At 38.0% G+C, this 53,108-nt stretch overlaps 2 protein-coding genes and 1 pseudogene across 5 annotated transcripts; all 3 read right to left on the bottom strand.

Annotated features, from left to right (window-relative positions):
• Nucleotides 1–11,359: 11,359 nt before the first annotated feature.
• LOC143435910 (olfactory receptor 7C2-like) lies at nucleotides 11,360–18,676 on the bottom strand. Its single transcript, XM_076919620.1, has 2 exons — nucleotides 18,536–18,676; nucleotides 11,360–15,066 (listed from the first exon to the last, which is right to left on the bottom strand). The coding sequence occupies exons 1-2, from the start codon at nucleotides 18,544–18,546 to the stop codon at nucleotides 14,097–14,099; spliced, it is 981 nt and encodes a 326-aa protein (XP_076775735.1). The 5' UTR covers nucleotides 18,547–18,676; the 3' UTR covers nucleotides 11,360–14,096.
• Nucleotides 18,677–20,058: 1,382 nt separating this feature from the next.
• On the bottom strand, nucleotides 20,059–26,750 carry LOC143436471 (aldehyde dehydrogenase, mitochondrial pseudogene; annotated as a pseudogene).
• A 10,929-nt stretch (nucleotides 26,751–37,679) lies between these two features.
• On the bottom strand, nucleotides 37,680–43,257 carry LOC143435909 (olfactory receptor 1082-like). 4 transcript variants are annotated; one of them, XM_076919617.1, is made up of 3 exons: nucleotides 43,027–43,257; nucleotides 40,444–40,497; nucleotides 37,680–39,863 (listed from the first exon to the last, which is right to left on the bottom strand). In XM_076919617.1, exon 3 carries the CDS (start codon nucleotides 39,848–39,850, stop codon nucleotides 38,918–38,920), a length of 933 nt encoding a protein of 310 aa, XP_076775732.1. In that variant the 5' UTR covers nucleotides 39,851–39,863; nucleotides 40,444–40,497; nucleotides 43,027–43,257; the 3' UTR covers nucleotides 37,680–38,917. The 4 variants fall into 4 exon arrangements, with proteins under 4 accessions (XP_076775732.1, XP_076775734.1, XP_076775731.1 ...); XM_076919616.1 differs by having other exon boundaries at nucleotides 37,681–39,863; nucleotides 43,054–43,257; XM_076919619.1 differs by lacking the exon at nucleotides 40,444–40,497.
• Nucleotides 43,258–53,108: the final 9,851 nt, after the last annotated feature.

The raw sequence follows: 53,108 nt of genomic DNA, 5'->3' as shown, positions 1-53,108 counted from the left end.
TAATTCTACCAATCCATGAGCATGGGAGATCTTTCCATCTTCTGAGGTCTTCTTCAATTTCTTTCTTCAGTAATTTGAAGTTCTTGTCATATAGAGTTACATCAAGATATTTTATACTTTTTTGGCTATTGTGAATGGTTTTGTTTCTCTAATTTGTTTCTTAGCCTGTTTATTATTTGTATAAAGGAAAACTATTGATTTGTTTGAGTTAATTTTATATCCTGCCACTTTGATGAAGTTGTTTATCAGCTGTAGGAGTACTTTGGTATGGAGGCGTCCCTTATGTATACTATCATATTCTCTGCATATAGTGACTTCTTCATTTCCAATTTGTGTTCCTTGATCTTTTGTTGTCTAATTGCTCTAGCTAGAACATGGGTAGGGAGAGAAATTTGAATTTCTCCCTATTGTGTCTTTGTGTTGTTTATGTATCAGAATAACTATGGCTTCATTGAATGAGTTAGGTAGTGTTTCTTCTGTTTCTATTTTATGGAATAGTTTGAGGAGTATTGGTATTAACTCTTCTTTGAAGGTCTGGTAGAATTCTGTACTAAAACCATGTGGTTCTGGACCTTTTTTGGTTGGGAGGTTTTTAAATGACTATTTCTATTTTTTAAGGGGTTGTGGGAAAGTTTATATAGTTTATCTGATCTTGATTTAACATTGGTACCTGGTATCTGTCTAGAAAATCATCAATTTAATCTAGATTTTTCAATTTTGTTGAGTATAGGCTTTTGTAGTAGGTTTTGATGATTTTTTTTTTTAAAAATTGTCTGTTTCTTTTGTTATGTCTCCATTTTCATTTCTGGTTTTGTTAATTTGGATATTGTCTCTGTGCCCTTTAGTTAGTTTGGCTAAGGGTTTATCTAGCTTGTTTACTTTCTCAAAAATCAGCTTTTGGTTTTGTTAACTCATTGTATTGTTCTCTTTGTTTTGAATTGGTTGATTCAGTCCTGAATTTGACTGCATCCTGCCATCTACTCCTCTTGTGTGGGTTTGCTTTTTTCTTGTTCTAGACCTTTCAGGTGTGCTGTTCCATTGCTAGTATGGGATTTCTCCTATTTCTTTACAAGGGCACTTATTGCTATAAATTTTCCTCTTAACAGTGTTTTCATTGTATCCCATAAGTTTGGGTATGCTATGTCTTTATTTTCATTGGCATCTATAAAGTCTCGCTTTTAAAAATAGAATTGTTTCTTTATAGATTTCTTTCTTTATTTCTCACTGGACTAAGTTATCCTTGTGCAGAGAATTGTTCAGTTTCTAAGAGTATGTGGGCTTTCTGTTGATTTTGTTGTTATTCAAGTTTAGTCTTAGTCTGTGGTATTTTTGATAGAATGTATGGTATTACTTCAATCTTCTTGTATCTGTTGAGAATTGTTTTGTGTCTGATTATATGGTCAGTTTTGGAGATGGTTTCATGAGGTACTGAGAAGAAGGTATATTCTCTTATTTTGGGGTGAAATGTTGTGTAGATATCTGTTAAATCAATTGGTTCATAATTTCTGTTTGTTTCACTATGTCTCTGCTTAGTTTCTGTGTCAATTTCCTGTCTATTGGTGAGAGTGGGGTGTTGAAGTCTCTCAGTATTAATGTGTGAGGGTCAATATGCATTTTGAACTTTAGTAAAATTTCTTTTATGAATGTGGGTGTCCTTGCGTCCAGGGCATAGATGTTCAGAAATGAGAAGTCATCTTAGTGAATTTTTCCTTTGATGAACATGAAATATCCTTCCCTATTTTGTTTGATAACTTTTGGTTCAAAGTTTATTACATTGGGTATTAGGGTGGTATCTCCAGCTTATTTTCTGGGACCACTTGCTTGGAAATTTTTTTCCAACCCATTATTCTGAAATGGTGTCTGTCTTTATCACTTTGGTGTATTTCTTGTATGCAACAAAATGCTAGATCCTGTTTAAGTATCCAGTCTTTTTGCGGGGTCTTTTTTTGGGGAATCAAGTCCATTAATGTAGAGAGATATTAAAGAGAAATGATTGTTAGTTTCTGTAATTTTTGTTGCTGTAGGTGGTATTATCTGTGTCATTCTCTTCTTTTGGTGTTTTTTGTGATATGTTTAAGTTCTTGTGTTTTCTTGGGTGTAGTTATCCTTCTTGTATTAGAGTTTTCCTTCTGGTGTTCTCTGTGGGACTGGATTAGTAGAAAGATACTGTATAACTTGGTTTTGTCGTAGAATGTCTTGGTTTCTCTACTTATGATGACTGAGAATTTTGCTGGGCATAGTAGCTTGGGCTGGTATTTGTGTTCTTGTAGGGTCTGGATGACATCTGCCTATGATCTTTTGCCTTTTAGAGTCTCTGTAGAGAAGTCTGGTGTAATTCTCATAGGCCTGCCTTTATATGTTACTTGGCTTTTTCCCATTACAACTTTCTGAATGTATTTTTTTCATTGGATTTTCTACTTATTTACATTTCAGATGTTACCCCATTTCTCCAACCCACTCACTACCCCAGAAACTCCTTATTCTATCCCCACTCCCAGTGCTTGTATGTGTGTGTCCCAACCCATCAACACACTCCCCCTCCCCACCCTCAAATTCCCCCACACTGGGGCATCCCACCTTCACTGGACCAAGGACCTCCTCTCCCACCAATGCCTGACAAGGCCATCTTCCACTGCGTATATAGCTGGAGACGAGGGTCCCCCAATGTGCGTTCCCAGGTTGGTGGTTTAGACCCTGGAAGCTCTGGTTGGTTGGTATTGACGCTCTCCCCATGGGGCTGCAAACCCTTTCAACTCCTTCAGTCCTCTCTCTAACACCTCCATTGGGGACCCCAATGATCAGTTCAACGGTTAGCTACCAGCATCCACCTCTGCATATGTCAGGCTCTGGCAGACCTCTAAGGAGACAGCTATATCAGGTTCCTGTCAACATGTACTTCCTGACAACCACATCAGTGTCTACCTTTGGTGACTGCACATGGGATGGATACCCAGGTGGAACAGTCTCCAGACGACCCCTCCTTCAGTTTCTGTCCCACACTTTGTCTCCCTATTTGCTCCCATGAGAGTATTTTGTTACTCCTAAGAAGGACGGAAGCCTCCATACTTTGGTCTTCCTTCTTCATGAGCTTCATTTGGTCTGTGAGTTGTATCTTGTGTATTGTGAGCTTTTGGGCTAATATCTACTTATCAGTGAGTGCATACCATGTTTGTTCTTTTGTGATTGGGTTAACTCACTCAGGATGATATTTTCTAGTTCCATTCATTTGCCTAAAAATTTATTGAATTTATTGTTTTTAATAGCTGAGTAATACTCCCTTGTGTAAATGTACCATATTTTCTGCATCCATTTTTCTATTGAAGGACATCTGGGTTCTTTACAGCTTCTGGCTACTATAAATAAGGCTGCTATGAACATAGTGGAGCATATATTCTTGCTATATGCTGGAGCATCTTCTGGGTATATGCCTAGGAGTGGTATAGCTTGATCCTCAGGTAATACTATGTCCAATTTTCTGGGGAACCACCAGACTGATTTCCAGAGTGGTTGTACCAGCTTTCAATCCCATCAACAATGGAGGGGTGTTCCTTTTTTTTGGAACATCCTTGTCAGCATCTTCTATCACCTTAGTTTTTGATCTTATCTATTTCTGACTGGTGGGAGGTAGAATCTGAGGGTTGTTTTGATTTGCATTTCCCTGATGACTAGAGATGTTTAACATTTCTTTAGGTGTGCTTCAATCATTCGAGTTTCCTCAGTTGAGAATTCTTTATTTAGCTCAGTACCCAATTTTTTAATAGAATTATTTTATTGTCTGGAGTCTAATTTCCTGAGTTCTTTGGATATATTGGATATGAGCCCTCTATCAGATGTAGGATTGGTAAAGATCTTTTCCCAATCTGTTTTTTCCTATTTCCAGTGTTTTTTGCCTTACAGAAGCACTGCAATTTTATGAGGTCCCATTTGTCAATTCTTGATTTTATGGCATAAGCCATTGGTGTTCTGTTCAGAAACTTTCCCCCTGTGCCTACATATTCGAGGGTCTTCCCCACCTTCTCTTCTATTAGTTTCAGTGTATCTGGTTTTATGTGAAGGTTCTTTAACCACTTGGACTTGAGCTTTGTAAAAGGAGATCAGAATGGATCGATTTCATTCTTCCATATGCTGACTGCCAGCTGAACCAGCACCATTTGTTGAAAATGCTGTCCTTTTTTCCCACTGGATGGTTTTAGCTCTTTTTGTCAAAGATCAGGTGACCATAGGTGTATGGGTTCATTTCTGGGTCTTCAATTCTATTCCATTGATCTTCCTGTCTGTCTCTGTACCAATACCATGCAGTTTTTTAAAATCATTATTGCTCTGTAGTACAGCTCGATGTCAGGGATAGTGATTCCTCCAGAAGATATTTTATTGTTGAGAATATTTCTCGCTATCCTGTTTTTTTTTTTTTTTTTTGTTATTCCAAATGATTTTGAAAATTGCACTTTCTATCTTTATGACAAATTGAATTGGAATTTTGATGGGGATTGCATTGAACCTGTAGATTACTTTTTGGCAAGATGGACATCTTTACTATATTAATCCTGCCAATTCATGAGCATAGGAGATCTTTCCATCTTCTGAGATCTTTGATTTCTTTCTTCAGAGACTTGAAGTTCTTGTCATACATATCTTTCACTTGCTTGGTTAGATTCACACCAAGGTGTTTTATATTATTTGTGACTATTGTGAAGGGTGTCATTTCCATAGTATTCTTCTCAGCCTATTTAGCCTTCAAACTGATTTGTTTGAGTTAATTTTATATTCAGCCACTTTGCTGAAGTTGTTTATCATGTTTAGGAGTTCTCTAGTGGAGGTTTGGGGGTCACTTAAGTATACTATTATATCATCTGCAAATAGTGATATTTTGACTTCTTCCTTTCCAATTTGTATCTCTTTGACCTTCTTTTGTTGTTGAATTGCTCTGGCTAGGACTTCCAGTACTATATTGAATAGGTAGAGAGAGAGTGGGCAGCCTTGTCTAGTCATGGATCTTAGTAGTATTACTTCAAGTTTAGTTTGATGTTGGCTACTGGCTTGCTGTATATTGCTTTTACTAAGTTTAGGTATGGGCCTTGAATTCCTGATCTTTCCAAGACTTTTATCATGAAGGGATGTTCAATTTTGTCAAATGCTTTCTCAGCATCTAGTGAGATGACCATGTGTTTTTTCTTTGAGTTTGTTTATATAGTGGATTACATTGATGGATTTCCGAATATTGAACCATCCCTGCATTCCTGGGATAAAGTCTACTTGATCATGGTGGATGATTGTTTTAACGTGTTCTTGAATTTAGTTTGTGAGAATTTTATTGAGTATTTTTGCATTGATATTCATAAGAGAGATTGGTCTGAAGTTTTCTTTCTTTGTTGTGTGTGTGGCTTAGGTATGAGCGTAATTGTGGCTACATAAAACAAATTGGGTATTGTTCCTTCTGTTACTATTTTGTGGAATAGTCTGAAGATAATTGGTATTAGGTCTTCCTTGAATGTCTGATAAAATTCTAAAACCATCTGGTCCTGTTTTTTTTTTTTTTTTTTTTTGTGTGTGTGTGTGTGTGGGGAGAGTTTTAATGACTGTTGCTATTTCTTTAGGGGTTATGGGACTGTTAGAGGCTTTATCTGATCCTGATTTAACTTTGGTACCTGGTATCTGTCTAGAAAATTGTCCATTTCATCCATATTTTCTAATTTTGTTGAGTATAGGCTTTTGTAGTAGGATATGATAACTTTTTGAATTTCGTCAGTTTCTGTTGTTATGTCACCCTTTTCAGTTCTGATTTTATTAATTTGGATTCTGTCTCTGTGCCCTCTGGTTAGTTTGGCTCAGGTTTTATCTATCTTGTTGATTTTCTCAAAGAACCAACTCATGGTTTTGTTGATAGTTTGTATAGTTCTTTTTGTTTCTACTTTGTTGATTTTAGACCCGAGTTTGATTATTTCCTTCTGTCTACTCCTTTTGGGTGTATTTGCTTCTTTTTGTTCTAGAGATTTCAGGTGTGCTGTCAAGTTGTATGCTCTCTACAGTTTTGTTTTGTAGGCGATTAGAGCTATGAGTTTTCCTCTTAGTACTGCTTTCATTGTGTCCCACAAGTTTTGGTGTGATGTGTCGCCATTTTCATTAAATTCTAAAAAGTCTTTAATTTCTTTCTTTATTTCCTCCCTGACCAAGTATCATTGAGTAGAGCATTGTTCAGTTTCCACGTGTATGTGGGCTTTCCATTGTTTTTGTTATTATTGAAGACTAGCCTTAGTCCATGGTGATCTGATAGGATGCAAGAGATTATTTCAATCTTTTTGTATCTGTTGAGGCTTGTTTTGTGACTAATTATATGTTCTATTTTTGAGAAAGTACCATGAGGTGCTGAGAAAAAGGTATATTCTTTTGTTTTAGGATAAAATGTTCTATAGATAGCTGTTAAATTCATTTGGTTCATAACTTCTCTTAGTTTCACCATGTCTCTGTTTAGTTTCTCTTTCCATGATCTGCCCATTGCTGAGAATTCGGTGTTGAAATCCCCCACTATTATTGTGTGAGATGCAATATGTGCTTTGAGCTTTAGTAAAGTTTCTTTTATGAATGTGGGTGCCCTTGCATTTGGGGCATATTATTCAGAGTTGAGAGTTCATCTTGGTAGATTTTTCCTTTGATGTGTATGAAGTGTCCTTTTTTATCTTTTTGATAACTTTTGGTTCAAAGTTGATTTTATTCGATATTAGAATGGGTACTACAACTTGTTTCTTGGGACCATTTGATTGGAAAATTGTTTTCCAGCCTTTTACTCTGAGGTAGTGTCTGTCTTTGTCACTGATGTATGTATCCTGTATGCAGCAAATTCATGGGTCCTGTTTATGTATCCAGTCTGCTAGTCTATGTCTTTTTATTGGGGATGAGTCCATTGATGTTAAGAGATATTAAGGAAAAGTGATTGTTGCTTCTTGTTGTTTTTCTTGTTTTAGGGGGAGTTATGTCTGTGTGACTATCTTCTTTTGGGATTGTTGAAAGAGGATTACTTTCTTGCCTTTTCTATGGTGGAGTTCCTCTCCTTCTGTTTGAGTTTTCCATCTATTATCTTTTATAGAGCTGGATTTGTGGAGAGATAGTATGTAAATTTTGTTTTGTTATGGAATATCTTGGTTTCTCCATCTATGGTAATTGAGAGTTTTGTTGGGCATAGTAGCCTGGTCTAGCATTTGTGTTCTCTTAGGGTCTGTATGGCATCCTTCCAGGATCCTCTGCTTTTTATAGTCTCTGGTGAGAAGTCTGGTGTAGTTCTGATAGGTCTGTCTTTATGTGTTATTTGACCTTTTTCCCTTACTTCTTTTAATATTCATTCTTTGTTTTGTGCATTTGGTGTTTTGATTATTATGTGATGGCAAGCATTTGTTTTCTGGTCCAGTCTATTTGGAATTCTATAGGCTTCTTGTTTGCTCATGGGCATCTCTTTCTTTAGGTTAGGGAAGTTTTCTTCTATAATTTTGTTGAAGATATTTACTGGCCCTTTAAGTTGGGAATCTGTCTTCTCATTGTGTCCTGGATGTTTTGGGTTAGGAGTTTTTTGCATTTTGCATTTTCTTTGACCATTGTGTTAATGTCTTCTATGGCATCTTCTGCATCTGAGATTCTCTCTTCTATCTCTTGTATTCTGTGGTGATGCTTGCATCTATGACCCCTGATCTCTTTCCTACGTTTTCTATCTCAAATATAGTCTCCCATTGTGATTTCTTTATTGTTTCTGCTTCCATTTTTAGATCCTCAATGGTTTTGTTTAATTCCTTCATCTGTTTGGTTGTGTTTTGCTGTAATTCTTTAAGAGATTTTTGTATTTCATCTTTAAGGGCTTCTATCTGTTTACCTTTGTTCTTCTGTATTTCTTTAAAGAAGTTATTTATGTCCTTTTAAAAGTCATCTATCATCATCATGAGAAGTGATTTTAAATCTGAATCTTACTTTTCCGGTGTAATGGGGCATCCAGGACTTGCTATGTTAGGTGAATTGGGTTCTGATGATGCCAAATAACCTTGGTTTCTGTTTCTTACATTCTTGTGCTTGCCTTTCACCATCTGATTATCTTTAGTACTCCCTGTACTCACTGTCTCTGACTGGAGCCTTTCTCTCCTGTTTTCTTGGTTTTGTCAGTGCTCCTCAGAGTCCAGCTGTCTCTGTGATCCTGTGATCCTCTGTGTCAGAGCTCCTGGGAGTCCAGTTTCCTCTTTGATCTTGGGTGTGTTAGAGCTCTTGGGAGTCCAACTTCCTCTGGGTATTGTGGGATTGGTCACAGGCATAGCGCCCAAGGTCTGCTTAGTGCACCGGCTTTGATCAGAAGGAATCTGTGCTAAAGGGTCAGGGTAAAGTGTTTTCACAAGAGCAAACCAGCTCTGAGTGCAGCAGAAACTCTGAGATGGCTCTGAATATGGTTTCTTCCCAGGAGCAGACCAGCTATGAGTCTGCTCAAGTAGCCAATTACAACTTTTAATATTCTTTCTTTGTTCTGTGTATTTAGTGTTTTGTTTATTATGTGAGGAAAGGATTTTTTTTGGTCCAATCTATTTGGTGTTCTCCAGGCTTCTTGTACATTTATGGCCACCTCTTTTTTTAGGTTAGGGAAGTTTTTTCTACGATTTTATTGAAGATGTTTTCTGACCCATTTGAACTAGGAATCGTCATTCTCTTCAATTCCTATTATTTTTAGGGTTGGTCTTTTTGCTGTGTTCAGCATTTGCTGGATATTTTGGGTTAAGAGCTTTTTACACTTTGTATTTTCTTTGTCCAATGTGTCAATATCTTTTAAGGTATCTTTTATGCCTGAGGTTCTCTCTTGTATCTCTTATATTCTGTTGGTGATACTTGCATCTGTAGCTCCTGATCTTTTTCCTAAGTTGTCCATCTCCAAGGTTGCCTCCATTTGTATTTTATTTATTGTTTCATATTTCTGTTTTTATGTCTTTGACTGTTTTGTTCAAATCCTTCACCTTCTTGATTGTATTTCTTAAAGGATTTATTTGTTTTCCTCTTTAAGGGCTTCTATCCATTTGCCTGTTTCCCTCTATTTCCTTAAGGGAATTATTTATATTCTTTCTAAAGGCTTCATGATGATGACTTCATGAGATAGGATTTTAGGTCAGAATCTTGCTCTTCACATGTGTTAGGCTATCCAGGGCTTGCTGTGATGGGAGAACTGGGTTCTGATGGTGCCAAATTGCATTGGGTTCTGCAGCTTATGTTCTTGTGCTTGCTCCTTGGCATCTGTTTATCTCTGGTGTTGTTAACTGGTTTGTGTATCTCTGACCGCAGCCAGCCTCCTCAAAGGCAGGTAGAGCTCTGTGACCTGGGTTAGAGCAAGTTTCCTTTGATGCAGGCAGTGCTTTCTCTGGTTAGAGGGCACCTTGTGTGTGTCTCTGGTTAGAATAGGTCTCCTGTGTCCCTGGTTAAGGCAGATCTCTTGGGAGACATGTAGGCTGTATGGTGTGAGAAGATATTGGGTTGCATGATCATTTCAAGTGAACAGATGCTCTTCATCAAAAGGCTCTGCTTGGACCTCAAGGTTCACTCATTGTGAGCTCTGATTCATCCTAAGCAGTTGCACAGCAGGAACTTCAATGGTGGTATGTTTTATGGATTCTTCCTTGCCTGGGTTTACCTAAGTGCCTCTGGATCCCCTTCCTACTATCTGGACTATCTGCTTGGGTTGTCATTCTTTAGGGTGTGGCCAAATAGTGCTGCACATATGTATAGGGATGCAGGTCAATGCTCTGGAGCATAAGAAACAGATCAGTGGCCACACCCTTAAGAATGACTCTCCACACTTCGTTGCCTGAGTTTCAGTTTAGCTTCAAGAATTGTGCAAGAGGGGTGAGGAACACATTCATCACAGGACACTATTTTATTAATATTAAAAACAATTTTTATTGTAATCTATAAAATCTGTTGCTATGTGGGTAGTTGGCTGGAAATGCTGAAAGTTCCTCCAGGAGGGAAGTTAGGCACTGCGGCTGTGGCTACAGGGGCTCATTAAAGGCCTTCTCCATTGTTTTTCACGGTGCTGCTCCAAGGACACAAGAAAGTTCTTGGGTTTCCAAAATGGCTTTATTGGCATAATGGATGATGATTGAATCTGGATGTGCACCCCCTGTGAAATTCAGGGCAGACCTGAGTTAAATAGGGAGAGAGAAAGGGGGGAGGGGCTGGGGAAGAATGCTTAACTGGCTCCGCCCTCTGGCCTTCAGGCATCTCATTAGTATGTAAATCTCTCTAGGGCCTGAGGCCTGTAATCACGCCCTCTACCTGTGCTCTTTGGGTGGGGCTGCTTTGCTCTGAACGGAACTGAACAGTGTAGGTCAATGGAGTTCCATGCCATGTGTTAGGAACTTGGATTCTGGGAGCACAGCAGAATAGATGTCTATCTCTTACAGGTGATGGACACCTGTTGGGTCTCCATGCTTTCCAGCCAGCACTTTGACCAAAACCAAGACCCCTTCACAGCCCTACATTGCTAGAGAATTTGTTAATTCAGAAAATACATACACACATACATACATACATACACACATACATACATACACACACACACATACATACATACATACACACATACATACATGCTTCATAACACAGTACATTATAGAGTGTCAGTTGATGATTCTTATGAGTCATCCATGATTATAAGTAATCTTATTTTAAAATTCTCTCTCTATATTGAGATTATATTATAATTATACCATTTCCCCCTTCTCTTTCCTTCCTTTAAACACTTCCAAGTACCATCCCATTCTCTCTTTCAAATTCATGGCTTCTTTTTCTTTAATTGTTATTATACATGAAGGGTTAATGTCCTAAAAGCCTCAGGAGAGCTGAGTATCTCCAGACATGAAAGTTGACATGTGAGAATATCTTTAGACTCCTGGCAAGAAGGTCAACATACCAACCAATTGGTACTTACAAGTTTGAGACTGAAGGGGAACAGATGTACGGTTGGCATAAATTTTCTACCCAAAGGTTCCTGTTTCTGCCCTATAAAATCCCTAAGCCCTCTGTGCCTTGGTACATGGTCTTTCCTCCTTAAGGGAAATGGCTGATCTTCACTCTGGTAGTAAAAGACAATCGACTTTTATTGAGGTTGATATTTTTCTTATGTTTTCATGTCATCTTGATCAATTCCTATCTGGCAACACACATATCCACATACATACATATCCACATACAGACACATGCATATACATGTATACATATACCCATACACACAATGTGCACATACATATAGTCCTCAAGATATATACAACCTGTTCTGTCAATATATTGTTTATTGTATATATGTTTTCAAGGATGATTATTTGGGATTAGATAAACAAATGGTGTTCCCTTTCCTGCAAAAGACTATTTCTCCTCTTAGCATTCCTTAGTTGCCTGTAGTTCTTTGTCCGTGGTTAAAGCTTGGTGAGTTTTCTCCCCTTCCACATTAGCATGTCTGTTGTTATCATCATTGTTTAGGTCATATTTAGGCAACCTTGTTGGTGAGACTTCACAAGTGTAGCTTTGTTGACATTTCTATGAGACACAATCTTCCAGAAGACTTCTTGATCCTCTGGCTTTTAAAATCTTTCTGCCACCTTTCTCACAATGATCCCTGACACTCAAATTTATCATTTGGGACTGGTCTCCACAACTTTGCATTTTGGTTGGCTGTGGTTTTCTGCAATGGTCCCTGTTTGTTGCAGAAAGAAGTTTCCTTGATAATGCATGGGAATTACACTTACTGTTAGTATAAAAATAAGAAGAATATAGTTAGGACTTATGCCCAACTCAAGGATTGTTTACTAATGGGGTGAAGGGTTTGTGAGGGTGGGAATGGGAGGAGAGGATGGAGAAGGGAAGAGGGAAGGGCTACTGTAACAGGGATGTAAAATGAGTTAATAAATAAATCAATGAAAAAGAGAATTGTTTAAATCCTTTCAGAAAATAGGAACAGCAAGGCTTAGTGAATTGTTCTTTTGAATGATTTTTCCCCCTAAAGTAATATTACCAGATGGATAAGCCCTACCATGGCTCCCAGGATGCCCATGTGCTCAGGAATTGCAACAACCACTTTCAATAGTGGTTTCAATAGTGGTTTCCCTGCTTTCAATAGTATTCTTTCTTTCTTTCTTTCTTTCTTTCTTTTTTTTTTTGAGTACTTAGTATATTTAATGTTTTTTTATATGGAGCAATGACTTTTTTAACATGGACTTTTCCTCTTAATTCTATTTCATGATTTTTTTTTTTTTTACAAATTTGTTTTTCTAGGGCTGTGGAAGTGTCTCAACCTATAAAGTTCTTGCCACAAAAACATGAGGGGGGAGGTCAATATACAGGACTCATATAAAAAAAGTTAAGTGCATGGACATATAATCCTAGTACTGAGAAAACACAGACAGAAGAACATCCAAGAATGGCTAGTCAGCCACTTTAGATAAATTAGCAAGATCCAAGTTGAATGAGAGAGAGAGAGAGAGAGAGAGAGAGAGAGAGAGAGAGAGAGAGAGAGAGACCATGTGCCAAAAAATAACATAAAGATAGATTGAGGAAGACAGCATTAACTTCTGGCTTCCACACATTTACATGAGTGCACACACATATGTACAAACACACACACACACACACACACACACACACACACACCACACACCACACACCACACACACACACACACACACACACACACACACACACCACACACCACACACCACACACACCACACATACATGCACACACACAACTCACCTTACTATAAATTTGGTTCTTTAGTGGTGTCTCTCAGATCCTTTAGGTTTTGGTCATACTTTCTTATTTAATTTTATAGTTTGAAGGCTTCATTAATCTACCTTATCTTCAATTTCTCACTGTCTTTTTTGCTTCACCCATTTACATTTCCTCCAAATTTCTCCTTACTAAGTTTTTCTTTACATTCTGTATTGGTTTTCTTGTGCCACTTAGGTCTATTTACTTTCTCTCTAAATTAATTTGGGAGTTACTAAGCATCCTCTTTTATTTACTAAACATTTTATTATCATTCTTGAATGTTTTGTCTGAGATTTAATAAAACTCATTATCATTGGGATTTGTCATTACAAAGTTGGTAATTTTGGAGAAATCTTGTTGTCCTATCCCTTGATTCTTGTATTTCTACATTTGTGTTCCAGAGTAAAGGGGAAAGGGAATCATGAGGACTCACCCCTTACTGAGGAGCTCTGGGGAGTTGTTAGCTATTGGGGACAAGAGAGTCATTCTTCTTCAGGCATGTGACTGCTGGTAGGTTGCCCATGTTCCTATGTATGGTGCCACACTAGTGCACATACTGGCAGCACTAATTTGACTTAGTGGGTTATTGAGGAAAAAAAAAGTGGAGATAATTCTGGGAGCAGGTCACATTGGTGAGAGATTGGAGGAAAGTTTGAATAATAAAAGGTGTGTGAGTTTGTGTGTGTGTGTGTATGTATGTGTGTAAATATTATAGGAATATAGTGTCAGAATCTATACTAGATTGTTGCTTAAGGTCTCAATACCAGAAGGAGGTCTTTTCTCTCACAGATGCTAGAAAACATCCTACTAAGTGCATTTCCTATGAATCACAAGCTAACAGATTTCCAGGTAGAAATCTACCTGGAAATTTCAGATCAGAAGAGATAATAGTGGCCACACATCCTGCTCCTTAACTTTCCCCCTGTCTTATGCCTGGGAATCAGAAAGCTTGGATGCAGACTGTGCTCTGAGCATACCCTTCATCAGAAAGTCTCTCAGGGAGTTGTATTAAAGGACCTTGAATCTACAACATGATCAGAGCTACTGTCTCTGGTGCTAGGGCTTGTGCTCTTCTTAGAGTCACGCTCTTTTCTCTTGCCTGTCAGTCCAGGATGTTAGTAACTCTTTTAATAAACTATTTAACTTTAACAATTTGTCCCAGTGTCTCTTTTAAACTCTGAGAGCTTTCATATATGATCATATTTGTACGTATGTATGGAATTCTCAAAGAATAAATAAAAAACCACAAATATTTTTGGGAAAAATGTAGCCAGTGCATTAGATGATGGGGTGTATGTTTTCTAATTTTACTGGATTTCTTCTTATGGGAGTTTTGCTGTGGTTGCATCACCAAGAGGCATGATTTTTCTGAGGAGTTTTCCCAAGGCCTTCTGCATGTCCTTGTTCTTCAGGCTGTAGATGAAGGGGTTCAGCATGGGAGTGACCACAGTGTACATCAATGAGGTGACTAGACTCATTCTAGAAGATGATGTGGCTGCAGAGCTAAGGTAGACCCCAAGACCATTGCCATAGAACAAGAAGACCACCAAAAGATGAGACCCACAGGTAGAAAAGGCTTTGTACTTGCCCCCAGCTGAAGAAATTCTTAGGATTGAGGAGAAAATATGAAAATATGACAATAGAATCCCAAAGAATGGGAAGCCAGCTATGACTATAGTTATAGAATATACCACAATGTTATTAACAAGGGTGTCAGAACAGGCAAGCTTCAGGACTTCAGGAAGATCACAAAAAAAGTGTGGAATTTCAATGTTTGTACAGAAGGATAGCCTTAACACAGTCAAGGTCTCAGGCAGGGAACTCATGACACTGACTATCCATGATCCAAGAGCCAGCATCACACAGAAGCAAGAATTCATGATGACCACATAGTGCAAGGGATGGCAGATGGCCACAAAGCGGTCATAGGCCATTACTGTTAGGAGTAAATTGTCCAGGCATCCAAACACAATGAAAAAAAATATCTGTGTGATGCAGCCTGTGAAAGAGATGAGTTTGCTTTGTGTGTGGATATTCTGAAGAGCCTTTGGTATGGTGGTGGAGGTGAAGCTGATGTCAGCTATGGACAGGTTGGAGAGGAAGAAGTACATAGGCATGTGCAGGTGGGGGTCTGATATAATGGCCAGGATGATGAGCAAGTTGCCTGTGATGGTGACCAGGTACATAGAAAGAAGCAACCCAAAGAAGAAGGACTGCATTTCAGAGTCTTCTGTGAATCCCAGGAGGAGAAAGTTTTTGTCTCTTGTTTGGTTTTCTCTTTCCATAGGACTGCTGGGATTATCCAAAAGGAGAGAAAACATGGCACAAATTCATCTCAGTTGGATTCTGCCAAATAATGCTAATATATTTTATTAAAAGGTAAGTTATTCGCTGGACACTGTGGCACATGTCTTTAATCTCAGCACGTGGAAGGCAGATGTCTACAGATTTTAGTGAGTTTGAACTTACGGTCTGTTCTACACAGAGAGTTCTACAATTAGAGCTAAATATAGATACTCTGTCTCAAAATACCCCAAACAAAAACAAAACAAAACAAAAGACCCCCACCCCCCACAAAACCCAAGGTATTATACTGGTAAGATTACTCGGTATGCAAAGACCCTTTCTGCCAAGAATGATGACTGGATTTTGATTTCTAGCACTCACATGGCATAAAGAGAGACCCAACTTCTTCAAGATGGTTTTTTAACCTCTGTACATATGCCATGACACGTGTGTTCATGTACACACACAGAGAATAAATAAATAATTTTAGGGGCTGAATAGATGGTGTAGCAGTTAAGGGTTCAGACTTTTTTTGCTGAGGACCTGGATTTAGTTCACAATACTCATGTGGAACAGCTCAAAACCACCTGCAACTCCAGATCTAGGAGATCTGATGCTCTCTTTTGGTTTCGACCAGGATCTGCACTCATGCATCATTCATACACACACACACACACACACACACACACACAGAGAGAGAGAGAGAGAGAGAGAGAGAGAGAGAGAGAGAGAGATGAATAATTAAAAATAACTAAACATCTTTCAAATATATATAATAAAAATTTAAAAGACAAACCAAAGTATCCAGCTTCAGTCCTTTGATTCTCATTACATAAAGGTTTTCTAAATGTAAATTATTTGTTAAATCCTGTCCATTTTGGGCATTTACATGAGTTCCCAGTTTTTTATATTACTAATAGAGTTTAGATTTATTTGAATTTTTAATTTTTGTCTTTTACGACAATCTGTGGGAATATCCTGTTAGTTGTTAAAAGTTCATATATAGAAAAGAAAAAAACCAGTAAGAGTAAAATAAATTTAAAAGTACTCATATTCTTTTTCACTGTCTTACTCTAAATAATCATATACATATATGCACACATGTGCATGCTCACACACACACACTGTAACAAAGAACAGATAGTAAGACATTTTTATATAATTAAAAATTTGTGGGGCAGTGAGATGGCTTAGTAGATAAAGGCACTTGCCACCAAGCTTGATATTCTGACATCAAACACTGAGACCTGAGTAGTAAAAGGAGAGAACAAATTCCTGCAAGTTGTCCTCTGACCTCCACATACATGTTGTGGACTATTTGAAAAAAGTCTTTAAATTTACTAGATTCCATCAAATTTATAAATTATTTTTGAAAAAGTCAGTATTATTATTGGCTTAAAACTCTTGTTGAAGTGACACAATTTTTTGAGATCAATATCTTTCTTAGCAAAATTTTCAAAGATTTATAGTATACAAAATTATACTTATTATGTGTTGATAGTGTCATAGTGTAGTTCCAGGTTGACATCATTATGATTGCTATCCCTCCATAATATATCTCTAGTAGTGCAACAAAACAATAAAATACTACTAATAAATAAAAGAAAAACAATAAAATATACCTGTTTTGATGAGCTCTATTGGTTTATTTTTGGACTTTCTTACTAATTTATTAGTTTTTGTTGAAACTCATCACAATCAAGCATAGAGAGATGACTCAGTGGTTTAAAGCACACACCTGCAGAGAATGGGGACTTTGGTTCTTGCCTTTACATATATAGGCCCACAACTGCCATAACTCCAGAATGGGCTGCAGGGGAGTGGGGAATTCAATGCCCTCCTCTGGCTTTCACAGGCATTATACTTAAACACACAGAGGATGCACACACACACACACACACACACACACACACACACACACACCACAGGATTTTAAGAAAAACAATAAAAATGTAACATATTCTTCACATTGCATTATCATTTCTCCTTCAGGTGCTACTCTATTCATTTGAAATTCTAAGCACATTGTCAATATGGAGTTGCTAGTTTTCTTCTCTATTTCTTTCAAAGGAATAATCCTAGACTTCTACAATATCACGTGATGCTCATTTTCAAGTTAAATTATAATCTATATAACTTTTACACATGTATTCACATATTGCATGAATATTTTAGAAAGTTTTAGTAAAAGTATGAGTAAGTGTTTACAGATGACTATTTAGATGATATGATATGATCCAATTCCATATTCTCAAATTCCAAACATTAGATATAGAATATATATATATATATATATAATGGGCTGATGACTTGAGCTCTTTTAAGAGAACATGAATATATAAATAATAATAAACATAAACATGTATAATCTTTGAGAATAGAAGTACTTTCTGAATAATATCTTTGAAGTAAATTCCAGTAGTCAGAATGACAAACTAAAGAAATAGAAATGAGGAAATGTGTTGTAGATATTTCACATCTAAAATTCACTTATTTGGTTAATATTTGATTAATATTACAAAGGTACATTTTGTCTATAAAACCTTAATTGCAAGTCATAGAAGTATTGACGTTTTATTGGAAAGGACAGAGATGGTTAAGGAGTCATAAAAGAAAATGTAAAGTAAGTAATAAATATTTGAATTTTGTTGTGTGTGTGTGTATGTGTGTGTTTGTGTGTGTGTGTGCATATTTGTATGTGAATGTGTGGAAGCCTGTGTGTCATAATGCATATTAATCTTGGCCTTACATTTTGTTGAGGCAGGGTATGATTTTTGCTGCTGCACATAGCAGGCAAACTTCTTGGGAGTCTACAGTTTCTACCTCTCATATTAGAGTAGAACTCTGAATTGTAGACCATCTTATTGCATCAGCTATTTACATGTGTTTTGAGATTCTAAAATCATGTTTTTGTTTTATTTTGTTTTGCTTTTTGAGACAGTTCTGAAATCATGTTTTTGTTTTGTTTTATTGAGATAGGGTTTCTTTGTGTAGCCTTGGCTGTCCTGGAACTCCCTCAGTAGACTAGGCTAGCCAAGTCTAGAGGTAGTCAGCAACCTGACTACCTGTACTTCCCAAGTATTGGGATTAAAGGTGTATGCCACTACTGCCCAGCATGAAACCGGGTTCTTATGATATGCAGAAAGTGCTTCCCACCTGAGCCATCTTCCCAGAAACTGACATTTTTGATAGAGAATGAAAAAAAAGTAATACCTTCAGACAAATGACACAGATGATTGAGAAAGAGCTGTGAAAGGTTCAGAGTTAAGAGAATGATTTACATCAGGAAGATGAGAGCTATCTGAATTAGATTCTAGAAGCAGGAGGAGACAAGATGAGATGAAGCTGAGAGGAAGAGAAATTGAGAATAACATAGGGGCTGATTGCACAGAACACTGAGCAGATGCTCCGCATTGCATTGCCATCCTTTTGTCTCACAAGCTTCACCCTTTGAGGACTCCAGCTCCATTTATACCTGCTTCCCATCAGGATCTCCAAAGGTGGTGTAGCATCTGCGTCCTCCTTTTTTCCCTGAGTGGTGGCAGAAGTTCAGCTAAGCTCTAAGGCAAGGCAGAATGTTGACATCAAGTGATAATGATGGTACAGTTAAACTCACTGATTCCTTGGACCGTTACACTGCAGGTGGGTGGATCAAGTGAGAAATTGTGTTTCAGTGCCTCTGTGTTGAATTCCCAAAGCAACTTATTAAATCAGTTGTTCCGTTATCACCATATTCTCTGAAGAGTTTATTTCACATGAGTGAGGAAAACAAGTAGATTTTTTTTTATCCTAAAGAGTATCTTTTTTGCCAGGTATGTTTCTCTTTTCCCCTTTGCTCATGAGTCACTAACAAAGACAGAAGCCCCACCATAGAACTTCTGGTAGTGTTCCAGCAGCTTTTTGCTGCTTTCACAGACTCAGGCCAACTGGCAGAGCCTCATGGTTTCTTCTGGATAGAGCTGCCATTGCTGATTTGTGTGAACTGAACTGCTGTTACCCTGACAATGTAGATTGGATTTGCTCCAAACAACTATTTCTGAACAGGTCCACATCCTCCTTTGCCCTATCAACCTTTCCTTTCCACTACCTCTGGTGGATGGTGGGCTAGAAGGGAGGTTAAAGCATTTAAGTGCACTTATTAAAATAGGCTTTTAAAAATACAAACCTAATGGAACCATCTCCTTTGTTTCATCCTATTGATGAATAAGTGACAAGTTTGTGTCTCTACTTGAGCATTTGTGCAAGGACATTTGGTATATCCATGTAATACAGTTTTGGAACATCTAATGGATGCAAGTTAATGCTCTGTAATCTGCTCAAGATAGTTCTTTCTTGCAGACCAAAGCCCAGTCTTTCATTTACCATGATTTTCATGAGCTACTTCCTTAGAGATTGCATGTCAGTTTAATAATTTATCCCAAGTTCTCGTTTGAACAATCCATGAATCAGCATTTTATGACCATAGCCCATTAACTCTTAGAAACTGAAATACAGAGCACATTCAAGGCAAATGAAACAGACAGCAAGTATATTCCTTTTTAACATAGCAAGTCCTGTGTGGTTTGCTGGGCACAGTCTAGACACAGAAGCTATTTTTTATGTGAGAAAGTTAGCTTTAACTATAATACTTTTTATAACATTTTTTTTTTCAACTTAGCGAACTCTTGTTTCTACCAATGTCAGCAGCATTGAAGCTCATTTTTATGTCTAAGCTACCTCAATATAGTCTTTTAATCTTTGGATTTTTTCTTTTTTATCTCAGCAGTTCTAAGGTTTATTATTGGAAGCTATTAAGCAATCTCAGAAAGTAGGAACATTATTAAGCCATCATATTTCTTCTTTTCTTTTTTTTTCTTGATCTGCTGATATTTATTGCTCATTTGCTTAAACACTGTGAGTGGAACCCAGCATGATGCACATATGGACACACAAGCTCCATCCCTATCCAGTTTATTGGGAGCTTTCCCCACTCACCACCCACCAGCCCCACCCTGTTTATCAAATTCTTACTGCTTTGTCCCAAGACATTTTAGTGAAGGGCTTTCTCTTTGGAGACACAGTATCTGTGGTGATTTTTGTCAGTATCTTGTTGGGTTTTCGGGTGCTGCCAGGGGAAACCAGCATGCTGTTGTATGAGTTCCGCACTTTGACAGTGATGGTCTTCACCTCCGTGTAGGTCTCACCCAGCTTCCTACCGCTCCCTGACATCTTATAGCCACCAGTTGGGGACTGGGCCCCAAACACATCATAGCAGTTGATTCACACAGTGCCTGCCTGCAGAACTTGGGTCAGGCAATTGATCTTATCTAGGTCCTTTGTGAAGACAGCTGCTACCAGTTCATACTTAGAATCATTGGCTCTCTCCACAACCTCCTCTACGGTCCTGAATTTGAGGATCACTGATCCGAAGATCTCCTCCTTGGTAATGGTCATGCCTTCTTTTACATCTCCAAACATGGTGTGCTGGATAATGTAACCACGGTCCATGGCTGGCCTACTACCACATGGCAGCTTCACTACTTCTAGTTGTCCCGATTTGATGTAGCTGAGGATTTTCTTGAACTGAGTCTCATCCACCTTCAGTCCCTGCTCTGTCCTGCTGTTGAAGAGGTTCCCAACCATCCTAGAACACTGTGTTCCACGAATTTGTCATACACATCCTCATGCACGAAGGTCCTGTGCAACAGCCCTGACCCTGGTTGAAGAACAGGGCAAAGTGGGCCTGCTCCACAGCCCAGTCCCTGTCAGGGTCTGACATGATGATGTTGGGTCTCTTTTCCCCAAGCTCCAGGGTTACTTTCTTGATGTTGCTGCTCCCTGAGGCAATCTGGTTTGGGTGACCAACCTCAGTGGAGCCTGTGAACTCCACTTTGTCCACACCCTCATGGGACTCGATGGCAACCCCAGAGATAGGGCCGAATCCAGGAACAATATTGACCACGCCAGGGGATAAGCCTGCCTCCTTGATCAAGTTGGCTATGTAGAACACCATGAGCAGTGTCTGCTCGACCACGTTTCCAGTTGCCAAAGTTGGGCCCAGTTTCCACACTTGCATCAGGAGCAGGAAGTTCCACGTCATGATCTGTCCACACAGGCCCTCAGGCTCCTGTAGCTGAAGAAGTTGCCATTGATGGAAATGGTTTTCCCGTGGTACTTGTCAGTCCGGACAGAATAATAGCCACTTGTTCCCTGGCCCCCTATTGAGTTCACTGTGCAGCCTGCTTCTCCAAACTGGTATGATAGAAGGGACTATGTATTCATTGAATTTTGTGTTGAAGACAGTAAAGATGTTAATGTAAACTTTGAAAAACCCAAACTTACTTTCAGTTGTCTAGGAGGGAGCGATAATTTTAAGCATTTAAATGAAATTGTTTTTTTTTCACTGTATTGATCCAAATGATTCCAAGAATAAAAGGTCAATTTTATGTTGTTTGTGAAATGGAGAATCTGGTCAGTTGTGGCCTAGGTAAGCAAAGGGAAAGGCAAAGCTAAATTGGTTTGGGGGGGGGAACTTCAATGATTGCAAAGACTGGGAGGATGATTCAGATGTGATTTTGATGGTTTCTCTGAGATGATGGATCACATGGGTGGTGATGAGGATGTAGATTTGCCAGAATTCTAGGAAGTCTTTAATTTCTTGATAATATCTGCCTTGACTCAGCAGTCATTCATCAGAGAGTTGTTCAGTTTCTGAGTTTGTAGTCTTTATGTTGTTTTTGCTGTTCTTGAAGTTCAGCTTTAATCCATAATGGTATGATAAGATACCAGGTGTCTGTTATTTCAATTCTCTTATATCTGTTGAGACTTGCTTTCTAATCAAGTATGTGGTCATTTTGGAGAAGGTACTGTGAGGTGCAGAGAAGAAGGTATATTCTTTTGTGTTTGGGTGAAATGTTTTGTAAATATGTTAGCTCCATTTGTGTCATGTCTGTTCCATTATTTCTCTGTTAAGTTTCTGTCTAGATGCTGTGTTCATTGGTAGGAGTGCAGTGTTGAAATCTCCCACTATTATTGTATGGAGTTCAATGTGTGATTTAAGCTTTAGTAATATTTCTTTTACAAATGTGAGTGCCCTTGCATTTGGAGCATAAATGTTCAAAATTGAGAAGTAATTTTAGTGGATTTATCCTTTGATGAGTATGAAGTGTCCTTTCCCATCTCTTTTGATTAATTTTGGTTTAAAGTCTATTTTGTTAGATAGTAGGATTGCTACACCAGCATGCTTCTTGGGTTCATTTACTTGGAAAATCTGTTTCCAGCCCTTTATCCTGAGACAATCTTTATCCTTGAGGCTTTTTTTTTTTTTTTTTTTTTTTTTTTTTTTGTATGTAGCAGAAGGATGGATCCGGTGCACTTGTAATCTTAATGTAAATGGTTCTGTAAAGTCTGTCTCAGAAAACAGCAGCCATGTCTTTGTTTCAGAAGGTTGTTATGACCAACTTGTAATGCTTATGTTCTGCTTCTATAACCCCACCTATTTGTCTGACAAATTCCCCATTTCAAGTCGCCTTACTCCTAAGCCATAAAAATCATCTCCCCTATGTTCAATGCTTGATATATCAAGACTCACCTAAGGGAGAGACAGCTCAAGTACATGAGTGAAAGGCTTGGTTTAATTTGACTGTGATGAATTGGATTGGTGGTCTTTATTCTTGCATTTCTGGGATTACACAAAGCCTAATTCCACAATTCTCTGAGATGCTATTCTGCTGATGGTCCTCCTCCCTATCAAAGCAGAGCAGCTGCTGCTGAGGACAGTTATGCCAGGCTCTTGTCTGGAGTTATAACAGAGTATTATTAATAGTGTGAGGGATTGGTGTTTGCTTACGAGATTCTCAAGTTGGGTCAGTTATTTGTTGGCCATTCCCTCAGTCTCTGCTTCATCTTTCTCCCTGCATTTCTTGTAGATAGGACAAATATGGGGTTGAAAGTTCTCTGTGTGGGTTGATGTCCTTATTCCTCCATTGGGAGTGTTCTTCGTGGCTGCAGGAGGTGGCCTCTTTAGGTTTCATATCCCCACTGCCATGAGAATGAGCTAAGGTCACCTCCATAGATACTTGGGAGCCTCCCCATCCCAGGTCTTTGGCATGTCTTAGAGATGTCCTATACCCCTCACTCTCTCTAGTAGCAGATTTCCATTAATTCTCCTGTCTCTCTCTCCTGTCTCTCTCTTTACCTGATCCTGAATCCTCCATTCCCCTCTCCATTCCCTGTCCAGTCCAGTTTTTCTCCTTCACCTGCTTCTTATGACTATTTTATTCTCTCTTCTAAGTGAGATTCAAACATCCTCACTTGGGCTTTTCTTCTTGTTTAACTTCTTTGGGGCTATGGAGTGTTTAGTGGGTTTCCTGTAATTTATAGCTAATTTTCACTTATCAGTGAAAAGTATCAGTGCATGTCCTTTTCAAGTTCCATTTATTTGCCTGCAAAATTCATGGTGTCCTTGTTTTTAATAGCTGAGTAGTAATCCATCATGTAAACGAACCACATTTTCTGTATACTTTCTTCAGTTGAAGGACATCTGTGTTGTTTCCAGTTTTTGACTATTACAGATAAAGCTGCTGTGAACATAGTAGAGCACACGTCCTTGTTGTGTGATGGAGAATCTTTTGGGTATATGCCCAGGAGCAGTATAACTGGATCTTCATGTAGAAGTGTTTCTAATTTTCTGAGAAGCTGCCAGTTAGATTTCCAGAGTGGTTGTACTAGTTTGCACTCCCACCAGCAATGAGGGAGTGTTCTCCTTGCTCCACAGCCTTGACTGCATGTGCTCTCTCTTGAGTTTTTTATTGTAGCCATCTCACGGGTGTAAGATGGAATCTCAGGGTCATTTTGATTAGCATTTATTTCCCTGATGACTAATGATATTGAGTATTTCTTTTAAGTGCTTCTTGGCCACTCATGACTTATTTGTTGAGTATTCTGTTTATCTCTGTATCCCGTTTGGGTTATCTGAATTTTTGGTGTCTAACTTCTTGAGTTCTTTATATATTTTGGATATTCACCGTCTGTGAGATGTAGAGTTAGTGAAGATCTTTTCAAATATGTAGGCCATTGTTTGTCCTATTAACAGTGTCCTTTGCCTTTCAGAAGCATTTTATTTTCATGAGATTCCATTTATCTACTGTTTGTCTTAGAACCAGAGGCATTGGTGTTCTGTTCAGGAAGATGTCTCCTGTACCAATGAGTTCAAAGTTATTTCCTACTCTCTGTTCTATTGAATTTAGTGTATCAGGTTTTATGTTGAGGTTCTTGATCCACATGGACTTGAGGTTTGTTCATGGTGATAAATATGAATCTATTTGCATCCTTCCACATGCAGACATCCAGTTAGACCAGCACAATTTGTTGAAGATTCTTTCTTTTTTCCATTGTATATTTTTTGCTTCTTTGTCAAAGATCAAGTGTCCATAAATGTGTGGGTTTATTTCTAGGTCTTCAATTCTATTCCACTGACCAACCTAACTGTCTCTGTACCGATGCCATATAGTTTTTTAATTCAATATTTTATTACTTACATTTCAGATGACATCTCCTTTCCTTATTTCCCCTCTTTAGAAACCCCCTATCCCATCCCCCTTCTCCTTTTTGTTTTTATACCATTTTAATTACATGCAAGTATTAAGGTCAGTTCTAGGTTGAGGAACTAGCAATACAATAGATGCAAATAGTCAAGGAACAAGAAAGACAATAAACTCAGATAGTCAAAGAACAAGCAGGACAATAAACAGAGTCTAGTGATCACTCCTGTGATCACTGTTTCTAAGGGTTTATCAGGATGACCAAAATATCTGAGCCTACTTTTCTGTCCTAGCCCAAAGTAATTTTCATGTCTGAAGCCCACTTCTTTGTTCTAGCTTAAGTTTTAGATTCCTGCCTCAAATTACTTCTTTGTTGTAGCCTAGAATTTAGATTTCTGCCTGAAGTTACTTCTTTGTTCTAGACTAATGTCAGAATCCTGCCTGAAGTCCATTTTCTTGTCCTTGGCCTATGTCAGATTCCTTCCAAGCCATCCATTTGCTTGTCCTTGGCCAATGTCAGATTCTGGCCAGGCAGCCCCAACATGTCTCCACATCTCCTACTTTTTTATTTTATAAACCAGATTGAGCCTGACTTAGGTTGTTCTGACAAAAATGCCTTCCTTACCCATCATGGAATATGCATTATCAAAAGCAATGCACTTGATAGTCATTATAATTAGAAAAAAGTTTAAAGACACCTGTAGGGTATTTGGCATAATTCTAACACCTCTCTGGATGTTTTAACTTTGCTTAGTGAGATTATGAATTTAAAGAAAGCTGCTCTGTTGAGCTTTGATGCTGCAGATAATGCTGATAAAATTATTCATGGCTTGAGGGCAGTATTTCCATTTTGGTCAAACCTCAGGAATGACATATATAGCTTGATCAGGCTAGCTCCTTTTGTTCTGGGAATTCTTTTATTCTTGCCCATTGTGTTAAAGCTTGTTTCTAACTACATCAACAGGTTGACAGCCAAAGTACATGACTTGAAACTGAAAATGGACGCCCAGACAGAGCTATTAATTTAACAGGCTGGCAAGCCAAGGACAGGTAAGATTCTGCATAGAGCCATGCATTTTTAAAATTACTATTGCTGTATAGTACAGCTTGAGGTCAGGGATAATGATCTCTCTAGAAGTTCTTTTATTGTTCAGGGTTACTTTAGCTATTGTGGTTTTTTATTGTTTTTCCATATGAAGTGGAGAATTGATTTTTCAAGGCCTGTAAAGGATTGTGTTGTAATTTTGATGGGAATTGCACTGAATTGGTAGATTGTTTTTGGTAAAATGGCTATTTTCACTATCTTAATCCTACCTATCTACAAGCATTGGAGATCTTTTCATTTTCTGACATATTTCTCATTTTCTTTTGTCATTAATTTGAAGTTATTGTCATAGAGGTCTCTCATTGCTTGGTTGAGTTATACTATGATATTTTATATTATTTGTGGCTATTGTAAAGGCTGTTGTTTTTCTAATTTCTTTCTCAGCCCATTTATCATTTGTTTGAAGATCTACTAATTCTTTTGATTTAATTTTGTATCCAATTACCTTGCTGAAAATGAATATCACAGTAGAAGTTCTCTGGTAGAATTTTTTGGGTTGTTCATATATAGTATCATATCATCTGCAAATAGTGATACTTTGACTTCTTCCTTTCCAATTAAAGCAGACCATTTTGGGGAATGGGATTCATAGGCATTCAGGCAACAGACTCAGAGACAGCTCCTGCTTCAGTTGTTGGGGGATCAGCATGAAGACCAAGCTGCTCATATGCTACATATGTGTAGGGGGCTTAGGTTCAGCCCATGATCAGTCTTTAGATTCAGGTTCTGGGAACCCCCAAGACTCCAGGTTAGTTGACTCTGTAGGTCTTCTTTTTGAGACTCTGTCCTCCTCAGATTCTTCAGTCCTTCTCTAAACTCTTTCTTAAAACTCTCTGAGCTTCATCTATTATTTGGCTGCGGCTCTCTGCATCTCTTTCCATTGGCTACTGGGTGGAGTCTCTCAGAGGAGAGTTATAGTAGGTTTCAGTCTGCAAATATAACAGAGTGTCATTAAAAGTGTTCTTGTCCATGGGATGTGTCTCAATTTGGGGCAGCTATTTGATGGCTATACCCTCCATCATTACTCTATCTTTGTCTGTGCACTTCTTGTGGATAGGACACATTTTGGGTCAAAGTTTCAATGTTCATGAGAGAAAGTGGTCTAAAATTCTCTTTGCTGAATCTTTCTGTGGTTTAGGTATCAGGGTGACTGTTGCCTCATAGAATGAGTTTGACAATGGTCCTTCTGTTTCTATTTTGTAGAGTCATTTGAGGAGTGTTGGTCTTAGCTCTTTTTTTGAAAGACTGGTAGAAGTCTGTGCTAAATCAATCTGTTCCTTCCTTTTTTGTTGGGAGACTTTTAATGACGGTTTCTATTTCCTTAGGGGTTATAGTCCTGTGTAAATAGTTAACTTGATCTTAACTTTGGTAAGTGATGTCTGTCTAGAAAATTATACATATCATTAAGATTTCCCAATTTAGTGGAGTACAGGCTTTTGAAGTAAGACTCAATGTTTCTTTGAATTTTCTTGTCTGTTGTTATCTCTTCCTTTTCATTTTCTGATTTTGTTTATTTGGATACTGTCTTTGTGTCTTTTAGTTAGTTGACTAAGGGTTTGTCTATCTTGTTGATTTTCTCAAAGAACCAGCTCTTGGTTTTGTTGATTCTTTATATTGTTTTCTTTGATTCTAATCACTTGATTTCAGCTCTGATTTTGATTATTTCACACTCTTTACTCCTCTTTAATGTGTTTGCTTTCTTGGGAAGAGCTTTCAGATGTAGTTTTAAGTTGTTGGTTTGAGAACTAGAAAGTTTCAATTAGAAAACTTTTTTAGTGGATGCACTTAGTGCACTGCTTTCATTGTGTGGCATAAATTTGAGTATGTTGTACCTTCATTTCATTGAATTCTAGAAAGCCCTTAATTTTTTTCCAACCCAGAGATCATCAAGTAGAGTGTTGTCCAATTTTCAGGAGTGTATAGGCTTTCTAATGTTTCTCTTGTTGAAGTTCAGCTTTAATCCATGGTGGTATGACAAGATACAAAGCATTATTTCAATTTTCTTGTATCTGAATTTGCTTTGTGACTGACTATTTGGTCAATTTTGGAGGAGAATCCACAAGGTACTGAGAAGAAGGTATATTCTTTTGTGTTTAGGTAAAATATTTTGTAGGTGTCTCTTAGGTCCATTTGATCCATAACCTCTGTTAGTTCCATTATTTCTCTGTTTAGTTTTTGTCTGGATGACCTGTTGTTTGATAGAAATTGGGTATTGAAGTCTCCCACTACTATGTGTAGAATTCGATGTTCAATTTAAGCTCTAGTAATGTTTCTTTTACAATTGTCACCCTTGCATTTGGGGCATAGATGTTCAGAATTGTGATATCATCTTGGTAGATTTTTTTCCTTTGATGAGTATCAAATGTCCTCCCCTGTCTCTTTTGATTAATTATGGTTGAAAGTGTATTTTATTATATATTAGAATTGGTGCTACAGCTTGCTTCTTGGGTTCTTTTCTAGAAAAAACTGTTTCTAAGCCCTTTACTTTGAGTTAATGCCTATCGTTATTGCTGAGCTGTGTTTCTTTGTATACAGCAGAATGATGGATCCCGTTTTTGCATCCATTCTGTTAGCCCATACCTTTTTTTATTGGTGAATTGATTCCATTGATGTTTAGAAATATTAATGACTAGTAAATGCTAATTCATATTATTTTAATGTTGATGGTGTTGGTGTGTGTGTGTGTGTACTTCTGTTTATGCTGGTATTGAATTACTTATTTCCTATATTTTCTTCTTTGTACTTATCTTCTTTGGGTTGGAATTTTCCTTCTAGTATTATCTGTAGTGCTGGGCTTATGTATAGATATTGTTTAAATATCTTGTTTTCTTCATCTATGGTGGTTGAAAATTTTGCTGTGTATAGTAGTCTAGGTTGGCATCTGTGGTTTTTAGAGGTTGCAAGATATCTGTCCAGGCATTTGTAGCTTTTAGAGTCTTTGTAGAGAAGTCAGGTGTAATTCTCATAGGTCTACTTTTATATGTTACCTGGACTTTTTATCTTTCTGCTTTTGCTATTCTTTCTTTGTTCTGTAGGTTGTTTTGATTATTATATTTCAGGAGAATTTTTTCTGGTTCAGTCTAGTTGGTGTTCTGTAAGCTTTTTGAATGTTTATATCTGTCTCTTTATTTAGGTTGGGAAAGTTTTCTTATATGATTTTGTTGAAAATATGTTCTGGGCTTTGGAGCTGAGACTCTTTACATTCTTCTACTCCCATTGTCCCTATGTTAGGTGTTTTCATTGTGTCTCAAATTTTCTGGATGCTTTGGGTTAGGAACTTTTTACTATTTGTATTTTCTTTGACCAGTGTGTCAATATCTTTTATGGTATCTTTTACACTTGAGATTTTCTCTTCCATTTCTTGTACTCTATTGCTGATGCTTGCATCTGTTGTTCTCTGGATCTTTCTTACATTTTCCATCTTCAGGATTCCCTTATTTTGTGTTTTCTTTATTGCTTATATTCCCATTTTCAGGTCTTGAACAGTTTTATTTCCTTCACCTGTTTGATTGTATTTTCTTGTATTTCTTTAAGGAATTTATTTGGTTCCTCTTTAAAAGCCCCTGTCATCTTTATAAAATGGTGTCACACTGATCTGGCTTTTGTTGGTTTTGTTCTTTTGGGGGTTTTACCAATCTAGATTGCTTTAATCTCTGTTCCTGTTGTAATAGATGTTGAACAGGGACCTAACCTCGATGATCCTAATGTGGGAGGTCTCTGTTGGATATCTTTGGGCTCTAATGTTCTGGCTCAGCAAGTCTAATGAAGGTGGGCAGAGAGGTTGTGGGAGAATGGAGGTCTGTCAGGGATAGCAGGTTGCTCAGGGCAGCAGGGCGTGCTAGAGAGGACTCAGTGAACAGAGAAGATGGGTGCAGAAAGGGAACCTAATGTGTTTGGTTCCAGATCAGCAGGTCTGATGAATGTGGGTAGAGAGGTGGTGGGATCATGTAGGTATGGGGAGGGTGTATGTCTAAAGCCTGCTTAGGATAGCTGTGTATCCTCCAGAGGACTCAGTGAAGTGCAGGGAAAATGGGTTTAGTCTATGTTCAGTCTCTTTCTTTTCCCTTTCCCCCCAATCTGCTTTTATACCATTTTAATCACATGAAAGTATTAAGGTCAGTTCTAGGTTGAGGAACTAGCAATACAATAGATGCAAATAGTCAAGGAACAAGCAAGACAATAAACACAAATAGTCATAGAACAAGCAAGGCAATAAACAAAGTTCCATGATCACTCCTGTGATCACTCTTTCTTTGAATTACTGCTGTTTTTATTTAAAAGAAAAATGAAATTATATAATCTTTAGGGAGAAATTTTTTGGTTCTAAATATTTTTCTTTATTTTAATTGGATATTATATTTACATTTCAGATTTTATCCCCTAACCCCCTACCACCCACCACCCAGGAACCTCCTATCCCATTCCCCCTCCTCATGCTTCTATGAGGATGTGCCCCTACCTACCCTTCCACTCCCACCTCCCCACCCTTGAATGCCTACCCCCCCCCCCAGTGTTCATCCTTCATGGGACCAAGAATCTCCTCTCCCACCTATGCCAGACAAGTCCATCCTTCCCTTCATGTACAAATGTAGTGATGAGTCCCTCCCTATTTTCTCCCAGGATGGTGGTTTAGACCTTGGGGAGCTCTGGTTGGTTGGTATTGTTGCTCTCCTCATGGGGCCACAAACCCTTTCTGCTCCTTCAGTCTTTTTTCTAACTTCTCCATTGGGAAACCCTTGATCAGATCAGTGGTTAGCTGTGAGCATCAGCCTCTGAATGTGTCAGCCTTAGGCAGACCTCTAAAGAGACAGCTATATCAGGCTCTTGTCAGCATACACTTCCTGCCATCCACATCAGTGTCTACCTTTGGTGACTGTACCTGGGATGGATACCCAGGTAGAATGGTCTCCAGATGGCTCCTCCTTCAGTTTCTGTCCCACACTTTGTTTCCATATTTGCTCCATTGAGTATTTTGTTACTCCTTCTAAGTAGGACTGAGGCATCCACACTTGGTCTTCCTTCTTCATGAGCTTTATGTGGTCTGTGTGTTGAGTCTTGGCTATTCCAAACTTTTGGGCTAACATCCGCTTATCAGTGAGTAAATACCATGTGTGTTCTTTTGTGTTTGGGTTACCTCACTCAGGATGATAATTTCTAGTTCCATCCATTTACCTAAGAATTTCTCGAATTCATTATTTTTAATAGCTGAGTAGTACTACATTGTGTAGATGTACCACATTTTTTGTATCCATTCCTCTGTTGAAGGACATCTGGGTTCTTTCCAGCTTCTGGCTATTATAAATAAGGCTGCTATGAACATAGTGGAGCATATGTCCTTGTTATATGTTCGAGCATCTTCTGGGTATATGCCCAGGAGTGGTATAGCTGGATCCACAGGTAATGCTATGTCCACTTTTCTGAGGAACTGCCAGCCTGATTTTCAGAGTGGTTGTACCAGCTTGCAATCCCACCAACAATGCAGGAGTGTTCCTCTTTCTCCACATCCTCGCCAGCATCTACTATCACCTGAGTTTTTGATCTTAGCCATTCTGACTGGTGTAAGGTGGTATCTCAGGGTTGTTTTGATTTGCATTTCCCTGATGATTAAGGATGTTGAGCATTTCTTAAGGTGCTTCTTGGCCATTCGAATTTCTTCAGTTGAGAAATCTTTGTTTAGCTCAGTACCCAATTTTTTAATAGGATTATTTTGTTGTCTGGAATATAATTTCTGGAGTTTTTTGTATATATTGGATATTAGACCTCTATGGGATGTAGGATTGGTAAAGATCTTTTCCCAAACTGTTGGTTGCCATTTTGTTTTATTGACAGTGTCCTTTGCCTTACAGAAGCTTTGCAATTTTATGAGGTCCCATTTGTCAATTCTTGATCTTAGAGCATAAGCCATTGGTGTTCTGTTTAGGAACGTTTCCCTTGTGCCTAAGTATTCAAGGGTTTTCCCCACCATCTCTTTTATTGGTTTCAGTGTATATGGTTTTATGTGAAGGTCCTTTATCCACTTGGACTTGAGCTTTGTACAAGGAGATAAGAATGGATTGATTTGCATCCTCATACATGCTGACTTCCAGTTGAACCAGCACCATTTGCTGAAAATGCTGTCCTTTTTCCACTGGATGGTTTTAGCTCCTTTGTCAAAGATCAAGTGATCATAGGTGTGTGGGTTCATTTCTGGATCTTCAATTCTATTCCATTGATCTTCATGCCTGTCTCTGTACCAATACCATGCACTTTTTATGACTATTGCTCGGTAGTACACTTTGCAGCCAGGGACGGTGATTTTCCCAGAAGTTCTTTTATTGTTGAGAATGGTTCTCGATATCCTGGGTTTTCTGTTATTCCAAATGAATTTGCAAATTGCTCTTTCTATCTCTATGAAGAATTGATTTGGAATTTTGATGGGGATTGCATTGAATCTATAGATTGCTTTTGGAAAGATGGCCATTTTTACTATATTAATCCTGCCAATCCAGGAGCATGGGAGATCTTTCCATCTTTTGAGATCTTCTTCGATTTCTTTCTTCAGAGACTTGAAGTTCTTGTCATGCAGATCTTTCACTTGCTTGGTTAGATTCACTCCAAGATATTTTATATTATTCTTGGCTATTGTGAAGGGTGTCATTTCCCTAGTTTCTTTCTCAGCCTGTTTATCTTTTGAGTATAGGAAGGCTACTGATTTATTTGAGTTGATTTTATATCCAGCCACTTTACTAAAATTGTTTATCAGGTTTAGGAGTTCTCTGGTGGAAGTTTTAGGGTCACTTAAGTATACTATCATATGATCTGCAAATAGTGAAATTTTGACTTCTTCCTTTCCTATTTGTATCCCCTTGATTTTCTTTTGTTGTCTAATCACTCTAGCTAGGATTTCCAGTACTATATTGAATAGGTAGGGTGAGAGTGGACAGCGTTGTCTAGTCCCTGATCTTGGTGGGATTGCTTCAAGTTTCTCTCCATTTAGTTTGATGTTGGCTACTGCTTTGTTCTATATTGCTATTACTATGTTTAGGTATGGGCCTTGAATTCCCGATTTTTCTAAGACTTTTGACATGAAGTGATGTTGAATTTTGTCAAATGCCTTTTCAGCATCTAGAGAAATGATCATGTGGTGTTTTTCTTTGAAAACTCAAAGAAAAACATTTATTTATGTAATGGATTACATTTATGGATTTCTGAATATTGAACCATCCCTGCATTCCTGGGATAAAGCCTACTTGATCATGATGGATGATTGTTTTGATGTGTTCTTGGATTCGGTTTGCGAGAATTTTATTGAATATTTTTGCATCAATATTCATAAGAGAGATTGGTATGTAGTTCTCATTCTTTGTTGGGTTTTTGTGAGGTTTAGTGTTGGGGGCCAACTTTTAGCAGAAAGCAGCTATCAGCTTTGCAGCCATCTTGAGCCATATACCCTGACATGAGACTTGTATTACAATAGCCTACAACAGCTGAGCACACTCCGATAATCTTGGTTTAGATACCTTGGATGTGTGAGATTAAAGGTGTGTGAAATTAAAGGTATGTAACTTAAGAGTATGATTTAGAAGTGTAGAGATCAGATTTAGAGACAAGACCTAAGGGCATGATTAAAGGTGTGACCAAGAGGCATGGCTTAGAAGTGAGACATATGAAAGGCAGAGACAGAACAGAACTAAGAATCAGGCACATCAGACAGAGGAGACACTTTTAGGAGACACTTAGAGGAAGAGAGACTGAAGAATAAACGGGATTGAAACACACTCTGTCTGGTCTCCATTGTTCGAGTCTGCCCTCACCCTTTCTCTTGCTGAACCCCGACCCAGCAGCAGCTTGGACTGGGATACAGTGGCCGCCAAACGCTGGACAGCTCGGGCCTCAACATTTTGCTCGGGCCTCGACATTTTTGGCCTCACGAACGTGGGACTAGTGCAGTTCTCAACAGTTTAGGTATGAGTGTAATTGTAGCTTCACAGAATGAATTGCATATTGTTCCTTCTGTTTCTATTCTGTGGAATAGTTTGAAGAGAATGGGTATTAGGTCTTCCTGGAAGGTCTGATAGAATTCTGCACTAAAACCATCTGGTCTTGGACTTTTTTTTTTTTTGGTGGGGAGACTTTTAATGACTGCTTCTATTTCTTTAGAGGTTATGGGACTGTTTAGATGGTTTATCTGCTCCTGATTTAATTTTGATATTTGGTGTCTGTCTAGGAAATTGTCCATTTCATCCAGATTTTCCAATTTTGTTGAGTATAAGCCTTCTTAGTAGGATCTGACGATTTTTTTTTTATTTCCTCAGTTTCTGTTGTTATGTCTTCCTTTTCAGTTCTGATTTCATTAATTTGAATGCTGTCTCTGTGCCCTTTAGTTAGTCTATCTAAGGGTATATTTATCTTGTTGATTTTCTCAAAGAACCAGCTCCTGGTTTTGATGATATTTTGTATAGTTCTTTCTGTTTCTACTTGGTTGATTTCAGCCCTGAGTTTTATTATTTCCTGCCATCTAGTCCTCTTGGGTATACTAGCTTCTTTTTGTTCTAGATCTTTCAGGTGTTTTGTCAAGTTGTTAGTATATGTATGCTCTTTCCATTTTCTTTTTGTAGGCACTTAGAGCTATGAATTTTCCTCTTAGTACTGTTTTCATGAAGTCCCACTAGTTTTGGTATGATGTGTCCCCATTTTCATTAAATTCTAAAAAGTCTTTAATTTCTTTCTTTATTTCTTCCTTGTCCAAGTCATCATTCCATAGAGCATTGTTCAGTTTCCATGTGTATGTGGGCTTTACATTGTTTTTGTCATTATTAAAGACCAGCCTTAGTCCATGGTGGTCTGATAGTGTACAAGGAATTATTTCAAACTTTTGTATCTGTTGAGGCCTGTTTTGTCACCAATTATGTGATCTGTTTTGGAGAAGGTATCATGAGGTACTGAGAAAAAGGTATATTCTTTTGTTTTAGAATCAAATGTTCTATAGATATCCATTAAGTCCAGTTGGTTCATAACTTCTGTTAGTTTCATTATGTCTTGCTTTAGTTCTTGTTTCCATGATCTGTCCATTGCAGAGAGTGGGGTGTTGAAATCTCCCACTATTATTGTGTGAGGTGCAATGTATGCTTCAAGCTTTAGTAAAGTTTCTTCTATGTATGTGGGTGCTCTTGCATTTGTGGCATAGATGTTCAGAATTGACAATTCATCTTGGTACACTTTTCCTTTGATGAATATGAAGTGTCCTTCCTTATCTTTCTTGATTACTTTTGGTTGAAAGTTGATTTTATTTGATATTAGAATTGCTACTCCAGCTTGTTTCTTGGGACCATTTGCTTGGAAGATTGTTTTCCAACCTTTTACTCTGAGGTAGTGTTGGTCTTTTTCACAGAGGTGTGTTTCCTGTATGCAGCAAAATGCTGGGTAGTGTTAAGAATCCAGTGTGATAGTCTACGTCTTTTTATTGGAGACTTGAGTCCATTGATATTAAGAGAAATTAAGGAAAAATGAATGTTGCTTCCTGTTTTTTTGTTATCGGAGGTGGAATTATGTTTGTGTAGTTATCTTCTTTTGGGGTTGTTGAAAGATTACTTTCTTGCTTTTTCTAGGTTGTAGTTTCCCTCCTTGTGTTGGAGTTTTCTACCAATTATCCTTTGAAGTGCTGGATTTGTGGTAAGATATTGTGTAAATTTGGATTTGTCATGGAATATTTTGGTTTCTTCATCAATATTGATTGAGAGTTTTGCTGGGTATAGTAGTCTGGGCTGGTATTTATGTTCTCTTAGGATCTGTATAATATCATTCTTTTATAGTTTCTAGTGAGAAGTCTGGTGTAATTTTTATAGGTCTGCCTGTATATGTTACTTTACCCTTTTCTTTTACTGCTTTTTAGAATTTTTTCTTTGTTTTGTACATTTGATGTTTTGATTATTATGTGGTGGCAGGTATTTCTTTTCTGGTCTAGTCTATTTGGAGTTCTGTAGGCTTCTTGTATATTTATGGACATCTCTTTCTGTAGGTTAGGAACATTTTCCTCTATAATTTTGTTGAAGATATTTACTTGTCCTTTAAGTTTGGAGTCTTCACCCTCATCTATTCCTATTATCTTTAGATTTGGCCTTCTCATTGTGTCCTGGATTTTCTGGATGTTTAGGGTTAGTAGCTTTTTGCATCTTCTTTGACAGTTGTGTCAATGTTTTCCATGGTATCTTCAGCACATGAGAGTCTCTCTTCTATCTCTTGTATTCTGTTGGTGATACTTGTGTCTATGACTCCTGATCTTTTTCCTAGGTTTTCTATCTCCAGGGTAGTCTCCCTTTGTGATTTCTTTATTGTTTCTACTTCCATTTTTAGATCCTGGATGGTTTTGTTTAATTTCTTCACCTGTTTGGTTGTGTTTTCTTGCAATTCTTTAAGGGATTTTGTGTTTTCTCTTTAAGGGCTTCTACCTGTCTATCTGTGTTCTCCTTAAATTCTTTGAGAGTGTTATTTATGTCCTTAAAGTCCTCTATCATGGTCATGAGAATTGATTTCAATTCTGAATCCCACTTTTCTGGTGTGATGGGGTGTTCAGGAGTTGCTATGATGGAAGAACAGGGTTCTGATGATGTCATGTAACTTTGTATTCTTTTGCTTATGTTCTTGTGCTTGCCTTTCACCATCTGGTTATCTCTAGTGCTGCCTGCACTCACTGTCTCTGACTGGAGCCTGCCTTTCCAGTTATCTTGTGTTAGGAGCCGTGTGAGCATGACAACAGTCGCCATTACAAGATGGCGCAGGCATCCTGTGCTCCCACAAGTAAACAACTAACTGTGCAGGTGCAAAAGGCAAAAAGCGCACCAAAGTCACTGCACATCCCGGGGCGTATTATGGGTAATGAGTGAACAGCCAATCAGAAGTGAACACGCCACTCTAGGGTACATATAGCAGTGCCTTTTTTGGGCTTGGGGTCTTTCTGCTTCTGCTGATACAAGAATAAAGCCTCGCTGTGGTAACCACCCGAACACTGCCTCACGTGTCTCTTTTGCGGGCGAAGGGGACACGGAGGGGCTCAGAACAATCATGCTTGTGTCTGAACTCCTCAGTGTCAAGATATCTCTGTGATCTTTTAATCCTCAGCTCCAATTGCTCTGAGTACAGTGGCTCCTCTAGGATGTCTCAGGATATGTTGTCTCCATGGTAGCAGACCAGTTATGTGTCCACTTCTCTGGTTTCAGTGGTCCCTCTAGGATGTCTGGGATCTGGTGTCCACACAGGGACAGACCAGGTGGGTGTCTGCTCAAGGCAGCAGGCCCAGGCAAGGGGCAGAAGGGGAGTGGTATTCCGCAGGGGCGTGGTTTGGGTGTCTGCTGGAACCTGAGCATTGCCTGAACCCAGTTATGGGTCTGGGATGGGCATAGGGCAGTGTGTGAGTGTTCTTACCTGCCACTCTGGGTTCTGTGGTCTCTCTAGGATGTCTCAGGATCTGGTGTCTACACAGAAGCAGACCAGTCGGGTGTCTGCTCAAGGCAGCAGGCCCAGGCGAGGGGCAGAAGGGGGTGATCACTGTTTTTAAGGGCTTATCAAGATGACCAAAATATCTGAGCCTACTTCCCTGTCCTAGCCCAAGGCATTTTTATGCCTGAAGCCTACTTCCTTGTTCTAGCCTAAGATTTAGATTCCTGCCTGAAGCTCATTTTCTTGTCCTTGGCCAATGTCAGATCCCTGCCAAGCAGCCCCAAAAGCTCTCCACATCTCCCCCTTTTTTAATTTTATAAACCAGACTGAGCCTGTCTTAGGTTGTTCTGCCAAGAATGCCTTCGTTATCTGTCGTGGAATATGCATTATCAAAAGCAATGAACCTCTGTATTAGGTTGATAAGGCTCACACAGAACATTTCTATCAGCAAAACATCAGTATTATCACCCTTTAAGGCCACATCAGCCTCCCTACTTTCCCAGGACTTGACACCAAACAACTACTAGACCATTCATCACTTATTCATTGCAGTTTCTTGGGCTTTATATATACTAGTTGAATATTTCTTAACTATAAATAGTCATCCAAAAATGGTGGTCTAAGTTTCTATTGAATATTTTCTGAGTAAGGATCATGAGCAGAGTTTGATTATGATGCTACCTAAATTTAGAAGGAGATAACTGATTACTCAATATTGTCCAGTGGTGTACACACATGCACTGCAGTATACACTACCCAGGGACAAAAACACACATACACAATAATAACAACAATAATGATGATTATAGTAATAATAATATATTAAAAATGCGATAATGAATTGTGCATCTCAAATTATTAGAAGACTCGAATGTAGTCATATTAAAGACTGTAATTTAATTGACAAGCTTATTTCTCTGAATTGGTCATGTGTTTGAATTAAAACATGATAAGAAGTCAATAAATGTGTTTAAATATGAAACAAATAATTAATGAAATAATTAAAATTCTAACCAGGGGTTAAAAGCACATTAATATCTCAAGTCCACATTATCAAGATAAAGTTAAGATGGTGTCATGCAAAGAACAGCAGGCCCAAAAGACAAACTTCAGCCTTTAGATTTTTCAGAACTCCAGTGAATAAAACAGCATTAGTTGTCAAGCCTTGCCCCACTTCATCACAGGGCCCCACACTGTTTATATGGTAGCAAAACAACACAAAATATTACTGTATAGAATACATGTTACATACAAAGAAATTATTTCAAAGTATTGCTGACCTATATAATTCCAGACCTGTGTTTGAAATAACTTGGGGAAGCCAGGACAATTATAGAGGAGAAAATTGTTGCATAAGAGAGAGAACAAATATCTTAGTAATGTGGCTTCCTTATATCATGTAGACAGCAAGAATGAGGGTAATGAAAACTCCAGGGAATACTATTTTATTTTTCTTTTCTCTCTCTCTCTCTCTCTCTCTCTCTCTCTCTCTCTCTCCCTCTCTCTCTCTCTCTCTCTCTCTCTCTCTCATATTGTGCCTGCTGGTTATGTATCTAGAAGGGTGAGAAAAGAATGTTTCTTTCATTGGAGCTTAATTTACAGGCAGTCATGAACTGTGATCATGGGTCCTAAGAACTAAATTTTGATCTTCTGAAGGGTTTCAAGTACTCTTTTAGCTTTGAACAATATCTCCAGACACTCCACAAAATATTCAGATGTACCTTATCCATTTGTGATCTGAAGACAGCCCCAATCTCTGGCTGTGTAGCTTCACAATCTTCAACCATAGAAATTTCAGCCAGTCTAATGATACACTTTACAGTTTTCTTCCTAAGAGTCTTTCCAGAGCTCTCTGCACATCTTTATTCCTTAGACTATAAATGAAGGGGTTCATCATGGGGGTGACCACAGTATACATGACTGAGGCTCTTGCAGCAGAGTGTGAGCTTTGGACCAGAGCAGAACTGACATACACTCCAAGACCTGTACTATAAAATAAAGAGACAATGGAAAGGTGAGAGGCACATGTAGAAAATGCCTTGTACTTCCCTTGAACTGAGGAGATAGAACGTATGGAGGACACTATCTTGAAATAAGAGTAAAGGATACCACTGAGGGAAATAACTGCCAATAGAACAGGTACAAGATCCATTATGAGGTGGCTTGGTAAGTTGCCTGAACACATGAGTTGAGACAGCTGATTAAGCTCACAGAAGAAGTGGGGGATTTTCACATCTCTGCAGAAAGTCAATTGTAGCATAATTGAGCTCTGTAAGAAGGCATGTAGGATGCTAACAACCCAGGACAGCAGAACCAGCAGTATACAGAGCCGGTGGTTTACAATGACTGTGTAATACAGTGGGTGACAGATAGCCACATATCGGTCATAAGCCATCACAGCCAGGAGAAAGTTGTCCAGTTCTGCAAAAACCAAGAAGACACACGCCTGGCTAATACAGTCTGCATAGGTGATGGTCTTGTTCTGGGTGTGTATATTTACCAGCATCTTTGGGACGGTGGTAGAGGTAAAACAGATGTCCACAAAGGACAGGTTAGCAAGGAAGAAGTACATGGGTGTGTGCAGGTGAGACTGTGTGATGATGGCCATGATGATGAGCAGGTTCCCAAGCACTGTTACCAGGTACATAGACAGAAACAGTGCAAAAATGAGGAACTGAAGATGTGGGCTTGCTGAAAATCCAAGAAGGAAAAAACTTGAAATTCTTCTTGTGATGTTCCCTGATTCCATCAGTCACGTGTGTCTATGAAACAAGATAAAGGCAAATAAACTTGACTCTTCTCACACTGCTACATTTTATGTTTTCAAAAAATTAATTTCTGGGTTGTTTCCATGGAATCGTTCCTCTTAAGGAGTCCCTCATGGTAATCTTGATAGACATTCCTTTCACTCTCTGAACATTTCCATTAAAAGTCATGTATTCTACAATTTTAATGAGAAATTGTTATGAATACATAGTGTCAGTGCTGAATATGGTTCAGGCTGTGTTTACAAAGTTTATAAAATTTGGTAACAACAAAAAGAACGTCATGTATGTGAATAAATAAAATATAGGGCAACAAAGATATCAAATCTCCTGCCTTTTGAAGTGAGAGTATGATATATATTGGCATATGTATAGAATTAGCAGATTTCACCCTTTTAATAATGTGAACACCCACACAGTTTCCCTCTTTACACACACACACACACACACACACACACACACACACGAGAGAGAGAGAGAGAGAGAGAGAGAGAGAGACAGACAGACAGACAGAGAGACAGAGATAAACACAGAGACACAGAGAGAATAACAACTAAAGCTATTTTAAAGCAATTACCTTATAACAGGACAAGGAGTGGCAATGTAGTGAAGAATATTAAAGCACGTGTAACTGAAAGGGAAGATAGAAGCTGCCATTATGTGTCTGCCAAGCATGTACATGTATGTATCTGTGATTTATGCATTTAGGTGGAATTACACCCAGGACTTATTGCATAGAAACCAGGTGACATTCTGACCAGATCATTCTGTGTAGTGTGATGTTTTATGCCTCATAGGATGCTTAGAAGTAACCCAGCCTCTAATGAAAACTCTGTGCATAACAGATGAGCAGTTCTAGACACTAAAGAGTGAAATTGGTTCACATTGAGAATTACAGTTTGACCTAAAAGCAAAATTGTTATTTCAACATTGGTATAATTATAAATCAATGATAAAGAACACAAAATATTATCCCAATGGATCAACAAGTTCAATTTTACAGTATTTTACATGGTGTGAAACAGCTAATCTGTACTATGAAACATTCATTTTCAGAGGTCTGTGGCTATTATTTGGTGAGAACATAGGCTGAGAAATAGACAAGAACACTAGATATATAATGCATAATGACAGGCCTAGAATCCTACTTGATCATTTCATAAGCAATGTATGAACAAACAATATGCACATAAAATATGTAGAGAGATACTTTAAGATGGACTAAGAAACTCTGAAACAGAAAAGGGCAGTGTTAATTAATTTTTCCATTAGTAAATTGAGATTATGGAGTTTTTCATTTTTGTTTTATCTAGTATCATCACTGTTTTTTCACTTATTCAAAGTGCTGTGGCTTATTGTGATATTTCTACACATTTATATAGCATATCTCAATCTCATTTCCCTCCTCTACTACATTTTCTCATGTGTCCTCTCTCTTACTCTTTTGGAGTTCCGTGTCCACAATCCTACAAAGTTTTAGTATGACATGTTTTTTTTAGTGTGGATAAGGGTAGGGAAGCATAGGGAAGTAATTGGAAGGGTAATTATGATACCATGTATTGTTACTATTATGTTGTCATTGATTTTGGCTTTGATTGATTTCCAGTAACTTCTAATATGCATAGAATGCAGAGGGATAATTCCACATAAGTACAGAGCATGTGATGATCAGGGCAAGGGACTTAAAGTGTTGCCATTTCCTTAAACATTTATTACCTACTTATGTTGTAAGGATTCACATTCCTCTCTTCTATCTTTCTGTTTAAAAACCATGCAATAAGTCACAAGTGTACAGTTTTTAAAGTAATGTTTTATTTATTTCTATAAAATAAATATTATTTCTATGAAATAAATAAATAAAATGTGAAAGTATATGTTTCACACCGTGATCCCCTTGGCACACTGCAGATCCTGAGGTCTTCAGCACTCATTGGTAGCTGTGTGAACCTCCTTCACTTCTCTCATATTTTCTTTCCTAGACTTCATTGACACTCTATACTTTACATAACATTTATTTTTAATTTTTGTTTAGTGTATTTGAATATGAACCAGATATCTAAAAGAACAATTTTTTGATGATATTACAAGGTGTAACTTAAGGTCAAAGACTTTTTTTGAAAAAGTCTTTGAAGACTTGAAAGTAAGCAAATATGAATTTAAAAAATCTCTAAATGCATGGAGGCAGCTTTATCAAAACTTGATGTGTTTCATAGAGCTGCATGTTCGAGTCAAGTATGCTCAAATCAAATACATGGATGTTTCTTAAATGATGAAAAGAATGAGTACCATGCAAGTAATGAATAAAAGTGATGCTATGCTCCCCCTTCGTGGTTGTATCTTTTTACAGACATGCAAATAGCAAAATAAAGAATAATAAAGATGAAGAAACACAGTGGAAGCATATAAAAATGACCTGATGGAAAAATAGGGCAAAAATAAATTATACATTGATGAATTCTTTTTGAAGAACAAAAAGCCAGTTGAACACAAGTGTGGCTGATTACAACAGATACATTTACAGAGAGCAAACTTTCAAATATTACCATAAATACATATCTAGGAACATTAAAGGAATAACTGGGAGGCAGGCAATTTTTGAAAAAATAAAAGAGCTCTCATAATACACTGAAAGAGTACATTTGATACTAGAAATATAACTGTTCCCACGACACAATACAAGAAAAGATCTCATAGGCATTTTCAGTAGAGACATGAAGTGACCAATAACATATAGAAACATTGAATCTGCCAGAGACTAGAACAATCTCTCTCTCTGTCTCTCTCTGTCTCTGTCTGTCTCCCCCCCTCTCTCTCCCCTCTCTCTCCTTTGCATTTATCCAAGAGGTGTTATTTAATAGCCATTTCTCATCAACATATAAGAATGCCTTCCTCTGATGTTTCTCATCATCATAAATATAGTACAATAAATCTCATTTAATAAAAAATGCTTTTATTACTCTGTACCACTCTGTTTTATTCTCCTACTATTTTTAACCATAAAGATTCCTGGGTATTTCTTACAGTAATAAAATTGAATGATAAGGTAAGCACTCAGAGAAATCCTACTACACTAACAGGGACTGGCTCTCCAGTGACCTCAGAAGGACAAACTTATGACTTTGACACTTTCTTGCAGTGTCTACAGAGTTCTGAAACTCACCTGAACACTCTCTTTGAAGAAACTCACCTGAACACTCTCTTTGAAGAAGTTCTATGAATGGCAGCTCAAGCTTCTCAGCAAATGGTGGAGACTGAAGCTCTGAACGAGTCCACACAGCACAAAGAACTGAAAACACTTAAGAATCCAGAAGCAGTGAGTACTGCCTCTCCAGCTTCTGTCCAAGGCTGCATACTCTGAGGTCAGCAGAAGATAAGGTCGCAGTTTCCTATATTTGCTCATTGGCACATTTCCCTAATTTTACATTATTATCCTTTAAGCAGCTGATTACCCTCTGGGACACAAGCCTGGAAAGCCAAGAATTTAGTTTTGCCGATTCCCAAGGACCAATGACTTTTGGTTGTCTCTTCTCCATGAACTTAGCTTCTCTCTAGAGGTCTTGTCTCCTAGCACCTTTACTCCATTGACATTTTCCTAAAGCCTCACACAAATGGCCTCTCCTAAAGTCAATCTCATGAGTCTTTAAAATATTAGTCAGTGGATGGTACAAAAATCCCTGAAACTCTAAAAAATTGCCATCACCTCTTGTCTCAAAATATGTATATTTGCCTGCATATATGTAATTGCACAATGTATGCACCTTCAGAGGCCAGAAGAGGAGATGAGATTTTGTAGAACTGGAGTTATAGATGGTTGTGGGCTACCATGTGTGTTCCAGGAGCAAAACCTGGACTGTTGGCATGGTAGCAAATGCGCTAACTTCTGCTCCATCTCGCCAGACTCTCTCTTTGCTCTTATTGTGCTTGGCCCTTGGCAATCTCATACAAGTATTATATGCATTCTGATTATTACAATTCAATCCAAACTCACTCCTCTTTTTACAGCTTCTTACTTCTGGTCTTCCTTCCAACTACAACTTTACCCCTTCTTATTATATTGTTATGTTTTTTCAGACTCACTGAAATTATATAGTATCATCTTTTTGGTCATAAATGTAGATTAATGTCTGTTAGGGCCTCAGTGATCAAAAGCTAAAGAAAATGACTATCCTGCAACAAGAACTTGTCAGTAGTCAATAGTTCATCAGGGAGGAGCAGAACATTTCCTTACTTCAGTTGCAGTGATGTCATGGCTGTTATGCCTTTGCCATGTTCAGAAGTAAGCGTCTTGCATGTGTGTTTGTCTCTCTGTGTGGCCCTACATAAAATCACTCCTATGTAGATTCAATTATGAATCAGGGTGGGTATAAAGGTCTTGTTTATAACGGAGCTTTCAAGTGTCACTTTCATTACTTTGAACAGCCATGCAGCTATATTCACCACTATTCATTACAAAGATCTATTTCTCTGATTACAGCTGGGAGTATTAGAGACCAGTTGGTTGAGTATTAACTATATAAACTATTGACTTGATCAATATATGAAACGGTTAAGTGGAAGGTTTATTTTTTTCTTATAAATATGGGAAAGGAGGTGGAGATGTCCTCTTTAGGTTCCATATCCCACTGGTATGTATCTCAGCTAAGTTCACCCTTGTTGACTCCTGGGAGCCTCCACTATCCAAGGCCTCTGGTACTTTCTAGAGATTCCTACCACCCCTAACTCCTGGCAGCTGCAGATTTTCATTAATTTTTCTGGTTCCTTTGTCCTCTCTCCTCTCTCAACACTTGAACCTAACAACCCTCTTCCTTCCATCCCTTCTCGTACTCTCTCTGTATCCTATGACTATTTTATTTCTCATTCAAAGGGAGATTCAAGCATCCTCACTTGGGTCTACCTTCTTGTTTAGTTTCTATGGGTCTGTGGAGTGTAGCATAGGTTATCTTTTACTTTATGTCTAACATCCACTTATAAGTGAGTGTATACCATACATGTCCTTTTGGGTCTGGGTTATCTCACTCAGGATATCCTATTCATTTGCCTGCAAAATTTATGATGTTCTTGTTTTTAATAGCTGAATAGTATATTAAATAATTCAACCACATTTTCTTTTTAGTTTTTTATTGCATATTTTCTTTATTTACATTTCAAAGTTATCCCCTTTCTTGCTCTCCCCCCCCAGAAAGCCCCCATTCCATCCCCCTCCTCCTGCTTCTATGAGGGTATTTCACTACTCACCAAACCACTCCTGCTTTCCTGCCCTTGAATTCCTCTACACTGGAGCATTGAGCTTTCACAGGACCAAGGGCCTTTTCTCCCACTGATGCCTGATAAGGCCATCTTCTACTACATATGCTGCTGGAGCCATGGGTCCCTCCATGTGTACTCTTTGGTTGATGGCTTATTCCCTGGGAGCTCTGGGGAGTCTGGTTGGTTGATATTGTTCTTCTTATGGTGTTTCAAACTCCTTCAGCTCTTTTAGTCGTTTCTCTAACTCCTCAATTGGGGACCCAGTGCAATGGTTGGCTGTGAGCATCTGCCTTTGTATTTGTCAGGTTCTGGCAGAGCCTCTCAGAAGACAGCTATATCAGGCTCCTGTCAGTAAGCACTTCTTGGCATCCACAATAGTGTCAGCATTTGATGTCTGTATATGGGATAGATCCCCAGGTGGGGCAGTCTCTGGATGGCCTTTCCTTCAGTCTCTGCTCCAAACTTTGTCTCTGTATTTACTCCCATGAGAATTTTGTTCCCCCTTCTTAGAAGGACTGAAGCATCCACGTTTTGATCTTCATTCTTCTTGAGCTTCATGTGGTCTGTGAATTGTATTTTGGGTATTCTGAGCTTTTGGGATAGTATCCACTTATCAGTGAATGCATACCATGTGTGTTCTTTTGTAATTGGGTTACCTTGCTCAGGATGATATTTTCTAGTTCCATCTATTAGCCTAAGAATGTCATGAATTCATTGTTTTAATAGCAGAATAGTACATATTCCATTGTGTTAATGTACCACATTTTCTGTATCCATTCCTCTGTTGAACATCTGGGTTCTTTCCAGCTTCTGGCTATTATAAATAAGGCTGCTATGAATATAGTGGAGCATGTGTCCTTGTTATATGTTGGAGCATTTTCTGGGTATATGCCCAGAAGTGGTATAGCTATGTCCTCGGGTGATACTATGTCCAGTTTTCTGAGGAACTTCCAGGCTGATTTCCAGAGTAGTTGTACCAACTTGCAATACCACCAACAATGGAGAAATGTTCCTCTTTTTCCACACCTTCCCCAACATCTGCTGTCACCTGAGTTTTTGATCTTAGCCATTCTGACTGGTGTGAGGTAGAATCTCAGGGTTATTTTGATTTGCTTTTCTCTGATGACTAAGAATGTTGAACATTTCTTTAGGTGCTTCTCGGCCATTTGATATTCCTTAGTTGAAAATTCTCTGCTTAGCTCGGTACCACATTTTTAATAGGGTTACTTGATTATCTGGAGTCTAATTTCTTGAGTTCTTTGTATATATTGGATATTAGCCCTCTATCAGATATAGGATTGGTAAAGATCTTTCCCAATCTGTTGGTTGCCATTTTGTCCTATTGACAGTGTCCTTTGCCTTACAGAAGCTTTGCAATTTTATGATATGCCATTTGTTTACTGTTGATCTTAGAGCATAAGCCAGTAGTGTTCTATTTAGGAACTTTTCCCCGGTGCCCATACGTTCAAGGCTCTTCCCCACCTTATCTTCTATTAGATTCAGTGTATAGGGTTTTGTGTGAAGGTCCTTGATCCACTTGGACTTGAGTTTTGTACAAGGATATAAGAATGATTTGATTTGCATTCTTCTACATGCTGACTGCCAGTTGAAACAGCACCATTTGTTGAAAATTCTGTCTTTTCCCCACTGGATGGTTTCAGCTCTTTTGTAAAAGATCAAGTGACGATAGGTGTGTGGGTTCATTTCTGGGTCTTCAATCCTATTCCATTGATCTTTCTGCCTGTCTTTGTACCAAAACCATACAGTTTTTTTTTTTTTTATCACTATTGCTGTGTAATACAGCTTGAAGTCAGGGATATTGATTTCCTCAGAAGAATAATATTTTATATTTTGTATTGCATTATATTTTATAAGTAGTATTTTAAATAATTTGTGACAATTGTGGAGGTTGCCATTTACCTAATTTCTTTCCCAGCCTGTTTATCCTTTAAATAGAGGAAGGCTACTGATTTGTTTGAGTTAATTTTATATCTAGCCACTTTCCTGAAGTTGTTTATCAGGTTTAGGAATTCTCTGGTGGAAGTTTTTGGGGTCACTTAAATATATTCTGATATAATCTGCGAATAGTGATATTTTGACTTCTTCCTTTTCAATTTGTATTCCTTTGACCTCCTTTTGTTGTCAAATTGCTCTGGCTAGGACTTCAGGTATTATATTGCATAGGTAGAGAGAGAGTGGGCAGCCTTGTATAGTCTCTGATTTTAGTGAGATTGCTTCAAGTTTCTTTCCATGCAGTTTGACACTGGCTACTGGTGTGCTGTATATTGCTTTGATTATGTTTAGATATGGGACTTGAATTTCTGATCTTTCTAAGATTTTTACCATGAAATAGTGTTGAATTTTGTCAAATGGTTTCTCAGCATCTAGTTAGATGATCATGTGTTTTTTTCCTTTGAGTTTGTTTATATAGTGGATTATGTTAATGGATTTATGTATATTGAACTATCCCTGCTTCCCTGAGATGAAACCTATTTGATATTAATGGATAACTGTTTTGATGTGTTTTTGGATTTGGTTTGTGAGAATTTTGTTGAGTATTTTTGCAATGATATTCATAATCGAAATTGGTCTGAAATTCTCTTTCTTTTTTGTGTCATTTAGGTATAAGTGTAATTGTGGCATCAGAAAAAATTGGGTAGTGTTTCTTCTGTTTCCATTTTGTGGAATAGTTTGAAGAGTATTGGTATTAAGTCTTCTTTGAAGGTCTGATAGAATTCTGTACTGAAACTAAGTCTGGCCCTGGATTTTTTTTTTTTTTTTTTTTTTTTGGTTGGGAGACTTTTAATGACTGCTACTACTTCTTTAGGGGTTATGGGACTATTTAGATGGTTTATCTGGTCCTGATCTAACTTTGGCACCTGGTATCTGTCTAGAACATTGTCCATTTCTTCCAGATTTTCCAGTTTTGTTGCTTATAGGCTTTTGAAGTAGGATCTGATGATTTTTTGAATTTCCTCGGTTTCTGTTGTTATGTCTCCCTTTTCATTTTTGATTTTATTAATTTGGATACTGTATCTGTTCCCTGTGGTTAGTCTGGCTAAGGGTTTATCTACCTTGTTGATTTTCTCAAACAACCAGCTCCCGGTTTTGTGGTTATTTGTATAGTTCTCTTTGTTTCTACTTGGTTGATTTCAGCTCTGAGTTTGATTATTTCCTTCTGTCTACTCCTCTTGTGTGTATTTACTTCTTTTGTTCTATAGATTTCAGATGTGCTGTTAAGCTGCTAGTATGTGCTCAGTTTCTTTATAGAGGCACTTAGAACTATGAGTTTTCCTTTTAGCACCGCTTTCATTGTTTCCCATAAGTTGGGGTATGATGTGTCATCATTGTCATTGAATTTCAGGAAGTCTTTGATTTCTTTATTTCTTCCCTGACCAAGTTTTCACTCATTAGAGATTTGTTCATTTCCATGGGTATGTAGGTTTTCTTTTGTTTCTGTTGATATTGAAGTTCAGCCTTAGGCCATGGTGATCAGATAAAAATCATGGTATTGTTTCAATCTTCTTATATTAATTGAGGCTTGTTTTGTGATGAATTAATTATATGCTCAATTTTGGAAAAGGTACCATGAGGTGTTGAGAAGAAGGTATATTCTTTTGTTTTAGGGCAAAATGTTCTATAAATGTCTGTTAAATCCATTTGGTTCATAACTTGTGTTAGTTTCATGGTGTCTCTGTTTAGTTTCTGTTTCCATGATCTGTCCATTGGTCATAGTGAGGTGTTAAATTCTGCCAGTATTATTGTGTAAGGTTCAATATTTGCTTTGACCTTTAGCAATGTTTCCTTTACAAATGTGGGTGGTCTTACATTTGGGGCTCAAATGTTCAGAATTGAGAGTTCATCTTGGTAAATTTTTTATTTAATGAGTATGAATTGTCCTTCTTCATCTTTTTTGATAAGTTTGTTGAAAGCCAATTTTATTTGACTACCCCATCTTATTTCTTGGGACAATTTGCTTGGAAATTTTTTCCAGCCTTTTACTATGAGGTAGTTCTGTCTTTGTTACTTGTCAGGGGCATCTCTGTTTGTACACTGAAGGCCTGAAATCAGCCATAGGCTTAGAGTCAGCCTGCTAGCACAAAGTCTTGGGTCTCTGTGAAAAAACCTTGAAACAGATGGCTAGAAGCTACTGTAAACAAGCAGCTTTGGTGGAAAGCTGTCAGGTCTCAGTCATAAACCTTGTAGATAAGTAAACTTGATGGATAATATCAACTTAGATAGGGACAAGTGAATCATAGGTGGAGTCAGAGTGACCTGTCCCTTGAAGCTTCACCCAGCTGATGCTCTGTTCTGGAAGATATCTGTACTCCCCCTAAACACTTACACTCCTGCATCATCCCCTTCCTCCACATCCTGCCTTTCTGTGTATATAACCCTTGTGTGAAAAAGTAAAATTTGCGATTTGATCATTCTTTAGACAGATCGGCATTCTTTGCGTTTGCCTGTCCCCCATCTTCTCTTTTAGGTGACCTCCCTGGACCCCTGTTTAATGCCCTGATGGCCAGGACAGTTACTGAGGTGTGTTTCTTGTTAGCAGCAAATGCTGGGCCTATTTATATAGCCAGCCTGTTAGTCTATGTCTTTTTATCGGGGAATTGTGTCCATTGTGTTAAGAGAAATAAAAAATCAATGATTGTTGCTTTTTGTTTTTTCTGTTGTTAGTGGTGAAATTGGGCTTTTGTTTTTCTCGTCTTTTGGATTTGTTGTAAAAAGATTAATTTTTTGCTTTTTATTGGGTGTATTTTCCCACTTTGTGTTGGAGTTTTTCATTTATTATCCTTTGTAGGACTAGATTTGTGGAATGATATGGTTTAAACTTGGTTTTGTTATGGAATACCTTGGTTTCTCCATCTATGGTAATTTATAGTTTTGCAGGGTACAGTAGCTTGAACTGAAATTTTTGTTCTTTCAGGGTGTGTATGACATCTGCCCAGGATCTTCTGACTTGTAGAATCTCTGCTGTGAAGTCTGGTGTAATTCTCACAGGTCTGCATTTATATATTACTTGGCCCTTTTCCCTTTCTGCTTTTAATATTTTTTCTTTGTTCTGTATTTTTGGTGTTTTGATTAACATATGATTGGAGTAATTTATGTTTTGGTCTAATCTATTTGGGTTTCTGTAAGCTTCTTGTATGTTTTTGGGCTTCTCTTTTTTAGGTTAGGAAGGTTTTCTTCTATAATTTTGTTGATGTTTACTGGCCCTTTGAGTTGGGAATCTTTGCTCTCTTATATACACCTATTGTGCTTAGGTTTCATCTTTTCATTGTGCCCTGGATTTCCTGGATATTTTGTGTTTGGAACTTTTTGCATTTGCATTTTCTTTGCCTGTTGTGTCAATGTTTTCTATTGTATCTTCTATATCTGAGATTCTCTCTTCTATCTCTTGTATTCTGTTGGTGATGCTTGCATCTATGACTCCTGATCTCATTCCTAGGTTTTCTACCTTCAAGGTTGTCTCCCTTTGTGATTGGTTTTATTGTTTTTACTTCCATTTTTAGATCCGTGATAAGAGACTTGATCAGAACCTCTGTCTTGTCTCCATTCCTTGTGTCTTTTCTCCTCATCCTCACTCTCTCTCCCTCTAGACCCTGACCCAAAGACGAGAGTGGCAGTTTGAAGCCAGGCAGAGTGGAGCAGGCCGCAACATAGTAACTATTCAGGCTTGTTAAGTCTTTTGTCTCAAGCCAGGTAGAGTGGAACTGGTTGCAACACCAATCCATGAGCATGGGAGATCTTTCCATCTTCAGATATCTTCTTTAATTTCATTTTTCAGATACTTGGATTCTTGTCATATATGCCTTTTCTTAGTTAGAGTTGCACCAAGATACTTTATATTACTTGTTTCCCTGATATTCTTTTGCTTATCCCATTTTTCGTTTGTATAAAGGAGGGCTACTTATTTCTTTGAGTTAATTTTGTATCCAGCCACTTTGATGAAGGTGCTTATCAGCTGTAGGAGTTCTCTGGTAGGATTTTTGTGGTCACTTAGGTGTACTCTCACATCACATTGACTTCTTCCTTTCCTGTTTGTTTCCCCTTGATCTCCTTTAGTTCTCTTATTGTTCTAGCTAGAACTTCAAGTACTGTGTTGAATACATATGGAGAGAGTGAGCAGCTTTGCTTTGTCCTTAATTTTACTGGAATTGATTTAAGTCTCTCTTCATTTAATAAGATTTTGGCTATTGGCTTGCTGCATATTACCTTTATTATGTTTAGGTATACCCCTTGTATCCCTGCTTTCTCCAAGACTTTTAACATGAAGATATTTTGGATTTTAACAAAGGCTTTTTCTGTGTATAATGAGATGAACATGTGGGTATTTTTTTCTTTCAGGACATTTATATGGTTGATTATGTTGATGGAATGTTATATATTGAACTACCCCTACATTCCTTGATGAAGCCTACTTTGTTGAGGCCCTCTCCACTCCACACTTGGCGGCCACTGTTTCCTGGCACAAGCTGCCACTCCAGTCTGCGGGTCAGGGTTCAGCAAGAGAGAGAGTGAGGATGGAGACCAGACAGAATGTGATTCAATCCCGTTTATTCTTCAGTCTCTCTTCCTAGTCCAAGTCCCAAGTCTTGAGTTCCTAGTTCCTAGTTCCTAGTTGTACACCTTCTAGTTCCTAGTTGTACTCCTCGTTGTTCTCTTCTGAGTGTCTAATGTCTATTCCTACTCTTAGTGTCTGAATCTCTGTTACTCCAAATTGTTCTCCAAGTTGTACTCTCTAAAGTGTCTGATTCTCTGATCTGCTTCTCACCTTTTTTTATATCTCACTTCTAAGCCATGCCTTTTGGTCATGCCTTTAAGTCATGCTCTTAGGTCTTGTCTCTAAATCTGATCTCTAAGTCACACCTTTAAGTCACACACCTTTAATCTCACACACCTTTAATCTCACACACCCAAGGAAAGTCCTGGGTATCTAAAGCAAGATGTTATCGGAGTGTGCTCAGCTGTTGTAGGCTATTGTAATACAAGTCTCATGTCAGGGTACATGGCTCAAGATGGCTGCAAAGCTGATAGCCGCTTTCTGCTAAAAGTCAGCTGCCAACACTACTTGATCATAGTAGATGATGTTTTTGATGTGTTCTTGGATTTAGTTTGTGAGTAAATTTTATTGAGTATTTTTGCATAAATGAAATTGGTCTGAAATTATCTTTGTTAAGTCTTTGTGTGGTTTAGGTATCAGAATGACTGTCACTTCATAGAATGAGTTTGGCATTCTTCCTTCTGTTTCTATTTTGTGGAATAGTTGGAGAAATGTTGGTATTAACACTTCTTTGAAAATCTGGTAAAATTTTGCACTAAACTAATCTGTCCATGTACTTTTTTTGGTTGGGAGACTTTTAAGGTCTGTTTTTATTTCTGTAGGGATTATAGAACTGATTTGATAGTTTGCCTGATCCTGACGTAACTTTGATCAGTGGAATCTATCAAGAAAATCATTCCTTTCATTTAGATTTTTCAGTTGTGTGGAGTACAAACTTTTGATGTAAGACCTAATGATTCTTTGGATTTCTTCAGTGCCTGTTGTTATGTCCCCATTTTCACTTCTAATTTTGTTAATTTGGATACTGTCTCTCTCCTTTTAATTAGTTTTGTTAAGTGTTTGTCTATCTTGTTGATTTTTAAAATTGTTCTCTTTGTTTATAATTCATTAATTTCTGTCATGAGCTTGATTATTTCCTGCTGTCTATTACTCTTGTTTTTGTCTTCTGTAGAGTCGCTAAAATGAGAATGCTCCAATTTTCTTATGAAGGCACTGAGGACTGCTTTCATTGTGTCTTACACATTTATGTCGTGCCTTTATTTTCACTGAATTCTAGAAGGCCTTTTATTTATCTGTTTCTTTTTTGACCCAGTGGTCATTGAGTAGAAAGGTGTTCATTTTTCTTGCAGTTGTAGGATTTCTATTATTTCTGTGGTTGTTGAAGTTCAGCTTTAATCTATAGTGATTTGACAAGATGCAAAGGG

The sequence above is a fragment of the Arvicanthis niloticus genome, chromosome 22, assembly GCF_011762505.2.
Source record: "Arvicanthis niloticus isolate mArvNil1 chromosome 22, mArvNil1.pat.X, whole genome shotgun sequence".
In the NCBI taxonomy this organism is placed as follows: Eukaryota; Metazoa; Chordata; class Mammalia; order Rodentia; family Muridae; genus Arvicanthis; species Arvicanthis niloticus.
The sequence above is the reverse complement of the archived record's forward strand: the minus strand, read 5'-3'. Positions and strand labels throughout refer to the sequence as shown.

Coding starts and splice junctions, on each gene's coding strand:
- LOC143435909 (XM_076919617.1), bottom strand. CDS start 39,850: ATGGAATCAGGGAACATCACAAGAAGAATTTCAAGTTTTTTCCTTCTT.